This window comes from Neoarius graeffei, chromosome 27 (genome assembly GCF_027579695.1).
Source record: "Neoarius graeffei isolate fNeoGra1 chromosome 27, fNeoGra1.pri, whole genome shotgun sequence".
Classification (NCBI taxonomy): Eukaryota; Metazoa; Chordata; class Actinopteri; order Siluriformes; family Ariidae; genus Neoarius; species Neoarius graeffei.
This window is the reverse complement of record NC_083595.1, coordinates 7,971,049-8,043,137: the sequence shown is the minus strand read 5'-3', so window position 1 is coordinate 8,043,137 and position 72,089 is coordinate 7,971,049. Positions and strand designations below refer to the sequence as shown.

Here is a 72,089-nt window from a genome sequence, read left to right as displayed (position 1 = left end):
CTTCAGCTCCTACAGCCGCGTAGTGCAAGTTCAGCACTTGGGATAAAGCGTGCGCGTGCACAATTTGGACTTGCTGCAGTCTTTTTTTTTTTTTTTTTCCCTCCCACTGCGTGTGTGTCTGTCTCTCTCTCTCTCTCTCTCTCTCTCTCTCTCGTGTGTGTGTGTGTGTGTGTGTGTGTTAAGCTGAGCTGGTTTTGTTCAGATTAGAACAGCAGAGGCAGCCCTTTTCTCTCATCAGGGCCTCTCAATAAATGCAGAACAAAATGTGCCCCACTGGTTACCCCCTCACTGTCTGAGTAAACAAGGCAAATGACCCACAACACCTCGCTTACACACACAACCCAAATCCAGTCTGAACCGTTTCCTCGCCCTTTTTTTTTTTTTTCCCTTCGTCCTGCAGTCATCTGGAAATCCCCTGTGGGTTAACACCATATCTTCCAGACTTGAAATCCCCCCATTTTGCAGATTCTGTAACTCACAGGAAGGCATCATAAAGGTTTTTAATACATGTCTGGGCATTTTAGTGTTTTAACAGTACCGGTGTTACATGATGGACGCCTGGGTGCTGCTATAACGTTATAAATTGCATTGCGGTGTTGCTCTGTTTTGGTCAAATCTAATTTCTTAGCAGTGAACATGTTTTATATTGCGTTCATAAGGATGCACTGTATTAAGACTTGTGTATATTCACACACCAAGATTCAGTCAGTGCCAGGTGATGTTAACACTAACAATTTAAAAGAGAGAAATAAAAATGGAGATTAGAACTTTTGAATTTGTGTGTCTCTCTCTCAGCAGTTTCGCTAACCTTTTCATGTGGAAGTTTATACATGGATACCAAATCGTAAAGAATTTGGATGTGTGTACTTGAACTTGGCTTTGTCTAATAAAGTATATGGGTTTAAAAAAAAAAAAAAAGTATGCCTGAAAATAAACTTAATAAATTGTCCTTGGATGTGTGGTGTCCCCGTCCCCCCCCCCCCCCCCCCTTTTTTTATTTTTTTTTTTATAAATTATAAACCTTCAAGTCTAATGTATGCAATACCGAAGACAAAGTTTTTAGAAAAAAATTTCTAAATATACAAACTTGAGTTTTAACTGAGGTTTGTTAATTTCCGGTAATGTTCTCCAGTAACGTTTGAAGGTTTCGGATGTCCTTGATGGTCGGCTTATCTCTGCTGCGTTATAAAACCCCTCTTTACAGTTAAGGTGGGGTTTACATTAGACCGTATCAGCAGATCATCAGATTAACGTTTTTAAAACGATTAGCGTGCACACAGCAACGCCAATACACGATTCGCGTGCACACAGCAACACCAATACACTGATACGCTTGGCTCTGCAGGCATCCTGCGCTCCAAATCACTCCACCCTGAACAGCGAGTGCCCTCTGGAGGGTGCGCACTCCGGCCCTGCGCAGCTCACAGAGCAGTGATTCGGGACTGAGCTGCTGTGTGTGAGATCCCAGCGCACATCACTTACCACTTGCAAGTGGAAGGATGGCAAGCCTAAAGACAATCATAACTACACAATGGGCAGTATTTGCATCAGTATTTGCAGTATTTTCATACTTTTATACTCTTTAATGAAAGGTGATACAAGGCGGAAGTCCGCGCCGTTTTTCAGCAGTCGTGTCACATGACCAACGCCAGCGAATCAGGAAGGTGGATGTCACAGTGACGTTGTCCAATGACGACGCCAGCTAGAGCTCAGCACAGCGTATCCGCGTATTCTCAATGTTTACACAGCACCGGACCAGACACGATCTAGATTGAATACGTGGACCCTGGCGGATTCCCGTTTCCCGGCGTTTCCAGGCGTTTTAATGTAAACGGACAGTGCATCCGCGAAGAAAACGAGACAGATACGGTCTAATGTAAACTTGGCCTAAGTTAAGCTCATCCCTGCAGTCGGGAAAGTGAAAGTTCAGAAAGGGCTCTCGACTGCTGTAGCCTGTAAGATTTTAGTCTAAAAGATGGTCTTTCTAATAATCCGTCATTGTTCCGAGTCACGGATTTTTTAAAATACTTTTTAATATGACGAGTACCTAAAATCAATGCATGTTTGTATGCAAATATAAAGAGACTTTTTTTTTTTTTTTTTAAACGTACACAGTACTATGGCTTCAAAATTGAGCAACAGTGTCCCTACAGTTAATATTAATGTCGCAGTAACTGAAAAGCACAGACTTGTTTTGTAATCACACTGGAGAAATTTCTGCAGAACGTCTCAAGATGTTTTGTTTTATTAGGCTCTAAGGTGAGCTAGAGGACCGTCAGATCTTTAGTTTATTGAAATACTCCTACCATTTTTCATTTCATTCTAATTTGAGTCCCACTATGATACAGCGCCACTGTGTTGCTTTTTAAATGCGTAATTTTTTTTTTTTCCCCCTTTGCTTGCAGCTGGTTGGTCAGTTCATTGCCAGAGCTGTAACAGATCAGATTCTGTCCAAGAGCTACATCGATGGCTATAAAGGAAGAGTGGACTGTGAACATGCCAGGTTTGTGTTCTTCGAAGTGCATGCCCACTGGGTGGGGTTTCAGTAAAAAAATACAAGTGCAGGCAGTTCAACTGTAATACACAAACCGACTTAACTGCCAGTTCACACGGCACTCTTTCACAAACAAGATCCAGTATTTTGTCCTTTTCATTGCGTTTTTGCTTTGTACAGCCGAAACTTCATGCTGTTTGAAAGATTTCCAACCTTTTTATTGGATTAAATTTCTCTCTTGCACATTTTGCTTATGTATATCCTGTAGTTTATTTTGTAGTTGTGTGGGCTTTTTTTTTTTTCCCCTCTCTTCACAAAGTAAAGGTTTTCCCAAGCGATTACAATTATCTGGTGTAACGGACGTGTTTGGTCTGTATCTGTCTGTTTATAAAACAGTAAATGGTTTGTTTAGTGTTTTTACTCGTCAAACAGGCTTTCAGTCCAGACTGGGTGGAAAAGCAGGTTCTGGATTTGTTTGTCCTTTTTGGCACCTTTTCTGCAGTTAGAATAGGGGGGAGACGCGAGCTTTGACTGCAGAGATTTGTTTTTCGTTGCGTTTTTAATCCGGTTACGAATCTGATTAAAATTAGGTTTCTGGGTAACTCTGTTCGACTTGTTAAAGTGGCTGATTCGGGGCGCGTTCAAGTTTGAGATCGGAAATTTTTCCAATAAGGAGAACGAACACAAAGGAAGGTATTTTAATTGCTCTTTAACTTCAGGTTTGAGATCAGTGTTGGATATCTGTCCAATTTACTGCGGTGTATTAACTCCTGAACTTGCCCCTCCTATGATCTTCCTATTTGGTTGCTTTACGTAGACCGTATTTTTATAGTCTAAATTAGTCTTCATTGATGTACAACCCCGATTCCAAAAAAGTTGGGACAAAGTACAAATTGTAAATAAAAACGGAATGCAATGATGTGGAAGTTTCAAAATTCTATATTTTATTCAGAATAGAACATAGATGACACATCAAATGTTTAAACTGAGAAAATGTATCATTTAAAGAGAAAAATTAGGTGATTTTTAAATTTCATGACAACACATCTCAAAGTTGGGACAAGGCCATGTTTCCCACTGTGAGACATCCCCTTTTCTCTTTACAACAGTCTGTAAACGTCTGGGGACTGAGGAGACAAGTTGCTCAAGTTTAGGGATAGGAATGTTAACCCATTCTTGTCTAATGTAGGATTCGAGTTGCTCAACTGTCTTAGGTCTTTTTTGTCGTATCTTCCATTTTATGATGCGCCAAATGTTTTCTATGGGTGAAAGATCTGGACTGCAGGCTGGCCAGTTCAGTACCCGGACCCTTCTTCTACGCAGCCATGATGCTGTAATTGATGCAGTATGTGGTTTGGCATTGTCATGTTGGAAAATGCAAGGTCTTCCCTGAAAGAGACGTCGTCTGGATGGGAGCATATGTTGCTCTAGAACCTGGATATACCTTTCAGCACTGATGGTGTCTTTCCAGATGTGTAAGTTGCCCATGCCACACGCACTAATGCAACCCCATACCATCAGAGATGCAGGCTTCTGAACTGAGCGCTGATAACTCGGGTCGTCCTTCTCCTCTTTAGTCCGAATGACACGGCGTCCCTGATTTCCATAAAGAACTTCACATTTTGATTCGTCTGACCACAGAACAGTTTTCCACTTTGCCACAGTCCATTTTAAATGAGCCTTGGCCCAGAGAAGACGTCTGCGCTTCTGGATCGTGTTTAGATACGGCTTCTTCTTTGAACTATAGAGTTTTAGCTGGCAACGGTGGGTGGCACGGTGAATTGTTTTCACAGATAATGTTCTCTGGAAATATTCCTGAGCCCATTTTGTGATTTCCAATACAGAAGCATGCCTGTATGTGATGCAGTGCCGTCTAAGGGCCCGAAGATCACGGGCACCCAGTATAGTTTTCCGGCCTTGACCCTTACGCACAGAGATTCTTCCAGATTCTCTGAATCTTTTGATGATATTATGCACTGTAGATGATGATATGTTCAAACTCTTTGCAATTTTACACTGTCGAACTCCTTTCTGATATTGCTCCACTATTTGTCGGTGCAGAATTAGGGGGATTGGTGATCCTCTTCCCATCTTTACTTCTGAGAGCCGCTGCCACTCCAAGATGCTCTTTTTATACCCAGTCGTGTTAATGACCTATTGCCAATTGACCTAATGAGTTGCAATTTGGTCCTCCAGCTGTTCCTTTTTTGCACCTTTAACTTTTCCAGCCTCTTATTGCCCCTGTCCCAACTTTTTTGAGATGTGTTGCTGTCATGAAATTTCAAATGAGCCAATATTTGGCATGAAATTTCAAAATGTCTCACTTTCGACATTTGATATGTTGTCTATGTTCTATTGTGAATACAATATCCGTTTTTGAGATTTGTAAATTATTGCATTCCGTTTTTATTTACAATTTGTACTTTGTCCCAACTTTTTTGGAATCGGGGTTGTAAATAATAAATATTTTGTTTGCAGACAGGTGGAATGATTGATTATTTAAATCATGGCTGTCATTTTAGCTGTACTCAGCCGTGTGTGTGACACTGACAGGGCTGCTCTGGACCGTGCTGCCGTACTGCTCAAGATGAGCAAGGAGGCGGGCCTTAAGATGGATAACCTCTGGGGCTCAGGGGGAGGACAGAGACCTGTCAATCAACTCATCAAAGAGGTCAGGACTCGGCCCACCCACATCATTACACTGAGTGACACGGATTTGCTTTTTGCGTAATAAAATTCTGGATTAATCATGTAAATATTATGGGAAATGGGGTTAAATAGTTTTGTTACTTATTTGACACTAACTTGTTGGATGATAAACGTGTAGCTGTTTTACGTGTCATTTTAATGTTAATTTCACAACCTTTTGCGCACGTAATTATTACGTTTTCAATAACTTGCATTTATAGAACAGTGTTCCAAATACCTAAACCTCCTCAGCCAGTGCTTATCTGCTTTTAGTGGCCTGAAATGTGCTGCCCAAAATGGAATATAGAGCGGAGTGCAAAAGTTTGCATTCCCCTGTGGTTTTGAATGCTTTTGAAAGTTAATGTGGGTGTGTCCAAGACTGTTTGTTTTCAGACCTGCTTTGAAGAAGGTGGTGTTTTGTGATGGGTTTAAGAGCTACTGAGGAAATGAAAGTGCTTGTGAATTTCCCCCCTCCCTTTTCTTTAGAACTGCTTTCAGGTTGTTGGTAAATAAAGTCAAATTATTTCTCCCCCCCCCCATATGATTAATACAATGCCATGTCTTCACACTAAATGTCCTGTTGCCTTTGTAGCACAAAGACATGCAAACTTTTGCACTTTCACGTTGATCATAAACAGACCTCATGGCTCCTGACCTCAGGTTGTTTCTCTGTGCTGCGAATGTGTTTCTTGGATCGAGCATTTTATTGACTTTAGGTGGTAGAGCTGATGAGATCTGATTGTGTGCCATGTTTAAAGAACTACTTGGGCTGTACATGCTTCACTTCCTCAGGTAAACCTGCTGCTGAAGGAGTACGTGCTCTCAGGGGATACGGCGGAGGCGGAACGGTGTTTGAAGGAGCTCGAAGTGCCGCACTTCCATCATGAGTTTGTCTACGAGGTAATGTTTTAGTATTTCTATCATGGCATGCGTTTCTGTGGACGTACTTTGACGAAGGGTACCACAGGGCCCGTTTAGGAGTACCGTTTGTTCCTGGTAGTGTTGGTACTCAGAAGGTGGCAAATGGAAAAGGGTTGTGATAGGAATAAGTTTAGATACTGCAGATTTGGTTACCATCCTGATTCGCCTGAGGTGGTGATTCTGAACGCTGCTTATCCCTCGTAGGCGATCGTGATGGTTCTGGAATCCAAAGGCGACACGACGCTTCAAATGATCCTGAAGCTGCTGAAATCTCTCTTTGACTCTTCAGTCATCACTCTGGACCAGATGAGAAGGGTACGACACCACCTGCTGGTCACATTTTTCTCTGCAGCTACCAGCTAAAGAACACCTGCAGAACTCATCTTGTCCACAAGAGATTGATTGATTGATTTTGAGGTTTTTTTTTTTTTTTTTGGTCTGTTAATAGTCTAACAAAAAATGAGGGGGGGGGAGAACTCTGAAGGTTCTATATACTCTGTGTATAGCATGGAGATGTTGTATAGTGTTTACTTACTGAAACACCGGTCTTTACTCCCGACAGGGTTATGAGAGAGTGTATATGGATATTGCAGATATTAACATCGACGTGCCGTGTGCGTATTCTCTACTGGAGCACTTTGTGGATAAGAGCTTTAGTACTGGAGTCATTGACAAAAAACTCAGAGACTTGTGTCCATGTCGGTAAGTGTTCCATGATTTTGTCAGGTTTTTCATATGTGCCAACCCAGAGAGAGAGAGAAGCGGTAAATCAGATTGTGTGACTCAGTCATGCCCTTTTAAGGGGTCTGGGGGCACGCTCCCCTGGAAAAAAAATTGGGGGGGGGGAATAATGGTGCATTCTGAGGGTCCAATGTTTTGAAAATTAATCGGGAAAGTGGACAGTCATAGTGCAAAAAAATGTTTTTCCTTCCCCTTTCCCCCTCCTTTGGAGGATTCATTATTCATGATCACTAGAACTTTTTTTTTTTTTTGGTATTGTGACCTCACTGCTGATTGGCTCTCGTTATGGTTCTAGCCAATGGAGTGGTGTGATAGTTTGGTTCAACATCATTATCACACCATTCTATTGGTTCTTGACTTCACTTAATGATTTTTTTTTTGGATCGTTTGTATTCTGTGCTGAAAATAACTGAAGTGAGGTCAGAAGAGCAAATCCAACAATGTTCACGGACTTTGTAATACAGTCAGTTTTAGAACTACGCTACCGTTCAAAAGTTTGGGGTCACCCAGACAATTTTGTTTTCCATGAAAAGTCACACTTTTATTTACCACCATAAGTTGTAAAATGAATAGAAAATATAGTCAAGCCATTTTTCTGGCCATTTTGAGCATTTAATCGACCCCACAAATGTGATGCTCCAGAAACTCAATCTGCTCAAAGGAAGGTCAGTTTTATAGCTTCTCTAAAGAGCTCAACTGTTTTCAGCTGTGCTAACATGATTGTACAAGGGTTTTCTAATCATCCATTAGCCTTCTGAGGCAATGAGCAAACACATTGTACCATTAGAACACTGGAGTGAGAGTTGCTGGAAATGGGCCTCTATACACCTATGGAGATATTGCACCAAAAACCAGACATTTGCAGCTAGAATAGTCATTTACCACATTAGCAATGTATAGAGTGGATTTCTGATTAGTTGAAAAGAACAGTGCTTTTCTTTCAAAAATAAGGACATTTCAAAGTGACCCCAAACTTTTGAACGGTAGTGTAAAAGCAGTTGTATTGGCAAGGATGGGTTTGGGGTGTGTTTTAACTTTAAACCTAATATAATTCACAGCAATGAAAACTGTACATAATGTGGCCTTTGAATGTGAACAATAAGCTCTAGAATTTGAGTCTCCAAAAAGATCACTTTGCTTTTTCTGTTTTGACATCAGTGACCTCTAAATCCCAAATTGTAACCCTTGAATAGATGTCATGCACAGAAGTTTCTGTATACAGTATTGAAAGCTAATGCGCTTCTTGTTTCTACTTCTTTCCCAGAGGAAGAAAGAGGTTTGTCAGTGAAGGAGATGGCGGACTTCTCAAACTTGAAACCTACTGAGTCCACGACTTCCCGTGTCCACCTTCTCTGCCATGTTTGAGGAAACTAGTGCAACTTGTCTGAAAACTGCATACGTCTGTGTATCCTACAGGTTTAGGTCTATATCTCCCTCCTGACAAGAACGTAGGGCTTACGCAAAGGAACGTAGCTATGGAATAACCCCCACGCACACCTGTTTAAGGTGACTAGATAAGCTAAAACTTTGAAAAAGTGTCACGGTTTGAAATGACGGCATCATTCCAGGTTTTGTATTTTTCAGTTCACTGCCACTTGGCACGTTTCACTGGCTGTCCGGTTAGCAGGATAACTTGAGCCAGATGTGCTTTAACCGGTCTTAATTTATCCAGCCTGTATAATCTGCTTTGCAAATTCCACTTTACAAACTGTCTCTCTACTTTTACAGTGTTTATAGAGTTGGTAGGTTTGTTTGAAACCTTTTCATGTTGGTTCCAACTCTCTCTTATCTTCCTGAAGCTTGCTGCTTGTGTTTCCCTGCTCAGTCTAACGGACATCAGTACTGGATGCAACTGACAACAAAATGGCAATACATGACACAAATGTGAACCAATCAGGATTATTTCCGCACGTTGTCAAATTATTTTTATATTTTCCGAACAGTGACATGGGCATATTTACCAAATGTTTTTCGTTATTTCTTGAAAATGGGTAAGAAATAAAGATTAAAGTAAGTTTGTTTTGCATTTGCTTATTAAAACTAGTGTCCAGCTCTTGAGTTTGAGTGCCCAGAAAGTGATGCACTTGAATCCCGGGACTGCGGGAGGGGAAGGGAGCCCTTAACCCGTGGTGCTGTTTGGACTGAAAAAAGGTGTTTATTTGCGCTAAGCGTTAAAACCATCCAATCATATTCAAGTAACACATCCGTGCACAAGAAAATAATGCTGCATTCAAGGAAAGCTCGGAAGTGAGGAGTCTGAACTTGGAATTGTATCATTTGAGCTCCAGAGAGGCCTCGGTGAAAAGTATTTTGTTGTCCAGCTAACATTTAGTGAGCAAAGTGATGCACTTTCTCAACAGTTTTATAGATGTAACCACGTAATGCGTCTCTGTTGCTCGATCTAAAGTAATATTGCTATAACCTCACCTTAATAGTCATTTGGTACTTTTACTGGCCACGTTTCATGCCGAGAGACGAGGGACACACCTCCGTACATACATAATCCTGTATGCAACCCAAAATTTCAAAAAAGTTGGGACGCTGTGTAAACTGCAAATGGAAACAGGATGTGAAAGCTTACAACTCGTAGAAACCCTGTATTTCATTGAAAATGGTACAAAGACAACATAGATGTTGAAACTGATTTATTTTTTGAAAAAAAAAAGCTATTTTTTTTTAAAATTGACGTTTCAAAGTTGGGACAGGGCATGTTGACCATTGTGTTGCATCACGTCTACTTTTAACACTCTCTATAAATGTTTGAGAACTGAGACCAATTGCTGTAGTTTTGAAAGAGAAATGCCCCATTCTTGCCTGATGGATAGTTTTAGTTGCGCAAGGGTTTAGGGTCTCCTTTGTTGTATTTTGCACTTCATAAAGCGCCAAAAGTTTTAAATAGGAGACAGGTCTGGATTGCAGGCAGGCCAGTTTAGCACCCAGTCTCTTACTACAGAGCCATGTGGCTTCATGTGCAGAAAGCAGTTTGGCATTGTCTTGCTAAAAGATTGTCTGTATGGCAGCATATTGCTCTGAAGTGTCTTTTTATATCATTCAGCGTTAATGTTGCCTTCCCAGATGTTCAAGCTACCCATGTCATGTGCACTAATGCACCCTCATGCCATCACGGATGCTGCTTTTGAACTGTGCACTGATAACAGGCCGGATGGTCCCTCTCGTCTTTAGCCGGGAGGACGTGGGGTCTATGATTTTCTAAAAAGAAATTTCTACTTTTGATTCGTCAGACCTCGGGACAGTTTTCCACTTCGCCTCGGTCCATCGTGAAAGAGCTCGGGTCCAGAGAAGACGGCAGTGTTTCTGGATATTTTTTATATCCGGTTTTAACTTGCATTTGTGGATGCAGTAATGAAGTGTTTTCACAGACTGTTTTTCTGAAGTGTTCCTGAGCCCATACGGTGATTTCCACGACAGACACGTGTCTGCTTTTAATGCCGTGTCTCCTGAGGGCCTGAAGATCACAGGCATCCAATGTCAGGTTTTTAGCCTTGTCTCTTGCATACAGAGATTTCTCCAGATTCTCTGAATCCTTTAATGATCTGTACCATAGATGATGTGATCTCCAAATTCTTTGCAATTTTACAACGAGGAATGTTAAGTTGTTGCACTTTCTGCCCATGCAGTCTTTTCACAAAGTGGTGAACCCCTCCCATCTTTACTTCTGAGAGACACTGCCTCTCTACGATGCTCTTTTTATACCCAATCATGTTACTGACCTGTTGCCAATTAACCTAGTGGGGTTTTTTTTGTTTTGGGTGGTTTTTTTTTTTTTAATATAAAGTCTCTTATTGCCCCTGTCTCAACTCTTCTGAAATGTGTTAGATTGAAAAGCACATTTTCAAAAAAAAACACGGTTTCAACATTGTCTTTATTTCATTGAAAATAATCCCAGGTTTCTATAACTTTGCAAATCTTCCCTTTTTTTTTTTTTAATTTCAGCATCCTAACTTTTTTGGAATTGGGATTGTACTTATTCGCTGTCCCAAATTTTACACAGAACTTGGGTTCCTCCTCCACCTTTCCAATACTGATTTATTGCCCACTACTTTTGCTGGTATGCTACCATTATGAGAGGAGCAGTGATGGTGGCGTTTTTTTTTTTTTTTAAACACCTCTGTGACACTGCTAGGTTGAAAAACAGTCCCCTGACAATATTGGGTGGTGGTCAAACCGACACTGATGACATGCGTTGTTTGGTGGAGATAAGGTTTAGTTTTTAACTGAACATGACCAGTGTGTAATAACACAATGCAGTAAGTATAAACAACTCGACTGCTGTCATTATCGCTACTAATCATGAAACACTGTCTGCTCACTGCTGGAAACTTTCCATAGATGGATGGTGAAGAGGTGCGCCAATACACTCTGCATAACGACAGAGGCGCTCAGTACTCTTGTATGGTTGGAAGGAGGCCCTGATAAAATGTCGTGTGTAGGTGTAGCTACAGGATTGTGCACTTTTGTAATACTTGACACATTTTCTGATGTAGGTATCATGGTAACGACAACCTTGGAACTAAAGAGGACAGATTTGTAATGTTATCACCCACCATCACTTTAGCATTGAGTCATCGTCGTGTCCTCCCCCTTGGATTAACTTACAGGGCAAAGAGGAAGAAAACGCTTCAGATAAATACTTAGAATTACAGTTCAACATTTTAGTTTACATATCTTGTTACATTGTGTGTGTGTGCTCAGATGCAGGTAGCATGAGTAAAGGCTAAAAAAAAAAGTTGTGCCATTAGAGCTACGTTTCTTCTGGTCATTCAGTATTTCTTAGCTGTAGTTTCTTTTTAATATAAAACAACTGCGTTTCACAAACTTTGTCCTTGGCAGCATTAGCTGAATGAATGTAAAATAGCAGTAACTTATTGACACTGTATGATTTTAAAGCTGATCAACTGTATTTTACATTAGTTCGCCTAATGTGGTAATTTTACACACCGTTCCTTGCGCCTGGTTTGATCAGTGAGACTGTGTGTGGTGATTGAAGACAAAATGATGGAACTAATTCAGTAGTGATGTTGTGACTGACAGAGGCGTATGTACACCCCACTATGTTCACCCTCGCACTGATCTCTACTGCGTGTGCTCTTGCTGCTCCCTGTCCGCTGCTTCCTGCTGCTTGATGAGCTCCTGAGCTTCCCGCTGCATCGTCTCCAGCTTCTCCAGCGTCACTGACTTCAGAGGCAGCAGCTTGGGTTTGCAGAGAACCAGCGCTGGGACGTCCTCCCCTGCCAGCTGACCTGTACACACACACACGCAGCACTGTGGTATACGTTTTCATATTATTATACATAAAATGTGAACAGGTTTATAGCTGTCTTGGCCGTACGTGAGATGCAACTCCTGTGTTGCAAGTAATTGTCTTACAATTTTTAAAGTGCCATTCCACCACTGGATGTTTTCTTTGGCATAAAATACAATATATTTTATGACAACGTGACTAGACAGAGAAATCTTTTAGCTTCAAAATGATACATCAAACATAATTTTTTGACAACGACAAGTATATTAATTTTGTGACTAAAGTCACCTACACTTTTAATTTCCCCGCGGTAGTGAAACGTGATGTCATGGGCAGGTTCCCCTTGACGTGGCACAGATTATCAGCAATGACGGATAGAACGCGATTTCCACTTGTCGATTGCTGTGCTGATATCGACCGTCTTCTTTGGGCATCACTTGCTATTTTCCTTCGCTTCTTTTCCGAAGCTGATAATCTGTGCCACGTCACACGTGACGTGGTACACAAGAAGGGGAACCAGCTGATGACCTCACGTTTCACTACCGCGCGGAAATTAAAAGGGTAGGTGACTTTGGTCGCAAAATTAATGTACTTATCGTTGTCAAAATTTTGATATCATTTTGAAGCTAAAAGATTTCTGTCTCGTCATGTTGTCATAAAATATATTGTATTTTATGCCAAAACAATACATCCAATGGTGGAATGGCACTTTAAGGAATGGGGAGTATTTACTGACATGCAACTATTGGGGGGGAAAAAAAAACAACGCAGCAGCGACTCAGACAATACTGTGTTTTTGTGTTAAATATTACAGAATATATTTTAGATGGGTGACTATAAATTTATTATAATGAGAGAGAAAAGGTATGAATAGTGTTGATTCAGTTTACCTTGTTTAGGTAAAACCTCTCTGAGCACTGACTTCACTTCAGGCATCATGAAGCTTTTCAATCAACCTTTTTAATAAAGAAAATGGTTTTTAAAAAAAAGAGCAATAAAGTGCAAAAGATCTTGTACTCATAACTTTATATTCGGTTGCCAGTTGAATATTTTTGCAGGACACTGTACATCACAACATACAGAAACACAGCCAGATTATCAGCTCATTTATACATTGCAGTTTCCTGAGGAATATCGGTATCGAAACGGCTAATATCGTGATAGTGAATAACAAACGATGTATCGCGCGACACTACCATTTATACCGTGCGATTTTTTTTCCTCTTTTGATTATTTCCTGCTCTAAACTCAGTGCTAAATGGCGTTTATATTCTCCGCCTTTTTATCCTCGAAGTGTGTGGTGTTGTTTTTTTTCTCTTGAACTTGAATTTAGTCTAAAAAAATTTCCGCTAGCTCGGTTATTTAGTGGCTAAACAGCTGACGCTAATGTTAAGCTTATTAGCTTTATTCTCAGGCTCGGAGTTATTTCTAAACGAGCTACAAAATGGCGGTTCTAAAACTGACGTAAATCTACAATTCGGCTGTATGGAAAAATAAACACACAAACATCCTGTTATAATATTACCGTAGTGGTGGTTTCAGTCAGAAAGCTGCTCCTCTTGGCCAAATCCCAATTGGCTTTCTTTCCGTTCCGGAGTGCACTTCATTACATCCCGAAGCCATTACTTCAGGCGCTATGTAGTGCACGTTAATAGGGAGCAGGGAGTGATTTAGGGTTCGGTCTTGGATTACACAGTTGCTAGGCCGCTCTTCTTCGCTTTGTTCGGGAAACGGACTGCAGTGCGGTGCCGCCACCTGGCGGCCAATATATAAAATCATTTTTTGTATAAGGGCGTTTCTTCAACTGGGGCACTTTTACCACTGGGAAGTTGATGAAAAAAAACTTTTTCAAAATTTACCTAATTCAGTATCATACATTTTAAATAACATACCTAGTTTTAAGATATGTAAGAGTTCAAACTTAGATTACAAGACAAATTGTTATTTTTGACATTTTATCTGACCCGCAGTGAAGAAACGTCATTTCCACCACATCTCAATCTACAACTGTAAAGTAAAAGGAGAATAAATTACACCATTTAATAATTGTTTAGGATCATGTTTGTAAGTAACTTTACCCATTTGTCCATGATATAAAACAACCATGCATTTTTAAATGGGAGAAATTAACTGTCCTATGGACCAAATGCTGTATTGAACACCTGTCACAGTGGGAAACATAACGTTGGTTTGGGTAGGACCTTGTTAGAAAATAAATAGCATTATTTTTTTTATGTTAAATAACACAAGATCTCAGAAACTGTGCATATAGTTTTAATGTGTGATGAGAACTGTTTGAATATTTTCAAAAAATATGTGTGGTGATGACGGCACGGTGGTGTAGTGGTTCGCGCTGTCGCCTCACAGCAAGAAGGTCCTGGGTTCGAGCCCCGTGGCCGGCGAGGGCCTTTCTGTGTGGAGTTTGCATGTTCTCCCCGTGTCCGCGTGGGTTTCCTCCGGGTGCTCCGGTTTCCCCCACAGTCCAAAGACATGCAGGTTAGGTTAACTAGTGACTCTAAATTGAGCGTAGGTGTGAATGTGAGTGTGAATGGTTGTCTGTGTCTATGTGTCAGCCCTGTGATGATCTGGCGACCTGTCCAGGGTGTACCCCGCCTTTCGCCCGTAGTCAGCTGGGATAGACTCCAGCTTGCCTGCAACCCTGTAGAAGGATAAAGCGGCTAGAGATAATGAGAATGAGATGAGATGTGTGGTGATGGAAATGGCCAGGTGTTGTGGAAATGACAATGAATTGACAAAGTATATTTATTAGAAAAATTATAAAACTCATTTCACAGTTCACAAAATAATTAAACACACCTGTTTTTAGTTTAGTGCCAAGCCAATATCTGAATTTCATCAAACAGTTTGACTTGATGTCTCAAACATGAATGAGTACAGTTCATAGGCTGCAAATAACTCATTAAACCTATGGCTTAAGGCAGAAATATTAAAAAGTGGATTCTGAAAATTTCTAATTGGTCTCTTAAATGAACACTCTGTACTTGAAACTGTAACTAACTTCTGAAATTGTATGATTTTGTATCATGGGACATCATGGAACTGCCTACTAATAGAAAGATGACCTAACAGAGGGTCTTAAAAACAGGGTATCAACGCCCACAATGCTGAACCTGAAGGGGGCTTAGATGGGTGTAACAGTCTAGGCCTATAAGTGTGTGTGTGAGAGTGTATGAGAGAGAGAGAGTGAGTGTATGAGTGAGTGTATGAGAGAGAGTGTGTATGAGAGAGTGAGTGAGTGTACTGTATGAGAGAGTGAGTGAGTGTACTGTATGAAAGAGAGTATATGAGAGAGTGTGTATGAGAGAGCGAGAGAATGAGTGAGTGTATGAGAGAGTGTATACATACTGTCTTTTCCACCACAGAGAGCAGTGTGGTGGAAATGACATTTCTACACTTTTTTGTGAAAAAATGGAAGATGGCTTCACTGATTAGCTTTGAATTAATACTTAGCATTTCATGTATGCAAGATACTCTTATTTAACTTAAAATTTTCATCTCTTTAAAAACACCCATGACAGTACAGCATGTTTGGAAATGACGTACAATAAATGTATTTCCTGATCAAGCAATATTTACCTTGATTTTTCTTCAGTAGTTTTTAATGAAAATTTAAATGCCCTCCATGTTCGACATGTGCTCTGATGTCAGTGTAGATTTCCATGGTAACCACACAAACAATCTTTCTCACAAACTTTTTAAAGCGACATTAGTGTTGTGGTGGAAATGATGCCAATACTGTGGGACAGGTATATTTTGTCTAAAAAATATATTAATGATGGACTCAAATGAAATATTATATGGCATTGTATTTATGTGACTATTATTTAATACAGGTACATTAATAATTACCAGCTAAGTCATATTCTTAAACTTTATTTTCAGTCTTTTAGTTTAAAAGTCTGGGTGTGCGACAAGGAGAAAACAGTGATTTTGACACCTTCCAGGAGGTTGAAAAGTATGAAAAAATCATAATAGAAAGCTAGTAAATTTTTTTTTTAAGTGGGTTTCATTGGTAGTGTGACAAAGAAAGTGGAATTTGTCCAAAATTATAAGTATTTTTTAAAATATGACCAAATAACATAAAAGTACCCGTAGTCTAAGAATCACCCATAAATACTGTATGTTTTAGAAATTAACGGTTAATAAATAATGTTAATAAACATTTTAAGTCACACGTAAGTTAAAAGAAAATATTAAATGCTTAGTAATCAGTTTTACAAAAATAAATTTAAAAATGATGCAATCACCACATTAATCTGGAATGAATGACAGCTGCACGGGTCTCCAGGATTAACAGACACACTGGAAACACGTGTGTGTGTGTGTGTGTGTACAGTTTTATGTCTGTATGATGTTCAGGATTGAAAAAGGCACAGTGAACTCCCCTTTCTCTCTCGCCTCTAAGTTCACCTTCAACTTCACATGTTTGGAGAAACTGAGGCCTGAGGATTTTGATCCTGAGAGAGTAATAAGCTAAAGTAAAAAAGTGCTTAAATGTAAAGAGCATTATTTGGGGGCCAATACTTGATTTAATTTCTCCCCAAGGTACAAAGTAGCGGCCTGTTTTTTGCAGTCAATAGTCATAAAATTGAAATTATATCATGGGCAGGATGATTTGGAGAAAAGTTTCTATTAAGTTCCTCACACTGTTCCAAAAACATACCAGTTGACTAAGATAAATTACCCCTGGCTGTAAGTGTAAGAGTGTTTGTTTTCAGGTTATACTCCTGATACAGCAGGATAAAGCGCTTACTGAAAGTGACCAAGTTAGTTTGGCATAAAAATTGCACAAACTTTGTGTGGAAAAAATAATGTGACTTCAAAAACCCCGTACATCTGTTTAAGCTCAAAATATCACTGTCTGCTTCTAAATGTGTGCTTTAATTTATCGCCCTTTAGTTTTCATGAAAGGTGTCAATAATTCTGGAGCTTACGGTATTTAAAAATATTTCCAGTTGAATTTTTATTTACACTTTGTTAGAGCTTTATTGTAATTGTTTTGCAGAGGTACAGTTTTAAAGAATATTTGACTTTTTATTCAGAATTGTGAAGCACAATATCATGAATTACAAATAAATGAAGTTGGTCGTCTTCTTCTCTTGGCTGCTCCCGATTAGGGGTCGCCACAGTGGATCTTTCGTCTCCATTGCTCCTTGTCTTCCACATCCTTCTCTACCACACCTGCCACTTTCATGTCCTCCCTCACCACATCCATGTATCTCCTCGTTTTCGTGTGCCTGGCAGCTCCATCCTCAACCTTCTCATTCCAACATGCTCTGCATCTCTTCTCAGGATGTGCCCGTACCATCTCAGTCTCATCTCTCTTAGCTTCATTCCCAAGCTCTCCATATGTGCTGTCCCTCTGATGTGCTCGTTCCTTATCCTGTCCAACCTTAACATCCTCAACTCCGCCACCTCCAACTTTGCCTCCTGTCTCTTCGTTAAATAAATGAAGTTAGTGACTGTCTCATCTCATCATCTCTAGCCGCTTTATCCTGTCCCACCCAGCTGAACCCTGGACAAGTCGCCAGGTCATCACAGGGATGACACACGGACAACCATTCACACTCACATTCACACCTACGGTCAATTTAGAGTCGCCAGTTAACCTAACCTGCATGTCTCTGGGGGAAACCGGAGCACCCCCATGCAAACTCCGCACAGAAAGGCCCTTGTCGGCCACGGGGCTCGAACCCGGACCTTCTTGCTATGAGGCAACAGCGCTAGCCACTATTGAGGTATTTCACTCACGTGCCCAAGTCATGTGATGCTGCCATTTTGGACGGCACGGCTCGAATCAGTTTGAATGCGAGGAAGGCGACAAACGAAAAACATAAAAGAAAAAGGAGCGAGATGCAGAAAACACCTTCACTATCCAGCGACATAGGGCATTTACAGGGCGAGCAGAGGGAGAGGTATTTGCAAAAATTGAGGTTAGCAGGCTTAGAGAATGACATTTACCTGCTTCCACCAGGATTGTTCACTGACAGCTAAGGTTTGTTCACATTTTCATTTACTTTCGGTCCTCAGGATAAACAAAATGTTATTAAATGTCATTGAAATAACTTCTTAGTCTGTTGAGACATGGCCCGTTATAAGTTTTTCCTTTACTGTATTTACTCCCGTAAAATACCAAATAATAGCCCGGGCGATTATTTGTCTCAATCACGTAAGAGACCCGGCGCGACTAGGCGGCTATTTGGAACAGGCGATTAATTCCTTCTTCACAAACACCTTCCCCAAAATCTACCTCAAAACAGGGAAAAAATCATTCTCAGATAGGCCTACTTTTAACCAGTATAACTTAGTTTGTTTAGAGTTAGATTACAGATAGCACGGTGCCGACTTCGGGGAATTTTGAAGACGCAGAATGCATCTTCGCATGGCACAGTCGGGGTGGATAAAGGATAAATCACACACCTTTTCCTGTTAATGACTAGTTAAGCGCATGCTTTACAAAATAATCAAGAAACCACACCATTGTCTGTGCGCAGCACTGTGATTTAATTACTCTGCAAAGTTATGGTCACTTGCTATCACCCTCACCCATGCAGCCTCCACCCTTTGCGCTTCGCGATGTCTGTCAATCTGAAATTGCATGGAGGGCGCGACGTTGAAGCAACATAATTAGGGTGCGAAGTGTCAAACCAAAGGGTTTTTTCTTATGCTGAAAAATAAGTGACCTGCAGTGGCTACATACTGTCATCTTGCATCACGTTTCTCTCCAAGACGTCTCCCTATTTGGCGGATATGAGCCTATTCCCCGAGTGAGTTGGTACGGTGGCTCGACCCCGTAGAAAACTTAAAGTTCGGATGAAAGTTAGTTGAATAGGTTACTGACTTGTAGGCCTACATGTTGCCTGCCTGACGCGTGCTTCTGCCCAACTTGCACGACAGATTACTTGTTGAAAAGGCCCCTTGGATTAGATTGGCCGCGAGCAGACTGAAATGCATGTTAGAACGCTCTCACCTTTTTTGTAAAGCGTCTTCCAGATCCGAATGGGTAAGGGCAAGTGAAATGGTATAAGGTCTTTAATAAAACTCAGTGTGTGCTTTGACGCATGCATTCGGCAATTTAGGTCGTTTAACAGAAGCAGCAGTCCAACCTTGGAAACCTGCAGTCCTCAATGTCACCACACACGCTGGCTTTCGTTGGGTATATCCCAAGGGGTGGCTAAGACATCTGTCAAAAGTTACGGAGTTGCATTCCTCAAGAAATATTACGGTAGACCAAGATTATAACATTGAAATGGCATGTTTATTATCACGTAACAAAATGTTGTAAACAGTATTATAGAAATAATTTCATTCATTCATTCATTCATTCATTCATTCATATTGTTTCGGTAGAAAACTATGCAATGCAAAATCGTTTAAACACCAGAAAACCAGAAAAGTGCTGGGCCTCAAGATTCTAGATAGAACGTTCGGACGCTTTTTTTTTTTTTTTTAAGACCCCGGCGAGTATTCGGACCCGGCCTTTATTTGTCACAACACACGCGTACACCCGGCCGTTAATTGGAACTCGGCTATTATTTGGTATTTTATGGTAGTTTACTGAGTGTGCTCCGGGGCTGGCTGGCTGGCGCTAGCTAGCTAGCTAGCGCTCCGGGGCTCGCTGGCCGGCTAGCTAGCGCTCCGGGGCTCGCTGGCTCAGTAAACTAGTAAATCCAGTAAAGGAAAAACTTGAGACTGAAAGGTTTTAACAGTCATCCAAATGACTGAACGTAAACATTGCTACAGTAACAAACCAGCTACTGTTGTTGACATTAGCTAGCTTGCCGTCCAAAATGGCGGACACCGGGGCGTCACGTGACCCTGTGACGTCAGGTGAAATACCTCAATACCACCCTTAGTGACTGTATATTATTTATTAACTTTCATTTCAAATAGTACTAATCTGATTTTTACTCATGTCAGTATCTCAAGCTCATCTCATAGAGGCCACGGCCTGAAGGTTAGTGAAGCAGACTTGAGTGCAAAGGGTCTCTGGTTCGAGGCCCAGGGGAGCTGAGTGAATTTTCTCTCTCTCTCTAGTGGCTGAAGGATTGAGCAAGGTGTGTGTTCACTGCTTCAGATGGGGTAAATGCGTGTAAGAGGAAATCTCGCGATAATGTCACGTCTCTATGCGCCTTACTTTACAATATCTCGCGAGGTTTTGGGATGAAACATGGCATGCGTGTGACGCCATCGCGCCGGCAGGGAGGATGGGCGGGGCCGGGACAGCAGGAGGGGCGGGGCCGGCTTGCGCTGCAGCGGCGGTGTTAGGGAAGGAGGAGGAAGCGGAGCGACACTTCTGAAGGTAAAGAAAAAAAAACACTTTTATATCCACAGAACGCGGTTCGCTGTCGATTTACGAAACGTGTCGAACGTTAAAAATGTCCCGGGGACGCTGTTCTCGGTGACGCTGGCGGGCGACACGGCGCTGTGTGCGGAGCAGGGCTTTAAAACGCTCCTTTTGTTCAGCCCCGGAATGGCCGCTCGCTCGCTGTGTATATCTATGTATATATGTGCGTGTGTGTAAAGAGTTTCCTTTTACGTCTTGTTTTTATAGAGTAGAGAAACACTGCGTGTCCAGCTGTGAATATTCGAAACAATCTGATCCCAAAAATGCTCAGCTCGTTATCGGTTGTCAGTGGAGCTGCTGAGCGGGTGACGGCTCGTCTGCTCCGCGCCTAACCCTCACCTCTGCCCGGCTGCTGCACTCACGCGTCACCGCGGCTTGACATGAGGCCTAAACGAGAGAGCCGAACATTTCGTAGATTAGCTCAGAGGTTCGGAGCTTCCTTTTAGCTTCATCGACATGACAGATGAACGGCTCATTTTTATTTGTCCGAACTAAACAAGAAATAAATAATAAAACGGTTGTTAACATTTTTTCCCCTCGTTTGTCATCTAAAGCTAACATTAGCCTGCTAAGGTGTGTTCAGAAATTTTGGCTAATTTACTAAGTCGACAATTTATTTAGCCAAACGCTTTATTTAACGATAATCTATTAAGTAGAAGAGTTGTCTGTTTGCTCCACGGAGCTGAGATTAAAATAATCCCGAATAGCTGTCACTGCAGTTAGCTACCGGGACGCTGGTGTATTTCTTTTTTTTTTTTCTTAACCCAATCGTATTTAGACAAGTCCCGCCTCATGAGTTGTGATTGGCTCGTGCTATCCTGCCTCCTGCTCTGGGATTGGCTGATAATTCATTTTCACGCTCAGTCTGCTTAACAGACTTGGACGTGAGCCAATCATTTGAGCGTTGGAGGCGGGATTTGTCGGAATGCGGGTTAGGGGAGAAAAAAAAAAAAAAGACCAGTATGGAAGGTTAATGTTAATTAACACTAGCTGGATGAGTGAAGAAGAGAACAAAATGAGCTTTTTTTTTTAATTTCACAATAGTGGTTGATTTGTTTTCTTGTTTCTTTTTTTCTCTCATATGATATATATGATATATGATATGCTGGGAGAAGAGAGGAGAGGAGAAGTCGTCCCAAACTGGTGTCTTCCTGATTCCTCAGGGGATCTCATGAGCCCTTTTCCAGAAACTTCTCTGGAGTTATCTTCTCCCAGAAATGTTTACACGCTTTTTTTAAGGGATTTAAGAAACCTTTCTGTTTATCATCAACCAAAATTGTTTGCTGACGCAGCTCTGTTTCCCAATCTGGTTTCTGGAATCTGCTCAGTTTAGTGATTTTTCTTTTCTGTCTTTATTTATTTTCCTGCTTTAATACAGCTGATTGAACGTACCGGTTTCTTCGGATTTCCTCATGAGGTTGAAATGGGTGTGGCGGAGCAGGAACGTGCGCAAAAATGTGTAGGATGTCTACGGACAAGACGCGAGCGTCGATCAGTCGCGTGTGGATCTGGTTTAAAGCTCAACGTTATGCCTTTGAGAGCGTGACGTTCTCATCGATCGCTCGCATGCTTTTCCATTTGAGAGAGTGTTCTGCTTGAGAACCAGTCAGATTCTGTAGCTTGTGGCCAGAAAAGCGTACAGCGTCTGTGAAGCTTGTGGGCGTTTATTAATGAACTACATCCCACTAGGAGGCGTTTTCCTCAGAACATTTTTCAAAGCAGCATTTTGTCTGCAGTGAAACAATGTTTCAAGTCAATTCTGGCGTTTCATGTCATAGCGCCTCCTAGAGGAGATGTATAAATTGCTTCATCTACAGCGTAGATTCGACGACGCAGGAGGATAAATCACCCTGAAACCTTCACCCTCCCCGAGTGGTGGCTTTTGTATGACAAGAGAAGTAGGGATGTCCCGATCAGGTTTTTTTGCCCTCCGATCCGATACCGATCATTTGATTTTGAGTATCTGCCGATACCGAGTCCCGATCCGATACTTCTTATAATCCATAAAAAATAAAGACAAGGAAAGAAACGGATCCAGGATGTTCCTCATTTTTTATTTAACACCTTATTTTAACATCCAACAACTCCGTTAGCAAACAGAGCACTTACGTGAGGCAGTTTCAACAATAAATAACAAATTTAAAAAAAATAACCTTAAAATACCTGGCAGGAATGTAAACAAATAAAAAAAATAAAGTGCCACAGTGCCGGTAATTTGCTTTTAAGAACGCATCTCACAGTGGTGTACAGTAATTTCAATTAAGGAAATGAACGTTTTTCTTGATGAAAACAAGCATTTCTACCCTTTCAGGTTTGAGCCCATTTCTTTTGTCATCCAACGAAAAAAAAAAAGATCTCATGCTTTGCTTTCCGCTTCGAACTGCTTCCGTGTTCAACTTTGCCGGCAACAGGCAGCCAATAACCAATAGCGTCTCCGCTACAAAGTGATGTCATGTCGCACACGTTGATGTTGCTGTGTTGAGACAAGAGGTCTGGTCTCACTCTGTGCCAACGCATAGCTACTGATGTGTTAAAAATGAGAATATATTATATAGATATATATCCGATCCCTGATCGGGAGGCAATGCCCGATTCCGATCGAGTCTGAAACCATGTGATCGGGCCCGATTTCCGATCACGTGATCGGATCGGGACATCCCTAAAGAGAAGCTACGTTTTAGTCTAAGCCTTTGTATGTATACAGAGCAAGAAAAATCAAATCAAATCAAGTTTATTTGTATAGCGCTTTTAACAATAAACATTGTCGCAAAGCAGCTGTACAGAATTTGAACGACTTAAAACATTATCCCTAATCTATCCCCAATGAGCACGCCTGTGGCGACGGTGGCAAGGAAAAACTCCCTCTGACGACATGAGGAAGAAACCTCGAGAGGAACCAGACTCAAAAGGGAACCCATCCTCATTTGGGCAACAACAGACAGCCTGACTATAGTATTAAGAGTTTTAACAGGTATAACCCTCAACTGTCCTCATGGGGCCGTCCTTCACAGGAGCGGTGCGATAAAAACGTGTTTTGCAGGAAGATTTTTTTTCTTTGGAGAATATAAAAAATTTTATAAACTCCCATAGACTGTCGGTGTATATATATCACATTGTAGTAAAAGGGAGAACAGCTGTGAAGAAACATAGCACACGGGCCAGGTGGAACTGGAACGCTGTTTGGTTTGTCACGTTTAATAGTATGATAAAGTTAGGAACGTGCTCGGCCCACGAGCAGAGGCAGCCGTGTAATGGGTTTACGCCAGCAGCAGGTTCAACAGCTCGAGTCGAGAGGGATGGGGTTGAGAAATCCGATGTACGGTTTTTGCGGCGCCACAGCGGGACACAAACGAGAGGAAGCACTGGAGGAGCTCTGATTCTGTCTGATGCTTTGGGAAGCTTTTTTTTTTTTTTAAATATATAAATATGACTGTATATTGCAGGCAGTCCCGAGAGCGCGTACATGACATTGTCACCCCAGTCGGACACACCCGTCACCTCACTACACCTGACTGGTGTGACTCAGGACGAAACATGCACTGATACGTGAGCTTCGTTGAGTTCCGTTCCGTAACGGTTGTGATCTCGCTGCTTGCGGTTTAATTATCAATCGTTTATACTCTCTTTGTTTGAACCCAGAGCTCAGAATGACACCATTTTTTTTTGACGACAGCCATAAATTACAGTCAGAAGTTTACACACACACACACGGACCTGAGCGTCATGTCAGTTTGGGGCTTTCTTTGAGCTGTCCCCCCCATGGCAGAATGACACATCATTAATTAAAAAAAGACAAGAATTCAGTGCACGGGTTTTTATTTATTTTAAAATTGTGGGTTTTCTGAAATCAGCACAGGGTCAGAATTATACATACAGCACAAGTAATATTTGGTTAAATGTCTCTTAGTCGGTTTCACCTTCACCAGATGTTTTTGTTCACCATCAAGCTTCAGCGTTCTGGTTGGATTTCTGTTCAGTGAAGTGTGTGTGTGTGTGTGTGTGTGTGTGTTCTGGCACAGACCTGACTCAAACACATTCCACATATTTCTGATAGGGTTGAGGTCAGGACTTGTTTTAAGGTTTTTTTTTTTTTTAAATACTTGTACACACCCACACACCAAGACACCAGTCTACCTTTAACTTCAGTGGTTGGTCACCAGTCGGGCCAGTATCCCTGAATTCTTAGTGGCTCCGGGCCAAAATAAAGTGGCCCTTAAATTTCCTCTAGTCCGACACAAAATTGAAAACCATTTTTACTTGAACACCACCCCACGGTGTTTAACATATGCCCTCAGAAATGGATTAATCAATCAACCAACGTTAATTTTGTGTAATTGTTGTTTATTGTACATTATTCAAACGTTACACGACTTGAGTCATTGAGCTGAAGTTTTTCTTCAAAGTGACTAACGAAGTTCATGGAGCCGAGAGAATCCGGGAGCGATCGGTGCTGAAGTACGAGTGTAAACAAATACCGTCCAGTATATCTGGAATGATCAGGGGAGTTAAGAAGTTGAAGTCGCTCGGACAAATACGTCGACAAGGAATTATTTAAGTACGGTGTGTTTATTGTTTCCAAAGTTTGACTGCATTAAAATGGTGAGCCTGTGCTTCCCTGACCGATACAAGAGCGACGTCACGGTACAGTGGGCTGGTAGAGTTCTGTTAGACTCGAGCTCGGTCCTGATGGTTCTGGTATTTGGCAGACGCTTTTGTCCAAAACGACTTGCATTATTCGTAAACCAGTACAATAATCCAGTGCGTGACGTAGCCGACCTCGCAGATCAGAGCTGCTGCTGCATGACTGCAGGATTTCCCTTTTTTGCTCTGGCTCGGCTCAAACTCGCCCTCTCTCTCTTGTACACACACAATTTTATTACTGTGTAGGTAATTGTGCGCCCCCGTGCTTTTGTAGCTCATTGTCAACGTTGAAGTCGCACAACTTCTTGTCGTCTCTCCGTTCTACGAGGGCAGCCTGATGGGGCGCTTTGATCGTATTATCCCCAGAGCACGTCAGAAAATCAGACTCACGTAACCATCTTTGAGCTTAATTACCTAGCAGTTAACCTTTCGCTACAAATGTCAACACAGTGGAGCGGAAAATCGAGGCCAGTTCCCGCTATAATGCAGCAATGAATCGTGGGAAAGGTCAGAGTTCGAGAAAGTTGTGGAGCGATCTGAAAACTCGCTAACAGCTTTGAATTTTGCACTTTAGAACTAAAATTTTACTAGAATTCACAAACTTAGGCTACATCCACACGACAACGGCAACGAGATTTTTTTTTTTAAATATCGCGTCCACATGGGCAACGGATCAGTAAAATATCAGGTTCATATGGCAACGCAACGCTTGGTGAAAACGATGCAATACACATGCCACACCACTACGTGCGCTGTAAGACGGTACCATCGGAGACACCAGAACAATAGAAGAAGTAGACGCATGCGCATAAACCCCTTCTTCTGTAGCATCAGCCACATAAAGTTTTGATTATTAATCAGTAGCGTAAAACGAAAGACGCAGAAAGAGGAATGAACGGGGGTAGATGGAAGCCGGTACACCAACATTCTGATATCCTCCAGAATTCTTTAATGGTCCGGAATAAATTGAATGCTACACGTTGATGGATTACTTTGTTCTTCTACGCCCTTTTCAGGGTTCTCGCCAGCGCTTTATATGGTTGCGGCCCGCTACGCTAAAATTTCAGACCGCAACGGTAATTTCCCCCCGCTACGCTAAATTTTTAATATAGCGTAACGGTTGTTTTCAGTTGTTCATCACCATCGCCAAAAGTTTTTTTTTTCCTGCGCACTTGAGCAGTTTTCAAGGTGTCAAAATCAGCCTACGTTTGTTAGGAAACCCATGCCTGGAAATCAGTTCCGAGAGAGAGAGAGAGAGAGAGAGAGAGAGATCCTGGCGATAACTTTCTCTTGAGCTGGACTTCGGTGAATGACAATGGATGACGGACCCCCTCGCAAAAAAAGAGACATTCGCTCTTTCTTCACAGTTAGAAATGTAAGTGCACCACTTCTACAGGTTTTCCATCACGCTTGAAAACTTAACCCAAAGCCCTTTGATGAATGAAAACGTCTACTTTGTAAGCAGGTTTAGCAATATGACAGGGCGCACGTATCGGATGATTAGCGCTAATTTACTGGATCCCACTGTGGCTAACATTAACACACTGGTAATCTGCCTGCATGCCATCCATCGTTATATTTCTATAAGGAGACAGGCACAAGAGAGGTTGGAGGAGATGAAGGAAAGGACATAGGAGGCAGAGGAAAGGAGGTAGCAGATAAACGGGCAGAGGATGGAGGTAGGCCTAGTGGGGGAGAGCCCGCTGTTGGAGATAGAGGAGGAGATGGAGGAAGACGAGCAGAGGCTGGAAATTCACAGGTGAGAATGAGGTTAATGATATGATTTTAGTCATGGGATTCAGCTCCAATGTGCCAAACGTGATCGCCCTTGTGGCTTTAAATCAGAGAATTAACAGTGGTTACAATCAAAGTTACTCCCGTGGTGTTAACAGAAGACAGCGAACCAAAACAGGAGAAAATCGGGCATCGACCCGTTGTGGAAACAAGAATTATAAAATTTTATAATTTTAATTAGAATAGTAAATTTTCTATTAAACAAGAAATTTAATAGTTTTAGATTATATATTAATTATTTATTAAGGGGGCTGGGTGTATGTTATGCCTGAATGAAAATGCAATTTGTTTTTTTTTTATTTTTATGTGCTCAGGCATTTCTTAATTTCTTAATACAATAAAACATTCATTATCTCTTTGGTTGTGTCTGAGTTTACATATCTTTTGACAACACCCTTTGTAGTTCAGTGAAATACAACAGTAGGTAACACATTGCCAAGATCCAAAGATGTAACAATTTTCCATCAAGGATATACAACATAAAAAATGCAATTTATCCCCTCCAGGAACGTCAAATATGGCCAATTTTGGGCATGATTTTTCAAAATCTCCGCACCATCCCCCCGCTCGGTCGCTACGCTCCCTCGCCATAACCCATTACGCTAAAAAAAAATCCTGGTGAGAACCCTGCTTTTTGAGGAATGTATTGTCGGACTTAAACCAACATCTGAAGAGGTCAGATCGCTCCTTTTTTTTTCCCTATGTTTGCTGGCAGGATTGTTTTTGTTTTTGGAAAGCGCACGGGCGGTGCACGGTTTGGTACTGCTTCCGCAGTGTTTGGACTAAAGACTCTGCCCTAAGGGCTATTCTCACTCTCTCTCTCTCACTCTCTCTCTCACTTTGCACCATTACACAATAAATATTCACAGTGAAAATATTTTGTAAGCGCGTTTCATGAACCAAGTTATAGGATTTGTTGACAACTCGCATCGAGTTCGTTACACTTCTACCCTGCGTGAAGCACTGACAGTCATGTGGTTGTGACGTCATCGTAATCCCATGTGATCTCGTTTGGACGGTAAACCTGTCGGTACAGTTAAACGCAGCACATGAATGAGGCATCTTTATTCTCCGCTTTGACCCATCCAATATGGCGGCGAGGATGACGTATGATTCTACGCGGAAGGCGGCGTCTTTAATGGTCCGGAATAAATTGAATGCTACACGTTGATGGATTAATTTGTTTTTCTACGCCCTTTTTGAGGAATGTATTGTAGGACTTAAACCAACATCTGAAGAGGTGAGATCGCTCCTTTTTTTTTCCCTATTTTTGCTGGCGGGATTGACTCTGCCCTAAGAGCTATTCTCTCTCTCTCTCTCACTTTGCACCATTACACAATAAATATTCACAGTGAAAATATTTTGTAAGCGCGTTTCATGAACCAAGTTATAGGATTTGTTGACAACTCGCATCGAGTTCGTTACACTTCTACCCGGCGTGAAGCACTGACAGTCATGTGGTTGTGACGTCATCGTAAACAAATCCGTTCTACTCATCCGGACGACTTCGCAACAGCGCCATTGCCAGATTTTTTCACTCTGGAACCCGTTCTCAAAAGATTGCGTTTTGGGGCACCCAAAACGCCGGTGCTGTGTGGACGCCAGGCCGAAACGATAAACAATTGTATCGGATTCACCTGAATCCGTTGCCGTGTGGACAGGGCTTTAGACTTGAGGAAAGAAAACGTACTCCAAGGAAGCAACATTTTATTTAAGTTTTATTGTAATTTTTTCTCAAATCGTAGTCACCCTTGGGGCGATCAAACCTCCAGTTTTAGCGGCCCTGGTCAGTTTTTAGCCGCCACTGGCAACCGTCTGACCACCAAGTTTCAACCCTGCAGCCTGGATCCAGTTCCGACTTGGCTACTTAAGGAGGCGTGTCATCGCTCCTCACACCCATCACTCACATTGTCGATCGTTCTCTTGAATCTGTCAGAAGAAGAAGAAGCAGCCGCCTTTGTCACGTGCACACTGAAAAATTCATCCTCTGCATTCAACCTATGAAGAAGTGAACGCGCGCTACAGCGTCCAGGGAGCAGTTGGGGGTTAGGTGCCTTGCTCAAGGGCACTTCAGCCCGAGGCTGCCTCATGTTAACCCAACCACATGTCTTTGGACAGGTCATGCCTGTGGTGTTTTTGAAGAAGCCATCTTGATACCTAAGAAACCTAATCTCCTAAACTACTGACCAATCTCAAACTTGTACACGTCAAAGCTGATCAAAAAAGTACAGATCACAGATTACATGACTGTCAATCAGCATACAGAGACGCCATTTGTGCGCGTTCATAATGACGTTCTCTGGACGCGTGACTTGAATCGGGCAGTTCTGTTCGTTTCACTCGATTTATCAGCAGCGTTCGACGCTATCGATCGCGAGCTTCTCCTTGGCCGTCTGGAAAGCCGTCTTGGAATCGCAGGCACCTGCCTTAACTGGATCAGGTCATACCTTGAGGGGAGATCCTTAGGAGTGGTTATCGAGGGTATCAAATCAGAACTGAAAGACTTGAGTACCGCAGGGATCTGTTTTGGGCCCCGAACTCTTTACCATGTACCTTTTGCCTCTTGGTGACATTGCTCAAAAGCATGGCGTCAACAGGCATCTGTATGCTGATGACTGTTAGTTGTACAGTACCTTCACCAAAGGAAACTCATCTCTGCTGAAGGTCCAGATGGATGTCGGCCAACAAAGTGAAACTCGACTATGACAAGACCAAAGTTGTCGTCATCGCAGGTCCGCGACGCAGTCTCGATCGGTCCGAGCTACCCCCTCTGAGGGGCAGCCAGGAACCTGTTGCTCTTACTAACTGTCCGTATTCTAGAATGTGATCTGGACAACGCGATGACTCGAAAGGAGCATATCAAGGACATTGCAAAGACCTGCCTCTTTAGGCTAAACAACAACATGTTGCTGACATCAAAGTTAGATTACTGTAATGGTGTCCTCTATGACTTGCCAGCTTCCTGCATGTTATACAGAAGTCGTCTGTGCGATTTATCACCCGCACTGGCAAGTCCGATCATATTACATCTGTAATGAAAGCTCTCCATCGGTTGTCTATCAGAGGAAGGATCGACTAAAGTCTTGGTTACTGTACACAAGTCGCTTTGTTGCTCCTCGCAGTCATACCTTCGAGAACTTCCCTACAAGAGCAGATGGCAACATTGAGCTTGTCATTCGTCATTCCAAGATTCAAATGTAGGACGTTTTCAGTATGCCGGCCCTAAACTATGGAATGCACTTCCGAATAACTTATGATTTTACACACACGCACTAATTGTATAGTCAGTTTCGATTATTATTACTGTAATGTACCATGGAATGATGCTATATAAATAATAATAATAATAAATTTCTTAAACGCATATTCACATAGAAATCTCAATGCTTTTTATAGTAAGAATCATAAAAAATACTCAAATGATACGAATAGCTAATAAAAGAATAATAATCATGGTGGTTAATCACTTAAACAAAAATGTCTTTAACTTAGATTTAAAACTATCTCCTGAAGTCTTTAAGCTCAGCAGGGAGAGCATTCCAGAGCTTCGGTGCTATTACAGAGAAAGCACGATCTCCATAAGTTTTTGTGTGTGCGCGCGAAACAGCCAAGAGATTCTTCGTAGCGGACCTCAGACATCAAGTTGTAGAGTAATCGCTCAAGAGACAAGTTAGGTATTGAGGTGCAAGGCCGTTATTTATTTTATACGTCAGTAACAGGATCTTGTAGGTTATTCGATCTTGAACTGGAAGCCAGTGTAACCTCCTCAGAATATCTTGGATATTATCATCAGGCTTTGGTCTTGCAACAACTCTGGCAGCAGCATTCAGGACCCGTTGAAGCTTGTTGATCTCGTAAGCCATACAACAGGCTGTTACAGGCCAAGTTTACATTAGACCGTATCTGTCTCGTTTTCTTCGCGGATGCACTGTCCGTTTACATTAAAATGCCGGAAAACGGGAATCCGCCAGGGTCCACGTATTCAATCCAGATCGTGTCTGGTCCGGTGCTGTGTAAACATTGAGAATACGCGGATACGCTGTGCTGAGCTCTAGCTGGCGTCGTCATTGGACAATGTCGCTGTGACATCCACCTTCCTGATTCGCTGGCGTTGGTCCTGTGACGCGACTGCTGAAAAACGGCGCGGACTTCTGCCTTGTATCACCTTTCATTAAAGAGTATAAAAGTATGAAAATACTGCAAATACTGATGCAAATACTGCCCATTGTGTAGTTATGATTGTCTTTAGGCTTGCCATCCTTCCACTTGCAAGTGGTAAGTGACGCGCATGCCCGACATGCACTGAGATCACACACACAGCGGCTCAGTCCCGAATCACTGCTCGTGCGCTTCACTCGCGCGCTCTGTGAGCTGCGCAGGGCCGGAGTGCGCACCCTCCAGAGGGCACTCGCTGTTCAGGGCGGAGTGATTTGGAGCGCAGGATGCCTGCAGAGCCGAGTGTATCCGTGTATTGGCGTTGCTGTGTGCACGCTAATCGTTTTAAAAACGTTAATCTGATGATCCGCTGATACGGTCTAATGTAAACCCCACCACAGTGGTCCACTCTAGAGGTGACAAAAGCATGGACCAACTTTTCAGCTTGGTCTTGATCCAGAGATCGTCGAATCTTAGCAATGTTACTCAAAGCCATAAAAGACGCTTTGCAACAATTAGTAATCTGACCCTTTAGAGATAGAGAACACCAAGGTTGCGGGCCTCAGGCTTGGGTGCTCTAATTTTATCGCCGACAGCAATTCCAGGTAAGGTAGAGAGTGACCGGGCAAACTCTGAGTGAATATGCAAGAGTTCAGTTTTGCCATCATTCAAAACAAGCTTGTTGGCAGAACACCAGGACTTGATGTCACGTATGCAGTTCTCAGGAGTAGATTGTGCAGAGTCTTGCTGATGCTTCTGGATAACACAATACAGTTGTGTATCATCAGCATACATAATAAATAACTGGACAAATTTATATGTGTGAGAGATGTGTAATGGAGTTTCAGAGGTGCCAATATTTTTGAATACAGCCAGGTGATATGACCAAGATACTGTATTGTCTCTCAATACTTCAACATTTTGATATGTATCATGACAAAGTGGAGGGAAAAATGAACATTTTAGAGAGATTCCATAAACAGGGTTGAAACTTGGTCCCTAGCGGCGACTTAAAACCGACCCGAGCCACTGAAAGTGGAGGTTTGGTCACCCAAAGGGCGACTATGATTTGAGAAGTACAAAAAAAAAAAAAAATTACACAACATTCCTTCCTACCTTTTTATTTTCTTTGCTTTCCTTTCCTCAAATCCAAGTTCGTGATTTCTAGTAAAAGTTTAGTTTGCGAGTTTTCAAATCGCTCACTACGTATAGAGATCTTGCAGTCACGTGACCGGAAAGTACACAACCGCCATCTTGTCGGTCAAAAACACAGCTGAATACTGCTGCACTCGTGTACAGAATGGATCAATTTCAACCGACGGACTACACGGCTCATTTTTCTAATGAACAGATAACTAGATATATGTCTAAAATAAACGATCTACAGATTTGTGACCCTTATGGCTTTCCGGACGGAGTTTTCACAACCGGATTTTGAACCGCCAGCGGAATACCCGGACGTGTATAATTACCTCATTAACTTTCCCTCGCTGTTCAGTGGTGAAGCACTGCGTGCTTATAAATCTCTGGACAGTTATCTTTACAGAAATTCAGGATTTGTCAGCGACTCAGATGTGGCATCTTGTAAACAAGAATCCTCATTGGATGGGTAAGTCACTTAAGTATTGAGTATAGCACTGACCAGCCGATTATAGAATAGAATAAGGTAATTCCAAATCGTCCGTGTTGTTTACATGGATCTGGCGTTGGAGAGGTAGAGGCTTGGCAGTGGAGATTTGAGTGGCTGTTTTCTGAGCTTAGTCAACAGGCCGGCTCTGCCTGCAGCCTCGCTTTTGCTCCCGGCACCGCCTCCTTCGCTTTGCTTCCGATAACAATCCACGGAGACCCCGCTGGTCTCGCTATCTCGTCCGGAATGTTTTTTTTTTTTTTTTTTTCTCGTCCGGAATGTTGTGCATGCGATGGAAATCGCTACAAACCGTCATTTTCTGCTGGAAACCAATGTCCAGTAAGTCCATACGGTTGTAGTGGATATTGAAGTCCGGTACAGACGAACAACACGCAAAAATACACACACAAAACATAAAAAAACGTGCACAGGTAGGGAGAGCTTGTAGCCGCAGCCGTTGTAGTAGAACTGTATATAGTAGGGTTTTCCAGAAGAAAAGGTAGAAGTAAAAGCAGAAGTAGACCCAGAAGTAGAAGTAGAAGGCGGAATATGGCGTTTGACCAACAAGATGGCGTCGGTCACAATCTGGATCGGCTGTGACGTCACATGCAAGTGCTCCATAGGCAGATTCTACCATAACAGAGGCCAGTTAAGTCCCATCTCCTTAAATTGCTGAATTGATTATTTTGATCATTCTATTAAGTTTTTCTAGTAGCATTTGGGGTCTTGGACATTCACAGTAAATTTTAGGACAGTAGTCCTGGTAACTAATTAATAAAAACCTGACATGACCGACATGCTAAATGACAATAGAAACACATCGGTTTCTATCATCAAAATCTGACAGACAAACTAACATCTACCATCATATTCTGACACAGGCCCGGCGCCAGGAACAGTTTACTAAGGGGGCAATTAGAAATCGCAAGGGGGCAAATATTTTTCATATAGTGTGTAGTAGTGATGGCGGTCTGACAATGTGTTTCAAACAATTAACTGTGCCAACCACAAAACCACGGCCCTGAAGGTTGCTTTAGTCCGGGAAAATCATGACATATTACCAGGGCAGTTGCGCTTTATCAACCCCCGTGCCCACCTGTTAACCCTCCCCTCCGATTTTCTCACAGACACGCGTTACAACCGGAAAGATGCCAAACATAAAACAACACACACAAACCTACAGGCAAGTCCTTTAAATTTAAAATGCATACAAATAGCTCCGCGGCATGAAAACAAAACGTCAATGCAAGTCTAAGGTACTTGGCTCGGCGGCCAAAATCATAATTTAAAAAAAATCAACAGACCCCGCGGCTGCACCAGTAATAGCCTTCCTGAATCGCACCGAGTCAACGCTAACCACTTAATCCGCGATCCCAGGCCCTGTCCACACGGCAACGGATTCAGGTGAATCCGATACAATTGTTTATCGTTTCGGCCTGGCGTCCACACGGCACCGGCGTTTTGGGTGCCCCAAAACGCAGTCTTTTGAGAACGGGTCCCAGAGTGGAAAGATCTGGCAACGTTGCCGTTGCGAAGTCGTCTGGATGAGTAGAACGGATTTGTTTACGATGACGTCACAACCACATGACCGTCAGTGCTTCACGCCGGGTAGAAGTGTAACGAACTCGATGCGAGTTGTCAACAAATCCTATAACTTGGTTCATGAAACGCGCTTACAAAATATTTTCACTGTGAATATTTATTGTGTAATGGCGCAAAGTGAGAGAGAGAGAATAGCTCTTAGGGCAGAGTCAATCCCACCAGCAAAAATAGGAAAAAAAAGGAGCGATCTCACCTCTTCAGATGTTGGTTTAAGTCCTACAATACATTCCTCAAAAAGGGCGTAGAAGAACAAATTAATCCATCAACGTGTAGCATTCAATTTATTCCGGACCATTAAAGACGCCGCCTTCCGCGTAGAATCATGCGTCATCCTCGCCGCCATATTGGATGGGTCAAAGCGGAGACTAAAGATGCCTCATTCATGTGCTGCGTTTAACTGTACCAACAGGTTTGCCGTCCAAACGAGATCACATGGGATTACCTTTCACAGGTGAGACTGGAAAAATACTTTTCATTGTATTTGGTCATTATAACGTAATTTTACGAACAGATTTTTCTGACTTTGTGGCTAATATGAAGTCTCGCACATAATAGTTTATGCGCATGCGTCCTTACTACTTCTATTGTTCTGGCGTCTCCGAAGGGACCGTCTTACAGCGCCCCTAGAGGTGTGGCATGTGTATTGCATCGTTTTCAGCAAGCGTTGCGTTGCCATATGGACCTGATATTTTACTGATCGTTGCCCATGTGGACGCGATATTTTTTTAAATAACATCTCGTTGGCGTTGTCGTGTGGATGTAGCCCCAGTTTAGGCGTGTAGGGGACAAAACACTCTGAAGTGATGAATTTTCACCCCCGCTGCATGGGGGGTGACGTCAACGACACATTCTTGCGCTATTTGCGCACAAAGCGGACCATATATGAGCACACAGACCAACATAAACGGAGATAAACTTAGCCTACAAAGAAAGAAAATGGATTCACAATATTGTGATTGAATTCGTTTAATTCGGTGGGGGAAAGACTACTCCCGTAAACTGACTGCATATTACAGGATATTGCAGAGACAGTGCACTTGTACAGTAAGTGTCATAACAACCAATCAGATTTGTTCTACCGTGCCAGTTTTAGTAGTGATTTATGTGAAATGTATTTTTGTGCAATGCGCAACCACTTAATATTTCGTATTTGAAAATGCAAATTATTAATACGTCTATAATGCATTATATTTTCATAAGAAAACTATAGAGATCTTGCAGTCACGTCACCGGAAAGTACACAACCGCCATCTTGTCGGTCAAAAACACAGCTGAATACTGCTGCACTCGTGTACAGAATGGATCAATTTCAACCGACGGACTACACGGCTCATTTTTCTAATGAACAGATAACTAGATATATGTCTAAAATAAACGATCTACAGATTTGTGACCCTTATGGCTTTCCGGACGGAGTTTTCACGACCGGATTTTGAACTGCCAGCGGAATACCCGGACATGTATGATTACCTCATCAACTTTCCCTCGCTGTTCAGTGGTGAAGCACTGTGTGCTTATAAATCTCTGGACAGTTTTCTTTACAGAAATTCAGGATTTGTCAGCGACTCAGATGTGGCATCTTGTAAACAAGAAAATAATCCTCATTGGATGGGTAAGTCACTTAAGTATTGAGTATAGCACTGACCAGCCGATTATAGAATAGAATAAGGTAATTCCAAATCGTCCGTGTTGTTTACATGGATCTGGCGTTGGAGAGGTAGAGGCTTGGCAGTGGAGGTTTGAGTAGCTGTTTTCTGAGCTTAGTCAACAGGCCGGCTCTGCAGCCTCGCTTTTGCTTCGGCTCCCGGCGCCGCCTCCTTCGCTTTGCTTCCGATAACAATCCACGGAGACCCCGCTGGTCTCGCAATCTGGTCTCGTCCGGAATTTTTTTTTTCTCGTCCGGAATGTTGTGCATGTGATGGAAATCGCTACAAACCGTCATTTTCTGCTGGAAACCAATGTCCAGTAAGTCCATACGGTTGTAGTGGATATTGAAGTCCGGTACAGACGAACAACACGCAAAAATACACACAAAAAACATAAAAAACGTGCACAGGTAGGGAGAGCTTGTAGCCGCAGCCGTTGTAGTAGAATTGTATATAGTAGGGTTTTCCAGAAGAAAAGGTAGAAGTAAAAGTAGAAGTAGAAGGCGGAATATGGCGTTTGACCGACACGATGGCGTCTGTCACAATCTGGATCGGCTGTGACGTCACATGCAAGATCTCTATTAAGTGATCTGAGTCTCCGTTGAGGGGCTGTAGCCACGAGGGTGCGACGCCCCCTTTCACCCCCCCACGGCGCCGGGTCCGTTCTGACAGACACTCTAGATGACAATAGCAACAAAACGGTTTCTTACATTATTAATCTGACAAATTTAGTAATAATATTAAATACCTCATCACTAGAACCAAATAATAAAATAAAATATTGAAATAAAAAAGATGAAAATTTATTTTCAAAATTGAAATATCAACAATAATTGTCAGAACAGCGACGATAGACACGACTGTGTCACTTTCGCGGGGAAATAACACATTGAAATAGCCTGTCGGCTGAAAGGGTCGCAAGTGGCTCTGATTTATCTCAACTTACGATAGTTTTCCTCCAGAAAACTTTAAATATGAACGCACAAAAATATATTCTCAATGTTTCTATCGTCAGAAATTTCTATCGTCAGGATAGCTGACAGAAAATCTTACCTTGATTTATTTGATGAAATCTAGCTGTCAGAACTCCAAGTCTTGCCCGGAAGTAAATGTCTGCTGTCACAAAAATCACGCACAGTAGAATTTCCTCTTTGCGTCAGTCAACATGTGCGTGGCGAGGGCTTGAATTTTGCTATCGTCAGGTGCATTCGACTGACAGACTGACGATAGCATTTTTTAAAAAAATAACTGTGGGCTTCTCTCGTGAACGAAATAGTTTTTTCGCTGTTAATCTATTTCAACTCTATCTGTTGACACCCAAAAATGATAAAGCCTGCTTCCACACGATAACTACCAAAGATCCATAATGGCTGATGGCGTATTCACACCTACGTTGTTTGGTCCGGACCAAACGAACCAAATTTCCCTTGGTCCGGACCTTTTGGGTTGGTCTGAATACAAACCACCGAACTCTGGTCCGGACCAAACAAGCGGACCGAGACCGAGCTGCAAGGTTGGACTCGGTCCGGACCAAAGGAACCCTGGTGCGGATCGTTTGGAGGTGTGAAAGCAGACCGGACCTAATCCGACAGTTTTGCTTTTTTGTACCTCGGGAGCTTCCGTCGTTTGTCGAGCATTATGGGAAACGGAGTCTTGACACTCCACCGCAAAGCGCAAACACTGTTTCGGTTGTCAAGGGAACCTTACAACAGTCGTTCAGTCATTCAGACCAGTGGTAGGCTAGACTACAGAGTACAAAAAATGAGTAGGGGGCAAACGTGGGCCGAGGAAGAAACGCGTACCCTTGTGGATATATGGGCAGATGTCCACATATCTGAGCTTTTGGAGAGAACACGCAAAAATGCCGACGTGTTTGCTGTATTCAGTGAGGAAATGAAGGAGAAGGGGTTCACGTGCTCCCCAGAACAATGTCGGCTAAAAGTGAAGAAACTCCGTCAGACCTACATTAAAATCAGGGACGTTCTTTCAAAAAGTGGCGGTACTAGCGACGCAAAAAAGAAATTCATCTATTGCGTGAAGAGCCAGAACTGTCACAACATGATGTGCGCTCATCAGCGCAATCCTCCGTAGCCGCCTTGCCCTTTGTCGTCGTCGTTGATAAATTACTTGTACAACAGCATAGTAATCGCACAATTGTGAAAACAGTAAAAACTGGAAAAAACATATAGCTTTGATGACATTAAAAAGAATAAGAGCACGGAAAGCCTCCATGACTACTTTTGAACTTGACGCTTTGTGCGCGTGTCGTCTCTGACCAATAGCTGAACGACCTCAGGGCGCGTGGCTTTGTTGACAGATTTTGGTCCGCTTACTACAGTGTGAAAGCGAACCGCACCAAAATGAAAAAATAAAAAAAACATTTGGTTCGGACCAAAGCAAGTGAACTATCGAACTATCCTGGTCTGAATACACCCCGAGTCTATCGTCAGGTCATCTGACAGAAATTCACTGACGATAGCAACAGGGATAATAAAAGTGATTTTTAAAATGGGAGTTATGTCTGTCAGATATGTGGAAGAAATAGAACTTTATTCTTTAAAAATCTTTTATTGATATACTCAGTGTATTTTTAAATGACGTGCTGTTTTAGAAGACCAAATACCATATTTTTAATCTTGAAAATATTACCTCACTGAAAAAAGGACGAGAAAAATTTCTTATTTCGTGGGCAAGTGGTTAATGGATCCAGTTACGGTAGAATCTGCCTATAGCGAGTTCATCATGTTGTAGTGCCGTCTGAATGTATAGTGAGAATAATTACACCCGATATAGTGGACTCGTAGTATCCCACGATGCACCGTGAACAGTAGTGTACAACCGATGGTCACTAACCAAGCGATATCTACCATCGTGCACTTCGGTCGCACTGCAAGAAACACTAAGGACCGTTAAGTACTTTAGATCGAGTCTAGCAGTAGTTTGTTTTTCCTTATAACAACGGGCATGAGACAAATTTATACGTTAGGGAGGAAGAAACACATTATGGAGCACTTGCATGTGATGTCACAGACGATCCAGATTGTGACAGACGCCATCGTGTCGGTCAAACGCCATATTCCGCCTTCTACTTCTACTTCTGCTTTTACTTCTACCTTTTCTTCTGGAAAACCCGACTATATACAATTCTACTACAACGGCTGCGGCTACAAGCTCTCCCTACCTGTGCACGTTTATGTTTTTTGTGTGTATTTTTGTGTGTTGTTCGTCTGTACCGGACTTCAGTATCCACTACAACCGTATGGACTTACTGTACATTGGTTTCCAGCAGATAATGACGGTTTGTAACGATTTCCATCGCATGCACAACATTCCGGACGAGAAAAAATAAAAAATAACATTCCGGGGTCTCCGTGGATTGTTATTGGAAGCAAAGCGAAGGAGGCGGCGCCGGGAGCAGAAGCAAAAGCGAGGCTGCAGGCAGAGCCGGCCTGTTGACTAAGCTCAGAAAACGGCTACTCAAACCTCCACTGCCAAGCCTCTACCTCTCCAACGCCAGATCCATGTAAACAACATGGACGATTTGGAATTACCTTATTCTATTCTATAATCGGCTGGTCAGTGCTATACTCAATACTTAAGTGACTTACCCATCCAATGAGGATTATTTTCTTGTTTACAAGATGCCACATCTGAGTTGCTGACAAATCCTGAATTTCTGTAAAGATAACTGTCCAGAGATTTATAAGCACGCAGTGCTTCACCACTGAACAGCGAGGGAAAGTTGATGAGGTAATCACACACGTCCGGGTATTCCGCTGGCAGTTCAAAATCCGGTCGTGAAAACTCCGTCCGGTAAGCCATAAGGGTCACAAATCTGTAGATCGTTTATTTTAGACATGTATCTAGTTATCTGTTCATTAGAAAAATGAGCCGTGTAGTCCGTCGGTTGAAATTGATCCATTCTGTACACGAGTGCAGCAGTATTCAGCGGTGTTTTTGACGACAAGATGGGGGTTGTGTACTTTCCGGTCACGTGACTGCAAGATCTCTATAAAACAGACATTCAAGTACAATTAAAAATAGTAAGAGAATAGAAAATCAGCTAAAATACAAGAAAAGTTAGAGCGAGGAATTAATCAAAAGCCTCAAATTTGATTTACGAAAAGGCAGCGGCAAAGAAGAAAGCATTCCGTTTTTATTTTAAAGAACTGAAAGATGCAGCAGACACAAAGTACTTTGTATTCATTATTTTGAAAACCCACCAGCCGCCTGATCTGGCACGTTTTAATTGTGTAACAGTAGGGTTTTTTTGTTTTTGTTTTTTTCTCCCTCCCCATTTTACCAATGAACACTTAATTTAATTCTTTAACTCATTCCCTGTGGCAAGCCGGTACTGTCGGCTTTGGTGACGTCATACGGAATTCCCTCGGAAACTCCCATAATAAAGCAGTACACGTGAATTTGACCAATCAGAGCTGTAGAGGACTGCACATAGACCACGTTTGGATATTATAATTAGCGGGAAACCCGCGTAGGGAAGGTTTATTATAGCAGGAATAGACTGCTATAGTCAGGGTTTTTTCTAGAAAAATTTAGTATGAGGGCGCTCACCATGGCGAGGGAGCGAAGCGGGGAGGGGGATGATGCCGGTTGTCCCCCCCCCCCCCCGCTGTGCAAAGCCTTTGAAAAATGCTCCAATGGGACATTCTGAGGCTATTTGAGAGGGAAATTGTAACAAATTGTCAACATTGAAAAAGAAAGAAGTAATCTTCTTCTGCCCCGGACAGTCTTTGGCTTTCTTCCGTTTCGTGCCGCGGGATGACATCTTTAAATGCCCAAGTGTCAACAAAAACAACTCGCGAACTACTTCTGTCAAAAGCTCCCGCGCCGGTGGGTGAAAGGTCATTCAGTCTCGAGAAATCTCGCTCTACAAGTCAGCTGACCTCGTATGTAACCCATGTCAAATCTCGCGAGAGCAGCCGCGACAAGTAAACAACTAAACAACATGGCGCCTCAGTCTGGAAAACGCCAGTTCGGATTGTTTTTGCACCGTCTGGCGGTGTATCTACTATGATTGGAATATTTTTGGAGTAATTATAACGTATTTGATGATCAGACACATTGTCACGTAGTGTTGCTGGCATGTTTTCACGGAGTCGGTAAGGGGGCGCACGCCGAGAGTAAGAGGGCGCAGCGCCCCTGTTCCCCCGTTTAGACGAAAGCCTGATAGTATTATAATATAATAATATGACTGATGCTTGTGAAACCTACCTACTTCAGAATTATACAAAAATAATTCCATATTTAGAAAGGATAGGTTTCTAGGACTCGGTAAATGTATACTTTTCTACCTCTAAAATAATTTGTTATGGAGATAGGTACATTCAGTTAAACGTGTCTATTAAATTCGTGATTTTCAGAAAAAGTATTCCGTCAAAACGTGACTGAAAAAAATCGAAGTATTTCGTAAGGAACGAGTTAAATAGAATTTCCGAGACACTGGGTATCGAATGAGAGTGATTTCGGACACCGCACACGATTTTCCCGAACTCTGCCGTTTCCCACGATTCATCACTGCGTCATAGCGCCCCATCACGGAACGGATAGACAACATGAAGTTGTGGCCTAACGTCCGTGACATTGATGGCGAAGTGCGAAGGAGCTACAAAAGCACGGAGGCGTACGATTATCTACGCAGTAATAAGAGTATGAGAGAGAGAGCAAAAAAGGGAACTCCTGCAGTCATGCAGCTCTGATCTGCGAGGTCGGCTACGTCACAGTAGAGCCACTGGATTATTGTACTGGTTTACTAATAATGTAGTAAGTCGTTTTGGACAAAAGCGTCTGCCAAATACAGAACCATCAGCACCGAGCTCGAGTCTAACAGAACTCTACCAGCCCACTGTACCGTGACGTCTCTCTTGTATCGGTCAGGGAAGCACAGGCTCACCATTTTAATGCAGTCAAACTTTGGAAACAATAAACACACCGTACTTAAATAATTCCTTGTCGACGTACAGTATTTGTCTGAGCAGGGATGAGAGTGGGTGGTCACCAAAAAAGCAGAAAACAAGATGGTCTGGGAGGGATACCCCCCCAGGAAAATGTTGAAAAATAAGGCCTTACAAACCACTTTTCCTGCAATCTGAGCTGTAGTAGATAAAAAATCTGTTGTCTTTTTTATATATTTACATGAAAATATGTTTCAAATCAATAGGAGTATTGTTTGAATTCAAAATAAAATCACATTCTACCTTCAAGGGTATGGTTATAATTTATGATCAACAAAAACGACAAACTAAATTCACATTAAACGCAAGTTTTATTAATTATCAAAATGTTCATATATGAAATAAAATTTCTTAGGGAGAAAAGGTCAGTCACCCTATGTCCTCATTAGTTGCATATGATTTCAAAAAGTCTTTTGAAATATTTAAGTTTTCAAAACTGTCAGCATTAATTCAGATTTACTGACCATCATATACATGTTCAATGTATTAAATCAAACGAATGCTAAGTTTATGGGATAATGTCTATGTACACTTTATACAATTATTTATAGTTCACAGTCACTTCTCATTTTCATTTAATCATTTCGACGACTTCTTCAGCCTTTTGGCCAAAGACAAGAGCTTGTCAGTCCTCTCTCTGTTTTTATACCAGCATCGATTTCACGTACCTCCGCTTCGTCTCGCTTGTCAACTGTATTCGGCGTTTTGAGTAAAAAAGCCGATACGAAAGAAACGTATTTTTGAAGCGCAGCGACGATGAACATGTGCAAGTTTCGATAAAATAGAACAGATGCGGGTACTTTTGTAAGAACTGTTATGATTGGCTTTTGTTCTCTCCCACGCTCTTGTAAGAACTGTTATGATTGGCTATCATGCTCTCGCCAGCGATGTTTTGGCCAATTACATTGTAGATAACATGTATTCTGCCGCAAGACTAAAGATGGCGAAAATGTAAACATGTAACATCATCGTACACTTGAGTATCATGAAGGAACATACCCCAACCCCCCTCAATGAAAAAAAAAATCTCAACGGATTTGGCATAATATCGATTTTTGCTCAGAAAAAGCGGAAATCCGCCGAAAAGCGGAAAACTCTCATCCCTGTCTGAGCTACTTCGACTTCTTAACTCTCCTGATCATTCCAGATACTGGACTGTATTTGTTTTCACTCGCACTTGGATTCTCTCGGCTCCATGAACTTGGTCACGTTGAATAATGTACAATATCTAAAACAACAAGTAATGTTTGTTGATTAGTCCGTTTCTGGGGGCATGTGTTATTCAAGTAAAAGTGGTTTTAAATTTTTTTTTTGTGTGTGTGTTGGACTAGAGGAAACTTTTGGGCCACTAAGAGTTCAGGGATACTGGCCCGAGCAGCGACCAACCAAGCACTGAAGTTAATTTTTAGTCCTGCGTGAAGAGCTGTGATGTCTTAAGGTGTGCAAGATATTCACGTACAGTGGGGCAAAAAAGTATTTAGTCAGCCACCAATTGTGCAAGTTCTCCCACTTAAAAAGATGAGAGAGGCCTGTAATTTTCATCATAGGTACACTTCAACTATGAGAGACAGAATGGGGGGAAAGAATCCAGGAAATCACATTGTAGGATTTTTAATGAATTAATTGGTAAATTCCTCGGTAAAATAAGTATTTAGTCACCTACAAACAAGCAAGATTTCTGGCTCTCACAGACCTGTAACAACTTCTTTAAGAGGCTCCTCTGTCCTCCACTCGTTACCTGTATTAATGGCACCTGTTTGAACTCGTTATCAGTATAAAAGACACCTGTCCACAACCTCAAACAGTCACACTCCAAACTCCACTATGGCCAAGACCAAAGAGCTGTCAAAGGACACCAGAAACAAAATTGTAGACCTGCACCAGGCTGGGAAGACTGAATCTGCAATAGGTAAGCAGCTTGGTGTGAAGAAATCAACTGTGGGAACAATTATTAGAAAATGGAAGACATACAAGACCACTGATAATCTCCCTCGATCTGGGGCTCCACGCAAGATCTCACCCCGTGGGGTCAAAATGATCACAAGAACGGTGAGCAAAAATCCCAGAACCACACGGGGGGACCTAGTGAATGACCTGCAGAGAGCTGGGACCAAAGTAACAAAGGCTACCATCAGTGACACACTACGCCACCAGGGACTCAAATCCTGCAGTGCCAGACGTGTCCCCCTGCTTAAGCCAGTACACGTCCAGGCCCGTCTGAAGTTTGCTAGAGAGCATTTGGATGATCCAGAAGAGGATTGGGAGAATGTCATATGGTCAGATGAAACCAAAATAGAACTTTTTGGTAAAAACTCAACTTGTCGTGTTTGGAAGAGAAAGAATGCTGAGTTGCATCCAAAGAACACCATACCTACTGTGAAGCATGGGGGTGGAAACATCATGCTTTGGGGCTGTTTTTCTGCAAAGGGACCAGGACGACTGATCCGTGTAAAGGAAAGAATGAATGGGGCCATGTATCGTGAGATTTTGAGTGAAAACCTCCTTCCATCAGCAAGGGCATTGAAGATGAAACGTGGCTGGGTCTTTCAGCATGACAATGATCCCAAACACACCGCCCGGGCAACGAAGGAGTGGCTTCGTAAGAAGCATTTCAAGGTCCTGGAGTGGCCTAGCCAGTCTCCAGATCTCAACCCCATAGAAAATCTTTGGAGGGAGTTGAAAGTCTGTGTTGCCCAGCGACAGCCCCAAAACATCACTGCTCTAGAGGAGATCTGCATGGAGGAATGGGCCAAAATACCAGCAACAGTGTGTGAAAACCTTGTGGAGACTTACAGAAAACGTTTGACCTCTGTCATTGCCAACAAAGGGTATATAACAAAGTATTGAGATGAACTTTTTGTTATTGACCAAATACTTATTTTCCACCATAATTTGCAAATAAATTCTTTAAAAATCAGACAATGTGATTTTCTGGATTTTTTTTTTCTCATTCTGTCTCTCATAGTTGAAGTGTACCTATGATGAAAATTACAGGCCTCTCTTGTCTTTTTAAGTGGGAGAACTTGTACAATTGGTGACTGACTAAATACTTTTTTGCCCCACTGTATGTAGTAATAAACAAGTGCTGGGCATGAAACAGAGGTGTTGAGCAGCCGGGCGTCACATTGCAGCTCAAACCACAGTGCGTGTGAGCGAGAAAATGTTTCAGATTGAGATTTGCTTCACCAACTTCACTTTAACATGCTGTGGTTTCTTCGCTGTCAGTCTTTGCATGGCTTTCATTTGTTTCTCTCTCTCTCCAGATAAGGTCAGAACGAGCGTGCGTGCGTGCGTGTGTGTGTGTGTTGTGGTTCAGCTCACCATGCAGGACTGATTCGCAGAAATGCATCACACCAGGCCTGTTTTCAGAATCTTAAGGAGAGGAATGCGAGGGGTGTGTGTGTGTGTTTTCTCTCATCAGACATGCAGGATAAGGAGCGAGTTATGTAGTTTGACCAAGGCACTGGACTCCAGGCTTCACACGCAAAAACACCTCGGCTTTCTCTGTTTCACTTCACTTTTCTCTCACTCGTTGTTTGAGCAAATCTTCTTGCGTGCATGTACAGTGCGTACGGTCAGGACACCACTCGCATGCTGTCGATTCATGAAATCAACCAGAAAAACAGCGTTGCGTGTGAGTGATGCTAAAAATCTTTCGCTGGTGTGGCATTGTCTTGTAACCATGGCAACATCTGTGAATTTCTCACGCACGTGAATGTTGAATATCAGATGGGTCAGTCGATGAAATGGGGTTACCAAAATGTGACCTAGAGGGAGTCACTTAAAACAATTTACAACTGAAAACAACTTTTATTTCCATGAAGCATTGACCATATAAGAAAATATAACATAACTCCTGCTCTACAATGTATGATAAAATCCATAAATATTTACCCGGCTGCTAATGTAACAAGGACACGAACAAGCTTTTAAAAATAAAGGAAAAATATTGATAAAATCAATTTTTTGCTTACTTTAAACATTAACACTGAATAAGAATTCATTAGGAATATTAGTTCAACATCATAAACACTGAAAATATGAAATACCAGTATTTCACAAACTTCATAAAATCTCTAAGATTTGAACAATAACAACAGTCATTAACAGGAAACAGTTTCATCCTCGTGTTATACAAGTCACAGTAACATAGTAGACTTCCTTATCACATCATATCACCAACTGTCGGTCGAACGCAACGTGGTTTTAAGCGCAACTTTGCTGGACACGCTGATAATATCGCCTACCTGCTCTTGCTGGCCGCCATTTCGATGCCATTGATAGCGACGAGAGCACGTGTTGTGGTGTGTGAGATCCCGCGAGAAGTTATCTCGCGTAGTTCAGCTGACCTAGATTGAGTAAATAGGTCTCGCAGGTTGTGAACGAACCAGGAAGTGAGTGGACGCTAAAGGCCTCTGCATGCTTGTGCGACAAGGCTTTCGCAGATAGCTTTTCGCAGACAGTTGTAATTTATTGTTGAGCGGGGGAATAGGCGTGCGTGATGTTATTCACCGGCACAACGCAAGGGGGCGAGAAGTCGCTAGGAGTAGTTGGTGGGTGTGGTTAGTGGAGTGTTTATCCTCCGGTTACTTATAATGACTAGAACTGGAGTCGTATAGATGTCCGTACTTCTTCACTTCCTCAATCAACCGCTCTTCATGCTGCTCCATCTTCGCTCGTGTTTTTAAAAATGCCGGTCGTGAAAACAAAACAAACCGGGAAAGTAGGGAAGCGGAAGTGTGTGTACAGCGGGTAGAGTGGACCAATCAGAGCCCTCTTGTCTGCGAGGCTTCTGCGGTGGTCACAATTTTTGGGAGGTGCGCGCAGAGCGTCTGCGAAGGTGGGGGGGCTACGCAGACACTGTCTGCGACACCGTCTGCGAGGACTGGGTTGTCAGCATAAATTGGCCTTAAGTTAGGATGTGAGGGGAAAAAAACATCGATAATTTCTTTTATTGCCGTTTGTTTAAATTTCTTTCTACCTACTAGGGGTGTCACGATTCACTCACTCACTCTTCGATTCGATACGATTATCGATTATTAGTACTCGATTCGATTCTTTTCGATTCACTTTAAGTTGATAAACAAGTAAGAAATGATGTACTTTGACTAGTTTCACTTTAATTTGAAAACTGTTACACAAAGGTAAAATTTTCAGTCAACAGTCAACATTAACTCAAAATAATGAAATGAGCAATAAGTAGGAGAGTTATACATGGTATTATACCTAAAATTTTATCAGAAATATAGATATGATACTATGATTCTCCCCAACATGCTACATTAGACAAGCTAACCTCATTTATAAAAAGATACACACTTATATATGACGTGTATTTGATATATATGATGTATATTCATACATTGTTACTTTACGGAAATCTTCAATAAGTTTGGTCTTTTCATGCCAGCCTGTTGTAGACCTAAATATAATGCACATGAACTGACACTCCTCACCTCAACATGTCCTTTACAATCATTTAAGCCACCATGGGCAATGCTGAAACCACTGCTGCAAACAGTACATCGCGCGAAACTGTCATTCGCTACGTTCACACTGCAAGGCTTAATGCTCAATTCCGATTTTTTTGTGAAATCCGATTTTTTTTGTGAGGTCGTTCACATTAACAAATATATGCGACTTGTATGTGATCCTCAGTATGAACGAAAAGCGACCTAAAAGTGTTCCGCATGCGCATTGCAGGATACGACGACGTCACACGCAGTGAGCATGGCCAGTGTTTACGGAAGTAAAACCGCCCGGTTGCGGTATGACCCATCCAATCTAGCTTGAATAGCTGCATCCCCCCAAATGGAAATCGGCTCCCTAACCTCTGCGTCCTTCCATTGAGAAGATTCAGAACCTTCACAGCCCGAAGCGTCCCTCGCATTGATGTCATGCGCAGGGGCGCAGATACGTTTTTTGAACTGGGGGGGACAAAGCTGCCAGCAAACCAACCCCAACCCCGATATGCCTGTCAAACTTGTTGTTAGTAACCATAGCAACCAAGCTCGAGCTCGCAACCTGTGCAGTCTGCGCAGCTCAACCAACCGAATATCAGTCTTTGTTTTATGTGAGTTGTTGCAACTATGTATACACTGCTGTGCACCTCAATAAACCGAATGGTAATTAGTCTTTTGATTTTTCCGTGAGGTTTGCCTTATGCAAAGAAAGACAGCATAGACGTTTTTCCTCCCTATAAGTGGGGGGGACCGAACGAGGTGAATTTAAATCTGGGTGGGACGAGTCCCCCCCCCTCTATCTGCGCCCGTGATTATGCGCCATGTTGTTGTAACTTTTTTTGAGAGACCCGCCGCCTACTTCAGCGCAGAATAGTGACGTTTGTGGCTTGTTGATGACGTGTAAGTCGGATGAATGCGACCTGGCGGTTCAGACTGAAGTCGCATATGAAAAGAGCGGATAGGAATCGGAATTAGGACCACATATCCAAACGGCCTGGGTCGGATTTGAAAAAATCGGATCTGTGTCGTTCATATTGTCAATAAAAGATCGGATACAGGTCACATATGGGCGAAAAGATCGGATTTGAGTCACTTCAGCCTGCAGTGTGAACGTAGCCATTATTTTCTACCCTTATTAGACAGGGAGATTCTTTCTTTTGTGTAATCTGAGCTGAAGTGGGTTTTGTACTTTGGTTTTTTGGGGCGCGCGCTCTCTCTCTGCTATGCCGGTCGGTCCTCGAGAAAAGGGATAAAAGCCCGCCCACACTGAAAGCTGATTGGCTTATTTTGCTGAGTAACCCAATCAGGATGCTCTTTGTCTGGCATGCGCTACATGAACAGGCACACAGGCAGTGTTGCCACATTGGGTGGTTTTAAGTGCATTTTGGTGGGTTTTGAACATATTTTGGGATGGAAAACGTCAGCAATATCTGGCAACACTGCACACAGTCTCCCTCGCGCGCGCACATTCTAAGATGCGTGATGCAGACCTTAATGTTGCGCGCGCACGCTCTTGCTCGCTTCGATCAATATGCAGGAGACTCCCGGAAGTTCTGGGAGACTTGGGATGTAAGGTAATTCATGAATCGAATCGAAATTGAAGTATGACGAATCGAAATCGAATCGTACTGCTACCGATTCGATTTTCGATGAACCGAACCGAATCGTGACACCCCTACTACCTACATCGTTTTATAGTATATTCTTCTTTATATTAAAAACATCAATCATGATTTCAACTCGTTTTATCATTTTTTTATAAGCCTGGTTTCTAACGTAACACGGTAGGACATCACAATGTTACGTTCACAACCTATTTTTAGTGGATGAATTCGAAGCTAAATAGTTTATAGAACCTTCTTAACTTTATTATGTGAGTGTAAAACTAAATTGCAAGTGCCATGAAACTAATTTTATTGAAATTCTCAGAAAGTAATGAAGGTTTATTTAAGCTCAAAGTCAGCAAATATTCCATGTCACAAAAAACGTGTCATCCGTGTCCAGTCACAGGGGAAGAAAATGTTTCACGTTTCTTTATTTCAAAAGAAAACTTCATTTTTTTTTTTTTATTTATTTTATTTCTTCAAACGATATTTATGGATAATCTGCTAAATATTTCTTTAAATCATGGAAATTAAAGATGAAATGATTATGTAAACCCGGACCAATGAAAAGTAACATCATTTCATGGACTGACCCAGATGTGAAATCGACAGCTTTGTAACGACTCTTCAGGCGGACATCTTAATTTCTCCAAAAAAACCCCCCAGACCACTCACCTGACCGAACGCTCCTCATGGAGTAACGGTCATGTCATCAGGGATAAGAGAAATAAAAGTTAACAGTTGTGTGAAATTGTTGAGTTGCAGTTTCATCTTTGAGAGAGATTTTAGGACGAATTGCTGCTTACTTCCAAAAAACACACACACAGAGAGCTTTCTTTAAAAGGCAACAGATCTTTCAGCTATAAAAGGTCTCATGACCTGCAGGGAGTCCAGGCTTTCTGATGCTCTGATCTGAGCTTGGACCAACAACTCATGCTGACACACACACACACACACACACACAGAAATGGACAGCGAAAGCAGATCGCCCTCTCTGCTTTTTTTTTTTACGAGCGCGATTTTATACACAGTCGTCATCCGAGGAGCGTCCGTGAATTGATAGTTCTGTAAACACACGGCTGAAGCGGCTCACGCTCATGTACACACAGACACCACACACGAAGGTTAAGGTCTGCACGCAGCAGTGCGCGTCTTCAGACAGCCGGAGAGGAGGCCGGGGTAGCGAGGACACGGAGCGTGTGAGATCGACGTGCTCGGACGTCGAACTCTTAAATTCCAAAAACTTTTGAGGTTCGCTTTAAAAAGAAGTTTATAAACATCTCACCGAGTCACGTCAATGAGAATTAGGGCTGGGTAAAAAAAAATCGATTTTGGATCGATTTCATTTAAAGGGGTACCAAATATAATATATATACAGCGGGGCAAAAAAGTATTTAGTCAGTCACCAATTGTGCAAGTTCTCCCACTTAAAAAGATGAGAGAGGCCTGTAATTTTCATCATAGGTATACCTCAACTATGAGAGACAGAATGAAAAAAAAAATCCAGAAAATCACATTGTCTGATTTTTAAAGAATTTATTTGCAAATTATGGTGGAAAACAAGTATTTGGTCAATAACAAAAGTTCATCTCAATACTTTGTTATATACCCTTTGTTGGCAATGACAGACGTCAAACGTTTTCTGTAAGTCTTCACAAGGTTTTCACACACTGTTGCTGGTATTTTGGCCCATTCCTCCATGCAGATCTCCTCTAGAGCAGTGATGTTTTGGGGCTGTCGCTGGGCAACACGGACTTTCAACTCCCTCCAAAGATTTTCTATGGGGTTGAGATCTGGAGACTGGCTAGGCCACTCCAGGACCTTGAAATGCTTCTTACGAAGCCACTCCTTCGTTGCCCGGGCGGTGTGTTTGGGATCATTGTCATGCTGAAAGACCCAGCCACGTTTCATCTTCAATGCCCTTGCTGATGGAAGGAGGTTTTCGCTCAAAATCTCACGATACATGGCCCCATTCATTCTTTCCTTTACACGGATCAGTCGTCCTGGTCCCTTTGCAGAAAAACAGCCCCAAAGCATGATGTTTCCACCCCCATGCTTCACAGTAGGTATGGTGTTCTTTGGATGCAACTCAGCATTCTTTCTCCTCCAAACACGACAAGTTGAGTTTTTACCAAAAAGTTCTATTTTGGTTTCATCTGACCATATGACATTCTCCCAATCCTCTTCTGGATCATCCAAATGCTCTCTAGCAAACTTCAGACGGGCCTGGACATGTACTGGCTTAAGCAGGGGGACACGTCTGGCACTGCAGGATTTGAGTCCCTGGTGGCGTAGTGTGTTACTGATGGTAGCCTTTGTTACTTTGGTCCCAGCTCTCTGCAGGTCATTCACTAGGTCCCCCCGTGTGGTTCTGGGATTTTTGCTCACCGTTCTTGTGATCATTTTGACCCCACGGGGTGAGATCTTGCATGGAGCCCCAGATCGAGGGAGATTATCAGTGGTTTTGTATGTCTTCCATTTTCTAATAATTGCTCCCACAGTTTATTTCTTCACACCAAGCTGCTTACCTATTGCAGATTCAGTCTTCCCAGCCTGGTGCAGGTCTACAATTTTGTTTCTGGTGTCCTTTGACAGCTCTTTGGTCTTGGCCATAGTGGAGTTTGGAGTGTGACTGTTTGAGGTTGTGGACAGGTGTCTTTTATACTGATAACGAGTTCAAACAGGTGCCATTAATACAGGTAACGAGTGGAGGACAGAGGAGCCTCTTAAAGAAGTTGTTACAGGTCTGTTAGAGCCAGAAATCTTGCTTGTTTGTTGGTGACCAAATACTTATTTTACCGAGGAATTTACCAATTAATTCATTAAAAATCCTACAATGTGATTTCCTGGATTCTTTCCCCCCATTCTGTCTCTCATAGTTGAAGTGTACCTATGATGAAAATTACAGGCCTCTCTCATCTTTTTAAGTTGGAGAACTTGCACAATTGGTGGCTGACTAAATACTTTTTTGCCCCACTGTATACAGTTGCTGATGTGACAAAGTAATGTATTCTATCAAATTTATATACTAGAAAACAACGAAATATCTTGGTAATTGTAAATATAATACTTTATACGCTAAACTGCACAAGAGTCGCCATTTTTAAAAGGCCGTGACGTCAGCGCTACCCACTGCACTAGCGGAACTCTCCGAAATAGAGGAGAGAAGCGTGTAATCATGGCGTCGGGCGCATCAAGTGAAAGCAACAGCTCTGTCGAATCATACGAAGAGATCCTGCAAGACACACTGCAAGCAGGCTATGGCTTAGAAGGGTACCAGTTTGAACCTCGGAGAGGTACTATGTAGTGGAAGTTCATTATGTCTAACTATTAAAGCTATTTTAAGTTTGTTTCTTAAGACAAGGATTTACCTTGTTGACAGTTTCGGCGAGAATCTTCCGCCTTCTTCAAAACAGTCACCAGATGTCGAGTGGTGACGTGCCTTATCAGCTGATGTTACGCTACGGAGGCGTGAACGTCCCGCCCAATTTGACAGGTAGGTCACGCCTCCTGCTGTCAGGTCGCTCCTCCAGGACACATCTGGTGACTGTTTTGAAGAAGGCGGAAGATTCTCGCCGAAACTGTCAACATCTTAAGAAAATCCTTGTCTTAAGAAACGAACTTAAAATAGCTCGGAGAGGTACTCTCGACTCCGGTGATGAAATAAGAGAAGAAAGCTCGGATGACAGCGAGGATGAGACTGATGCTGACCATGGGCGTGGCGAGCGTGGGGCGGGGCAGAGCGTCTGCGTGCAGGTGACACGGCGTGGTGCTCGTGCGGAAAATGTAACGTGGAGTTGCTCACGAGTCCAGCAGAATTTATTTGCTGCAATGAGATAGGCGCCACCCGTGGACTTGTGAAATCGTCGCAAGAGGCAGAAACGGGTATTTCACACGTGCTATTCCCAACCTCAATGAGCCAACACAACCGGGCACATACATGCGTCACGCAGAGAAAATGAACGTGCATTCTGATTGGATAAGATTAATATCATGGCGGGCTGTTCAAACTGCGGAAATAGTTTGCTCGAGCTACTTTCAAAACACTATAACTTTCCAACCTTAGAACAAAAAACTTTTGTAAGTCTTGAATAAGGTTCGTTAATGTGTGTTTTGTTATATTTACTCTATATATTGCCCTCTGTTCCCCTTTAAATTTCGCACTATCGATTCACAGGGCATGAGATCGAGGTTTTTTTTTTTTTCCCCCCACAACACAATCTCGTGTGTTGTGTGATTTTCCTCCCTCAGCCGTCTCGTGCGTGATGACGCAGCTGCGTAGTCGTACGTCGTGACGTTCAAGCACGCACACAAAATGGCTGAGGCCAGAGCCGTGGCTGAGGCAGGGAAAACACCGCTCGGCAAGCCGTCTCAAATGAAACCTGACGTGTGGAATCATTTCAAATTTAAAACGACAAAGGACGAAGAGCTTGATAAAACCAAGGTATTTTATGAAGATATTTTAATTATTATTAGTGCTGCCAAAAATGTCGCGTTATTAACGCGTTAACTTGACTCAATTTTAACGGCGATAATTTTTTTTATCGCGAGATTAACGCTCTGTGACATGATGTAGGTTTTTCATAAGCTTTTGAAACTGCCAGGAACTTGGAACAGAGACTTTGCTTAGAAAACCGATAGCAGCTAGACTGTAATGCCACGCCCCGCACAGCCAGAGTCCTCTGCCCCCCCCCCCCCCCCAAAGAACCAGCGCGGGCAGGGCGCGCTAGTAGAGATGGGATTTATGGCTCTTTGATGGGATCCGCATCTTTGTGATCCGTTCTTTGAAAAGAGCCGTTCAAAAGACTGGCTCATTTGGCTCTTTTTAAATATTTATTCAGTTTTAAGAAGACAGCGTCTAAAGGAGCCAGATCCCTCTGAACTGTAAACTCAATGCTATCCCAGAAATCCTTCCTGCAATATGCAAATTTGGCCGCCTCTGATTGGACAGCGCGACGCATCAACAGGCAGAAAGTGTAAAAGTGCAAAATGTGTTAAGTGAGCTGAAACAGTAAAGATCAGATTCAATGCAATATTTATCAACGAACAACGGAGATTAAAAAAAAAAGATGGATAATTCAACAGTAGATCATTTCACTCGTGGTTCTCTTGCTAGCCCCGCGCCGGTGCTCGGCTTAGGTTTCACTTTGCAGTGGCTGTGTGAAAACGTGTTATGCTTTGCAATAAAAAAAACATTGGTACAAAGCAAGCCCATGCACTTTTTTATGCTGATAAGAGAATTACAATGTTTTGTTTTGTTTTTTTTTTATGTGACAAAAATGAGAGATTAAATTGCGATTAATCGCGAGTTAACTATGACTGTCGCGACATTAAATATTTTAATCGCTTGACAGCACTAATTATTATTATTTAAAGATATTTTTGGGGCTTTTTTATTGGATAGGACGGTGTAGAGACAGGACAGGAAATGAGGGGGAGAGAGAGACGGGGAGGGATCGGGAAATGACCTCGGGTCGGAATCGAACCCGGGTCCCCGGATTTATGGTATGGCGCCTTAGCCACCTGAGCCACGATGCCCCCAGATATTTGAATTATTTAAGAGCAGATTGAATCGAATTGTGATTAATCAATGTAAAACCCTAAGAATCGAATCGATCTAGGAAACTGACTGTGATACCCAGCCCTAATGAGAATTAAGAATTTCACTAAACTCTCATATCATTGACTCAAAGATATCGTGAGTTTTCAGTAATGAGTGCTTTCTTGTTCCCCCCCTTTAACAGCTGAACGTGAAAGATGCGTCCTGTTCTGATCCACTCGATGGAGTTTCTCCAGTTCACACAAGCATGAGGCCGCTCACCTCCTCGTTCATGACTCGGCTCCATCACACTCCTCTCTCCTTCATGGAGTGTTAACGGACGCAGGAGCGCTTGGGTGTTTCTGCCCATCGTCAAACACACACACAGGTATGTCTGAACACACTGAGGTATAGCAGAGATTTTAAAGGTTTTTATTTTTTTTTTAATTTGAGCTCTGAACAAGAGGAGTGAAGAACGGAGAGAGAAAAAGAGACTAAGGGTCTCATGCTCCGTCAAGCCAAAGTGCTTTCACCATGAGCAGCGCTTTAGGCAAAGACAAAGACTGCAAAGAAAAGGAGGCCAAAGCGCTCACGGGTAAGGAGCGCGACAAGGAGCCCAAGGTGCCCGGCAGCCTCGGGAAAGAGGGCAAGGAGCCCAAAACCAAAGGGAAAGATGCCAAAGATGGGAAGAAGGACGCGAGCGGCGCACCACCAGCTGTCGCTTTCTCCGTGGACAACACGATAAAGCGGCCGAACCCGGCAACCGGCACACGCAAGAAGTCCAGCAACGCCGAGGTGGCCAAGGAGCTGATCAAATGCCGCGATGAGAACTCGACACGCCTAGACTTGTCCAAGCGCTCCATCCATCTGCTCCCGTCATCCATCAAAGAGCTGACGCTGCTCACCGAGCTCTACCTGTACAGCAACAAGCTGCAGAGCCTCCCAGCCGAGCTGGGCTGCCTCTCGGGCCTGGTGACGCTGGCGTTGAGCGAGAACTCTCTCACCAGCCTGCCGGACTCGCTGGACAACCTAAAGAGGCTGCGCATGCTCGACCTGCGGCACAACAAGCTGCGGGAGATCCCGGCCGTGGTGTACCGCCTCACGTCACTCACCACGCTGTACCTGCGCTTCAACCGCATCACCGCTGTCGAGAAGGACATCCGCAACTTGAGCAAGCTCACCATGCTGAGCATCCGCGAGAACAAGATCAAACAGCTGCCCGCCGAGATCGGTGAGTAAACCCCGACGTCTGTAAAAAGTAGGGCTGTAACGATATGCGTATCGAAATCGCGATACGCAGAGCCACGATCCGTATCGCGATACAAGAAGGCAGAATCGCGGTACACCCTTTCAAACTTCTCCTCAGCCCAAAAACAGAGGCGCTTCCAAACTTCCATTTATGAATACTTTACTTTTTATTTAAATTACATTTTAAACTTACTTAAATTACTTTTATTTTTTTATATCTATTAGTAAGTCGTTTTTTTGCCGACCTGCGACAATCTTCTGCGGGTCATGCAACGTCCACACTTGCCACTGGCAGAGCATTCGTTTCTTTTAAGCGGTCGCCATTCTGGTTGCGACGCGGGGAGCGAATCTGTAAACAAGCAGCTCATTGGCTGGCTAGGTGTGCCACAAGCCAATCACAATCACTTGACCGGAAAGGCATGCAGTGTTGCCAGATTGGGCGGGTTTAGGTGCTTTTTGGCTGGTTTTGAACATATTTTGGGGTGGAAAACGTTCGCAATATCTGGCAACACTGAAGGCATGTCTGCTTGGGCGGAAGCCTTCTGCGGCAGTTACATTTTGACACGCGAGCAATGTTTCACCATAAAAATTCCGTAATTTCCATCTGTTTTCCGCGATCACAGAAAATCATTGGCCCTATGAGAGTGAGACAGTGAGAGAGCCACCCCCCCAAAAAAAAAATCTTAACGGATTTACACGATTTGGAAAAATGACTTTTTCAGAACCGAAAAAACCAGAGCTTCCGGCTCAACAGTATTATTTTGAGAAATAAAACAGTCTTTGGATATACATTTGTTCATTTTTGCATACATATTACTCATTCTCTGCAGCGGTCTGAATTATTTGTTATTAAATAGTAAATGTAAGTAAGTAAATGTTAAGTCAAATTTACTACTTTAAAAAAACATTTTAAAAAAAATCGTGGGCGTATCGAATCGTGGGTCAAAAATTGCGATACGAATCGAATCGTGAGTTGGGTGTATCGTTACAGCCCTAGTAAAAAGACTGAGGTAGGTGCGTGCGTCGAATCGAAACCACCAACAAGTCCGCCATTTCTTTCCTAGTACTCACTCCAGATTAGCCAATCAGCATCTCAGTTTATAACGATCGATAGTGCTTTTGAAGTCTCCAGTATAGACCTCCTCGGACTCGAGATCATGTGATCCAAAACGGCGGTCGCTAATAGTGCAGCCAGTGATGCAATTTGGACCAAAAAAAAAAACCTTGATAAAATGACAAGTGTCCATGATTATCATCACGAATCAAAACAAAGGTTTCAATGCTACAGCGCACACAACCACTAAAAACGCTACAAATTCATTTGTAAATTTAATAACTTGTTACCATCTGAAGCCTTTTAATCGCTCAGAAAAGAACGGACCTGTGATGATGCGGCCATGATCTGTGGAGTAACGTACCATTTTGAGCTACATCTTAGGGCCTCTGCATGCTCTTGCGACAAGGCTTTCGCAGATAGCTTTTCGCAGACAGTCGTAATTTAGCGTTGAGCGGGGAGTAATAGGCGTGCGCGATGTTATTCACCGCTACAACGCAAGGGGGCGCGAAATCGCCAAGAGTAGTTGGTGGGTGTGGTTAGTGGAGTGTTTATCTTCCGGTTACTTATAATGACTAGAACTGGAGTCGTATAGATGTCCGTACTTCCTCACTTCCTCGATCAACCGCTCTTCGTGCTGCTCCATCTTCGCTCGTGTTTTTAAAAATGGCGGTCGTGAAAACAAAACAAACCGGGAAAGTAGGGAAGCGGAAGTGCGTGTACAGCAGATGTAGAGTGGACCAATCAGAGCCCTCTTGTCTGCGACGCTGTCTGCGAGGCTTCTGCGGTGGTCACAATTTTTGGGAGGTGCGCGCAGAGCGTCTGCGAAGGTGGGGGGGCTACGCAGACGCTGTCTGCGAGGACTGGGTTGTCAGCATAAATTGGCCTTTAGGCTTCGTAGTTCATAAACGCAGTGCTCCGAGCAAGCCCTGCCCCCTTCCCATTAGTCTCCTCCCCCTCCTCCTCCTTTCTCTCGATTTTCCTACCCCCTCGCTTCCTGTCAAGTTAAATCAAGAACGTTTTGAGCGATGCGCGTCTGACTAAAATTAGACTGGTATAAAGATGTCCTATATTCGTTAACGCCACTGAAATATTTGGGCTGAAAGAGAAACTCAGGAACGGGTCGCCTCAGCACTGAGGTTTGTTCTGCATGTTGCCACAAAACATTTAACTCTGATGATGAACTGTATACAAACTTCACCGAGATTCTCGTGCACTTCATCTCTCTCTCTCGTCCTTTAGGGGAGCTGTGTAACCTGATCACTCTGGATGTGGCCCACAATCAGCTGGAGCACCTTCCTAAAGAGATCGGCAACTGCACACAGATCACCAACCTGGACCTACAGCACAACGAGCTCCTGGACCTACCCGAGACCATCGGTACTCCCAGAACCACACTTTTGTCTCGGATTATTTATTTATTTATTTAACTCGCACCCTAAAGCACTTTGAGTTGTAGTTAAGCCGCATGAAGTGAAGTTGAAGTAAACGTCGTGTGCTTTACCGTTGCAGGCAATCTGTCAAGTATAAACCGTCTGGGCCTACGGTACAACAGGCTGTCGGCAATCCCCCGCTCGTTAGCGAAGTGCCGGGAGCTGGAAGAGTTAAACCTCGAGAACAACAACATCTCCGTGCTGCCTGAGGTAAGAGCCCGATGATGTGCTCTCGTCTCGCCTTAACTTTCATTAACATTTCCAACAGAAAGCAAGCAGGTTTCATGCAACCCCGATTCCAAAAAAAGTTGGGACAAAGTACAAATTGTAAATAAAAACGGAATGCAATAATTCACAAATCTCAAAAACTGATATTGTATTCACAATAGAACATAGACAACATATCAAATGTCGAAAGTGAGGCATTTTGAAAGTTCATGTCAAATATTGGCTCATTTGAAATTTCATGACAGCAACACATCTCAAAAAAGTTGGGACAGGGGCAATAAGAGGCTGGAAAAGTTAAAGGTACAAAAAAGGAACAGCTGGAGGACCAAATTGCAACTCATTAGGTCAATTGGCAATAGGTCATTAACATGACTGGGTATAAAAAGAGCATCTTGGAGTGGCAGCGGCTCTCAGAAGTAAAGATGGGAAGAGGATCACCAATCCCCCTAATTCTGCGCCCACAAATAGTGGAGCAATATCAGAAAGGAGTTCGACAGTGTAAAATTGCAAAGAGTTTGAACATATCATCTACAGTGCATAATATCATCAAAAGATTCAGAGAATCTGGAAGAATCTCTGTGCGTAAGGGTCAAGGCCGGAAAACCATACTGGGTGCCCGTGATCTTCGGGCCCTTAGACGGCACTGCATCACATACAGGCATGCTTCTGTATTGGAAATCACAAAATGGGCTCAGGAATATTTCCAGAGAACATTATCTGTGAACACAATTCACCGTGCCATCCGCCGTTGCCAGCTAAAACTCTATAGTTCAAAGAAGAAGCCGTATCTAAACATGATCCAGAAGCGCAGACGTCTTCTCTGGGCCAAGGCTCATTTAAAATGGACTGTGGCAAAGTGGAAAACTGTTCTGTGGTCAGATGAATCAAAATTTGAAGTTCTTTATGGAAATCAGGGCCGCCGTGTCATTCGGACTAAAGAGGAGAAGGACGACCCGAGTTATCAGCGCTCAGTTCAGAAGCCTGCATCTCTGATGGTATGGGGTTGCATTAGTGCGTGTGGCATGGGCAGCTTACACATCTGGAAAGACACCATCAATGCTGAAAGGTATATCCAGGTTCTAGAGCAACATATGCTCCCATCCAGACGACGTCTCTTTCAGGGAAGACCTTGCATTTTCCAACATGACAATGCCAAACCACATACTGCATCAATTACAGCATCATGGCTGCGTAGAAGAAGGGTCCGGGTACTGAACTGGCCAGCCTGCAGTCCAGATGTTTCACCCATAGAAAACATTTGGCGCATCATAAAACGGAAGATACGACAAAAAAGACCTAAGACAGTTGAGCAACTAGAATCCTCCATTAGACAAGAATGGGTTAACATTCCTATCCCTAAACTTGAGCAACTTGTCTCCTCAGTCCCCAGACGTTTACAGACTGTTGTAAAGAGAAAAGGGGATGTCTCACAGTGGGAAACATGGCCTTGTCCCAACTTTTTTGAGATGTGTTGTCATGAAATTTAAAATCCCCTAATTTTTCTCTTTAAATGATACATTTTCTCAGTTTAAACATTTGATATGTCATCTATGTTCTATTCTGAATAAAATATGGAATTTTGAAACTTCCACATCGTTGCATTCCGTTTTTATTTACAATTTGTACTTTGTCCCAACTTTTTTGGAATCGGGGTTGTAAATAATCGATTATTTATTCAACCAGCTTTATTTCCGTTGGAAACGTAGCCTGCCATCCACCTTTGACTGATGCGAGTAACTCCATCCCGTCCTTGATTGTTTTCTGAATTACATCAACTTGTGTTTTATATAGCTAGCAAAATCAGAACGTTGCCAGGACATCAGGCTGAAAGTGTTTTTCCGATTCTAACATGGGTCACGTTTCTAAGAAATTTGGCTTGTTTTCATGTCCATAAACACAACTTGCTGATGTAGCAGGAAAAATTTCTGTGCAAGCAAGAAAGACAGTAATTACATGACAGACTGTGAGCATCACGGCATGGTTTAAGCTCCTTACTCGTAAAGCCCTGACTGGCTACATCGGCTTACCGCGATGCTCATAAAGTCGCCCAGGGGTCATGTAACTAGAAACACATTCAAGGTTACGTTACATCGTCATTGTTGCTAGGGGTATGTGTTTAAAAAAAAAAACCCCACACTTACACTACCGTTCAAAAGTTTGGGGTCACCCAGACAATTTTGTGTTTTCCATGAAAAGTCACACTTTTATTCACCACCATAAGTTGTAAAATGAATAGAAAGACATTTTTCTGGCCATTTTGAGCATTTAATCGACCCCACAAATGTGATGCTCCAGAAACTCAATCTGCTCAAAGGAAGGTCAGTTTTATAGCTTCTCTAAAGAGCTCAACTGTTTTCAGCTGTGCTAACATGATTGTACAAGGGTTTTCTAATCATCCATTAGCCTTCTGAGGCAATGAGCAAACACATTGTACCATTAGAACACTGGAGTGAGAGTTGCTGGAAATGGGCCTCTATACACCTATGGAGATATTGCACCAAAAACCAGACATTTGCAGCTAGAATAGTCATTTACCACATTAGCAACGTATAGAGTGCATTTCTGATTAGTTTAAAGTGATCTTCGTTGAAAAGAACAGTGCTTTTCTTTCAAAAATAAGGACATTTCAAAGTGACCCCAAACTTTTGAACGGTAGTGTATGATATGCAGTCACTGCTGGTGAGTTACACTATGCTAAAGCAGTTCTCTGTTTGTCGTCGTCTTTTAAATTTCCGTGCTCGTGCACAGGGTCTGCTCTCGAGCCTGGTGAACCTGACAAGTCTGACGCTGGCACGCAACTGTTTTCAGTCGTACCCGGTGGGCGGCCCGTCGCAGTTCTCCACCATCTACTCGCTGAACATGGAGCACAACCGCATCAACAAAATCCCATTCGGCATCTTCTCACGGGCCAAAGTCCTCAGCAAGCTCAACATGAAGGTGAGGAGATGATGAAATGGACTACTGATAACATTCCTGGACTTCATGACCTGCGAGTTCACATAGTAGTATTTTTCCACGACACACTTATAAGGCAGGTGTGAAGCGTTTGACTTTCCCTTTCTCGTAGCTGTTTAGATCTGCTTAGGAAAATGGATTCTTTCGATTAGCATTTATCTAATGATTATATATAGTGCATCTCAAAAAATTAGAATACCATGAAAAAGTTCCTTTTGTTTCATAATTTAATTCAAAAAGGTAAACTTTCATATATTCTATATTCATTACATGTAAAGTGAAATATTTAAAGCCTTTTTTGTCTTAATTTTGATGATTATGGCTTATAGCTCATGAAAACCAGAAATTCAGTATCTCAAATTATTAGAATATTCCCTAAGATCAATCAAAAAAAGGATTTACAATACAGAAATGTCCAACTTCTGAAAAGTATATTCATTTATACACTCAATACTTGGTTGGGGCTCCTTTACCATGAATTACTGTATCAATGCGGTGTGGCATGGAGGTGATCAGTCTGTGGCACTGCTGAGGTGTTATTGAAGCCCAGGTTGCTTTGATAGTGGCCTTCAGCGTATCTGTATTTTTGGGTCGGGTGTTTCTCATCTTCCTCTTGACAATACCCCATAGATTCTCGATGGGGTTCAGGTCAGGCAAGTTGGCTGGCCAATCAAACACAGTAATATCATGGTCAGCAAACCATTTGGTAGTAGTTTTGGCACTGTGGGTAGGTGCTAAGTCCTGCTGGAAAAGGAAATCAGCATCTCCAAAAAGCTCGTCAGCAGATGGAAGCATGAAGTGCTCTAAAATCTCCTGGTAGATGGCTGTGTTGACTCTGGACTTGATAAAATACAGTGGACCAACACCAGCAGATGACATGGCACCCCAAATCATCACAGACTGTGGAAACTTCACACTGGGCTTCAAACACCTTGGATTCTGTGCCTCTCCACTCTTCATCCAGACTCTAGAACCGTGATTTCCAAATTAAATGCAAAATGTACTTTCATCTGAAAAGAGGACTTTGGACCACTGAGCAACAGTCCATTTCTTTCTCTCCTTAGCCCAGATAAGACACTTCTGACATTGTCTCTGGCTCAGGAGTAGCTTGATATTAGGAATGCGAAAGTTGTATCCCCTTTCTTGAAGATGTCTGTCCGTGATGGGTCTTGATACACTGACACCAGCCTCAGTCCACTCCTTGTGAAGCTCTCCTAAGTTCTTGAATCAACTTTTCTCGACAATCCTCTCAAGACCGCGGCCATCCCTGTCGCTTGCGCACCTTTTCCAGCCACCCTTTTCAGCAATGACCTTTTGTGGCTTACCCTCCTTGTGGAGGGCATCAGTGATCATCTTCTGGACAACAGTCAAGTCAGCAGTCTTCCCCATGATTGTGGTTGTGTGTACTGAACTAGACCGAGAGATACACTGTGTTCATACTGTTTTACTCAAACTCGAAATGAAATATTCTAATATTTTGAGATGGTTTTTTTTTATGTTTTTGTACTGTATACCATACTGATTAAAATAGAAAAATGCTTGAAACATTTTAGTTTGTGTAATGAGTCTATAATATGTAACATTTCCACTTTCTTAAATAACTGATGGAAAATATTGAACTTTTTCACAATATTCTAATTTTTTGAGGTGTGTGTGTAGCAGAATGATGGAGAGAAAGTGAATTACAGGCCTGTGTATATTTTTTTTAAAGCTTTTTCACCTACATCCACCCTTTCTTCCTCTGACTCAGCCCTGCGGTGCTCAAATACATTTCTTTTTGTGTTCTTTATTAGGACAACCAGTTGACGTCGCTGCCGCTGGACTTTGGGACATGGACCAGCATGGTGGAGCTGAACCTGGCCACCAACCAGCTGACTAAGATCCCTGAGGATATCTGCGGCCTCGTGTCCCTGGAGGTATAGACTGTTAAATCGGAACCGTTAGACTTTCCATAACGTGTATGGAAGTAGTGATCTTATTCTCCAGTATGGCCCAGTATAAAACTAGTCAGTCTGTAGATTGACGTCGTTGAAAGGGAATAGGTTCTAGTAACAAGTGTTTAAAGTAGTTGTGTTTGTACTAACGGTTGCTTTTTGATACGAAATTGATTCCAAAAGCAGCTCTGAATATTGAACGCAAAATGTTCTGGCAGCTTAACAGCTGCTCTTCTTTTTTTCTTTTTTTTTTCAAATTGGGCCTTCTTTCTCCATCCAGGTCCTCATATTATCCAATAATCTACTGAAGAAGTTACCTCACGGGATCGGGAACTTGCGGAAACTGCGTGAGCTCGACCTGGAGGAGAACAAGCTGGAGTCGCTCCCGAATGAGATCGCCTACCTGAAAGACCTACAGGTGGGAAACAAAAAAAAAAAAATTCATCCCACACCCATCTGGGACACGCCTCTATAGGAAAAGAGTTACGTTTTAAGCAATATTAAAGCAGAAAAAGCACAAGAACATCATGTTTGAACTTAAACAGATTTTATATATTTACCCGTTCTTGTTGATTTCTAGAAACTTGTGTTGACCAATAATCAGCTGACCACGTTGCCCAGAGGGATTGGTCACCTGACCAACCTGACTCACCTGGGATTGGGCGAGAACCTCCTGCAGCACCTGCCTGAGGAGATTGGTGTGTAAGAGTTTGGGGGGGGGATTGTTTTCTGTCACAGAATGGAGCCAAAACGCTTGAGTGATATTTCTGCTTTATTGATGAGAGAGAGAGAGAGAGAGAGAGATCAGAGGAAAATGGTCAGAGTGGTTTGAGCTTCCAGGAAGTCAACACAGAAAAGCATCTCAGCATTGAGCTGGATGAGCTACAGCAGCAGGAGACCATCAGGTTCCTGTCAGCCAAGAACAGGAGTCCACGACTGTCATGGGCACAGACCTCACCCGAACTGGACAGCTCAAGATGTTTCCAGTCTTTACCTTGGGTCGCTCTGTGCCCGTGATGGCCTCTGACTCCTGTTCTTAGCTGACAGGAGCGGAGCCTCATGTGTTTCTGCATTGCTATAGACTTCCTGTTAGCTCTGACCAGTCTGCTGCGTGTGACCATCCTCGGAGATCAGCAGCAGAGCTGGACAAAGTACAGACCCCACTGGTCAAATGTTACTCGGATACAAGTGAAAGTTGTCCAGTCAATTTTTAACTCAAGTACATTTTCTGTCAACGCATTGTTGTATTATTGCCACAACGCTTACAAAACCCAACGCCGTTACCAAAGACAGGAATGTGAACTCACGAAATGAACGCATGCTGTGCTATCATGGTGGTTTAATGTTAAGCTAGCTAGTCAGTGAAACACCACCCGACATGCTAGCGAACTCTTTACAAACTCAATCATATTGGGTAGCTAACGCTACTAGAAAAAGATTTCTGCATTCTGTTTATTTGGCGAGATTATGCTAAAACATTTCTGAAAGGACTTCAGATAAGTTAACGTTATTCATGTTAGCGTAACTCCGTTTTTACACGTTAGTTAAGTGTCCATGTTGACTAGCTATGTGTCGTCAAGGCTACGGCAACTTGGCAGGCAAATCCATAGAAAGTCATTTGACTAACCAGACCGCTCAGCTATTGCAATGTTATCGCTATAGCTCTAAAAAGCACAGACAACTTCGTTACAAGCTTTCTCTCGGAACAAAGCGTTTATATTCCTCAGCATGCTTCCGCAGGTTGGACGTGATGTGGTTCATTTTTGACAAACATTTAAAACGAATCTTTAATCCTTTCAGAAAAATGGGTTCTCGGTATGGCCACGAGTGCATGCATTCTCCAGAAGAACCGCCTCCTTCCGTCAACTGATCGCGTTCAAATAACGCTGCTGAGAAATCATCGATCTTGATTTTATAGTCTATGGACGTGACATGACCCTGGCGATTACTGATAGGCTGTCTCGGTGTCACCTGTGGAAAAAAAAAACCCATCCACTTTCAAAGCTGCCTCATAGTAACAAGGACCTTAATAGAAATGTAGTGAAGTTAGTCATAACCAGGGCTTTGAACCGGTTCAAGGAATGAAAACGAAAACCGGGAACTTTTTCTATTTCACATGGAACAGAAACGAAACCAGAAACTTTATTATTTTTTATGTTCCGGAACAGAAACGCTTATTAAAAATAATGGTAACCGGTTAATACCGGTTTTTATTTCGTTCCTCAAAGTTTCCGTAGCCTACAAGTAAAAAAGTCATTCTTCTCCTGCGCAAGTTTCTATAACCCACTGGGGTTCACTTCCTGTGTGACGTTCGCTGACTGAATGGAGAGAGCGGGAGGGTGGACTACTATCACGTCTCCACATCTTAAATAAGAGGTAAATATTGCAGTCTATCGTTATTCAAAAACGTCAATTTCAAACACGATATCAATATATTTGTCCACGTTAATGAGAGGCTCGCGAACATTAAATGACGTTAACCTCTGTTAGCCTATCAATGCATACAGGGCTTTCCACTAAGGCTCGTACTAGCCAGCCATGACAAATAAGTAGCCAGCCGGGGGGGGGTGTTAAACACAAAATAAACTCCGCCGAGTGCGCGCACGCGCACACCACATGTCGGGGCCGCAGATCAGCGAAGTCGGCGGGGAATTTGTGGTTATTATCGGTACAAACAGCGCAAATCACAACTTAAATGAGTGCGGTTCAGTTTGACATTATTGTCAGTCCGTTAGATAAACATTTAATTTTAGTAAAATCGAAAATTAATATTTAGAACCTGTGGGCTACAAAAATAATAGTCATTAAAGTAGCCGGCTGGACTTAATTGTGTGCCGGCTGTATGGCCGGCAGCCGGCGCTTGTGGAAAGCCCTGTATAGGGCCTGACTAGCCTTTGGTAACACACTAAACGAATTATCTTTCATTTTTGGCACTTTTTCTGTTTGTGTAGATGGGAAGACATACTGAGAATCCAAATCGCCAACATTTGAAATAATAATTGTTTTGAATTATTTCTTGTCTTATTTAATGAAGGTTGTAATAGAATTAGCCGACATTTGGCTTAAGCTGGATGAGACAGAGACATCATTTTATAGCCATTTAAACAGCTGACAGGGAATGTAATTAACCGTTCCGGGAACGAAATTTTTTTGTTCTAACCGGTTCGGGAACGTCTATTTAATGGTGGAACCCAAAACCGGAAACGTTAAAATTCCGTTTCTGTTCGGAACGAACCAATAGGAAAAAAATTCTGGTTCAAAGCCCTGGTCATAAGTTTCCAAAAAAAAATAATAAATAACTCGATTACAGATACTCAAGTAAATGTAGTTCGTTACTGTCCACCTCTGATCAGCAGCTTCTGAAATACTCAAACCGGCCACTCAACCGTGCCACAGTTAAAGTCACAGAGTTCATTCTGACGTGATCATTAACAATCAGTTAAATGTATATCGCGCCTTTCTCATACCCAAGGTCGCGTTACAGTTATCAGGAAAAGGGGGAGGGAGTCCACCAAACGGCACATGAAATTATGCATGACTGTTTATGCCAGAGGATATGAATCTATAGTTAGTGGTCAATTAAAACTAACACTTGGATTTCGTTTAATGCTTTTTTTTTTAAGAAGCCGTGCATTTCTCATGTTCTGGCCAAAGTGCGATGACAAGACTGTCGAGATGCAATTGAGACATGAATTACATAATGTGACTGCGTTTTTAAGTAAAACATCATGAACAGCGTTAAGAGGTTCGGTCGTTAATTACAGCGATGAGGAAATCTAACAGTGTGCGCACCGACCTGGACACGAGTCCTAGCCGTGTGTTAGAGGTCTGCGCGGGACAGAATTTTCAGTCCTGCTCCCGCCCGCAAATCCCGCATGATGCAGACGTTCACGTTATTTCTCACGAAAGTTCTTGTCATTGGCTTGGGGAATTAAACATGCTGAGCTCTCCACTGACCGATCCTTCACCTAGCGCACGTAGCGAGGGTGCGCGTTACCAGGCGGCATGCGCAGCTGAGGCTTTACAGAGATACCCAAATTGGCACTTATCACAACAAGCAAAGGGCAGCTGATTTCCCTCCGCGTCGTACACGAGTGAGAACGACTTCCAAATGTCTGATTTCAGGACTCTTGACTTTTTAACGGTAAATGTACCTCTTTTTAAAGCAGCACTTACTTCTGAAGCACTGTGAGCTTCACTAGAGGAGCTCTGCTCTTCTGCCATGATCGGAGATCTCAAACACGGAAGAGCGGAAAGGAATCGGAAACGCACGCGAGATTAGACCACATCCGCAAATTTAGGCATCTTAAAATGTTTTTATTAACGCCAAATAAAATATCCAGCACAAATTATATATGATAGACATAAATTTAATAATTTATAAATTTTATTTTAAACACGTTTTTAGTTAGCAGGACTGCAGCTTATCACCTCTCCCGCCCGCGCCCGCAATGTGCACTCCCCCTACCGCCCGCACCCGCAATGAGCTTTCAAAATTTGTCCCGCGTCGGGCAGCGCTCGAAACTAACGGTGTCCCGACGTCCCGGGGACCATAAAAAATGTCATCGGGACACAAAATTATCATATCTGGGACAATCCCGGGACAATGGAAAAAATAGATCTAGAAAAAAAGTTCTACATTAATATTATTTACAAAGCCGTAACACATACGTAGACATTCACCTAATTTGTCAATTTTAATTTTAAAACATTAACAGCGAAAAATACATAGTAGCTACACTTTCGATGCACCTGCATCCGTAGGCTACAGAGCAGCGCATTCTGTTCTAGAATCTTCGGCCGGAGTCCGCATTATATGGACTTGGAACGGAATTGCTACCGCACACGCTGCGCCGACTCTTGCCAGAACAAAAATGCTGAAGTGGTTGAAGCGGACCGACCGCGGGGAAGAAACTGAAAGCCCAGACATAACGTCTCCGGGACCTTCAGGATCCAAAGTGTCATCGCCTGGTCTGCAGGCAACGCTAGCAACTGAATGAACTTAATGAACACTGTTAGACACGTTATAAAATACAACAGGAATGATGTGGATGATATTGACGGAAGATACCGTTCAACAGAATAAGTGAGTTTTCTTGGTGTCTTTCTAGTTCAGAAAGTTTAGTCAGTCAGCAGCACAACTAGGCTCGGACCTGGCACTATGCTGATGTTGCTAACATTTGCACCCACACTTCGGCAGCGAAAGTTCATAAAATGGATAACGGTAATGGTGAAAATGATAAGTTGGCCTTATAAGTACCTACAGATATTCAAGGTATAAGTAGATGAAATGAACATAAAAGGGGTCTTATTTTCAGCTAAAGTGTACTGCAGATGTAGTGAGTTGAAACATTTTCTGAATGAGCTAGTTGGCCCCTTTAAATAAACGGGTATCTATTCATACAGCGAGATCGCCAAAGTTTAATAAACTGAAAATGCAATAACTGTAATTTTGAAGTAGATGATGTATAGGACATGTGTCGCTTGTGTCTTGTGACTTATTGTAAAAATGATATAAAGGGTTAAAAATCGCATAGTTACAAATATAATAGTAACTTCATATGATAATATTAACCACTGGTTATTTCAGAGAGGAAAAAAATGGGGACACTATTGCTTCCATTCGGGACAATACAACACAGAATTCGGGACCACTGGGGGACACAAAGAAAAAAAGTTAATTTCGAGCCCTGGCGTCGGGTCCCGCGGGACTCCCACGGGAGTGCACCGTGTGTAGCATAACGTGGTGCTGCATAGCATCACTCAGCACAACTAAACTAAACCGATCCATTTCTCTGCTGTAGGCACTCTGGAGAACCTGGAGGAACTGTACCTGAACGATAATCCCAACCTGCACGGTCTGCCCTTCGAGCTGGCGCTGTGCAGCAAGCTTTCCATCATGAGCATCGAGAACTGCCCTCTGAGCCAGCTCCCACCGCAGATCGTCGCCGGCGGGCCGTCCTTCATCATCCAGTTCCTCAAGATGCAGGGCCCGTACCGCGCCATGGTCTGATCTCGCCACCAGAACCGACAACACGAACAAAGACTAGTCCATGTGCAGTTTAAAGAGACATCCCCACCATGGCAGAGAGAGGACACAAGTTCCCTTCTTAAACCAGTTTAGGACACAGTCACGGTCTACGTAATATTGTACCATGCCGTGATGCCTCTCTCTCACACACACACACACACACACACACACACACACACACACACACACACACAACCAAGAACTAATAATAATAATAATGATGATGATGATGATGATGATAATAATAATGTTCTGCTTCACTGAGAAGGTGAGGCTGATTTTATCCAGAAAAATCAACCCACAGAATATTTACATTTCAGTCCACTCACTCAGAGATCAGATCAGATCCCACCACACGGACCAATCATAACGGAGCTGGATCAGAAAACATTCGCGTGTTGAAGAGGGAAGACGAGAGCGGTCACTCCAACGCCAATAACACGGATCATAAATGCACGACTCGGACGCGTGACTAAATCGGCTTCGTGTTCGGAGGACGCGTGACCTCGCTCTAAGCACCGAAGCCACATCGACAACTTTTAATTCCTCTTCGTTTTCAAACAGTTGTATGCAAAAACACATTTCTCTTCATTTCATCGTTTGCTGCTGCTGCCGCCGCCACCATCATATATATATTTTTTTATTTATTTTTATTCCTTCTTAACAGGCATCCCCATGGTTTTATTTTTTTGTACAGAGGTTGTTGGGAAGTACGAACGAGTGTAGTTGTGAAAACTTTTTTTTTTTTTAAAATACACACACCAGTCAAAATATACCAGTCAAAAGTTTGTACATCCCTACTCTACTCTACTCTACTCTACTCTACTCTACTCAGCCACAGGTTTCTCTACATTGTAGAACAAGACTGAAGACATCAGAACTGTTAATCCGCTTCGTATTTTAGAACGCATCCAGCGTTTCCCTGATTGATGACGCTTTGCATACTATTGGTGTGATCTTAACCAGCTTCATGAGGGAGTCACCTGGAATGCTTTTCAGTTCACAGGTCATCAAAAAGTAATTAGTAATAACAGTAACTAGCTCCATTTCAGGGCGGCGTGGTGGTGTAGTGGTTAGCGCTATCGCCTCACAGCAAGAAGGTCCTGGGTTCGAGCCCCGTGGCCGGCGAGGGCCTTTCTGTGCGGAGTTTGCATGTTCTCCCCGTGTCCGCGTGGGTTTCCTCCGGGTGCTCCAGTTTCCCCCACAGTCCAAAGACATGCAGGTTAGGTTAACTGGTGACTCTAAATTGAGCGTAGGTGTGAATGTGAGTGTGAATGGTTGTGTGTCTATGTGTCAGCCCTGTGATGACCTGGCGACTTGTCCAGGGTGTACCCCGCCTTTCGCCCGTAGTCAGCTGGGATAGGCTCCAGCTCGCCTGCGACCCTGTAGAAGGATAAAGCGGCTAGAGATGATATGAGATGAGCTCCATTTCATACCACAACTGTAGTAATCCATATTACGTCAAGAACCGCTATCCATCATTACTTTAAGACGTGAAGTGACATTCAGTTCAAAGGGACGGCCACACTTTTGACTGGTACTATGTACACGCGGGATCTGTGCCTATCCAGCACCACTGGCTGATTTTGTTTTCTGAAGGTATTTGCTCTTGAAGTGTTTCATACGAATATAATGATTTTTGCAAACGCATAATTTATTGAATGATTCCTTTATTTCATTTTTACACACACACACACACACACACACACCCTGTTTCCCACCACTGGTTGATTAATTGTGCCATGTTGCTCCTGTTTGAAATTTGCTTCGGCCAGGTTTCAAAGCTTAGTTCTGGAAAACATTATTTAATGTGAGAAAGCCAGAGTCACATTACATAAGCAAAACCTGAAGATCCAGCATATCAGTTCTCGGAGAAGAGTGATAAATTCATCAGAAAATCATGAAAAATAAAAGCATATCAGGTTTTTGCAAAAATGATGATAATAATGCAAGTTTAAACTTTGTATTTTCACATTTTCTATTTTTGAAATGTTTTGTCCTCGAGCTTCGCATGAAGATCATTAACCGGAAACGTCACGCCGCTCACCTGGAGCGCCAGAGGGTTGTTTTTTAATTAAACCTTTAACTAAACCATTAAGCACTCGGTCTTTATCAGAGAGACTGATTATTTTGTCTCTTGCTCGCTCACACTGGCACACAGCTCAGATATTTTTCTTTAGCATTTCGCTTTTATGCACTTTGTAACAATCCAGCATCCTCTCTGAGGGGCGTGTCTCTGAGGGGCGTGTCGTGCTACCGGTTTACTCTTCAGAAGGGGGGCATTTTATCCTGAAGTATTTTATGCTTTATTTAATCGCATTGGTGGGGTTTTTTAAATGCAAGTTTTTTTTTTTTTTTTTAAATTTTTGCTTTTTACATTTTTAATTTGTTTTATTAAATCTGGGTTGGTTTGTTTGTTTTTTGTTCAGTCAGTCAGTTTGTCACTGTGTGTTATGAAACGTCCAAATCTCTGGTATTATTTTTATTTTTTATTTTTTGTAGAAACAAAGTAAAGTTAATTATGACCCTTGATTTTTTTTTTTTTAACAACTTGAATGGAATTGTGTTTATTTAGTATTATATCAATATCAAGTGACTATGTTTAAAAGAAAACTTCACGTGTAGTTTATCAGACTTTTTTTATCGTCATGTCAGCGCTCGTGTTTTATTTTGGAACTTTTATTCCCCC

The 72,089-nt window shown here is 42.6% G+C and overlaps 2 protein-coding genes across 3 annotated transcripts in view; both read left to right on the top strand.

Moving 5' to 3' along the window:
* pdcd4b (programmed cell death 4b) overlaps nt 1-8,863 on the top strand; it is a 30,641-nt gene extending 21,778 nt beyond the window's left edge. For both annotated transcript variants that reach the window (XM_060911517.1, XM_060911518.1), the window contains exons 7-12: nt 2,406-2,503; nt 5,048-5,165; nt 5,975-6,082; nt 6,308-6,418; nt 6,666-6,805; nt 8,109-8,863. In XM_060911517.1, the coding sequence (XP_060767500.1) occupies nt 2,406-2,503; nt 5,048-5,165; nt 5,975-6,082; nt 6,308-6,418; nt 6,666-6,805; nt 8,109-8,169 (636 nt within the window). In that variant the 3' untranslated portion in view covers nt 8,170-8,863. The remainder of the gene's footprint in view (nt 1-2,405; nt 2,504-5,047; nt 5,166-5,974; nt 6,083-6,307; nt 6,419-6,665; nt 6,806-8,108) is intronic.
* Nucleotides 8,864-20,344: 11,481 nt separating this feature from the next.
* On the top strand, nt 20,345-69,625 carry shoc2 (SHOC2 leucine rich repeat scaffold protein). The gene is made up of 9 exons (XM_060911658.1): nt 20,345-20,430; nt 54,723-55,748; nt 58,062-58,199; nt 58,332-58,462; nt 61,229-61,417; nt 63,229-63,351; nt 63,650-63,787; nt 63,950-64,067; nt 69,174-69,625. The coding sequence occupies exons 2-9, from the start codon at nt 55,052-55,054 to the stop codon at nt 69,380-69,382; spliced, it is 1,743 nt and encodes a 580-aa protein (XP_060767641.1). The 5' UTR covers nt 20,345-20,430; nt 54,723-55,051; the 3' UTR covers nt 69,383-69,625.
* The last annotated feature ends 2,464 nt before the right edge of the window (nt 69,626-72,089 follow it).

Excerpts from the sequence above, each read along its gene's own strand:
- shoc2 (XM_060911658.1), top strand. The coding sequence starts at position 55,052 with ATGAGCAGCGCTTTAGGCAAAGACAAAGACTGCAAAGAAAAGGAGGCC. Across the intron at positions 55,749-58,061 it reads ACAGCTGCCCGCCGAGATCG|GGGAGCTGTGTAACCTGATC; the intron begins GTGAGTAAACCC and ends CTCGTCCTTTAG. Across the intron at positions 63,352-63,649 it reads GCGGCCTCGTGTCCCTGGAG|GTCCTCATATTATCCAATAA; the intron begins GTATAGACTGTT and ends TTCTCCATCCAG.